This window comes from Saccostrea cucullata, unplaced genomic scaffold (assembly GCF_032062105.1).
Source record: "Saccostrea cucullata isolate Sc308-1 unplaced genomic scaffold, CSIRO_AGI_Scuc_v1 ctg4683, whole genome shotgun sequence".
Lineage (NCBI taxonomy): Eukaryota > Metazoa > Mollusca > Bivalvia > Ostreida > Ostreidae > Saccostrea > Saccostrea cuccullata.
This window is the reverse complement of record NW_026919839.1, coordinates 1-72,089: the sequence shown is the minus strand read 5'-3', so window position 1 is coordinate 72,089 and position 72,089 is coordinate 1. Positions and strand designations below refer to the sequence as shown.

The 72,089-nt window shown below is 34.0% G+C and overlaps 4 protein-coding genes across 4 annotated transcripts; 3 read left to right on the top strand and 1 right to left on the bottom strand.

Moving 5' to 3' along the window:
• Positions 1 to 9,803: 9,803 nt before the first annotated feature.
• On the top strand, positions 9,804 to 11,865 carry LOC134238935 (uncharacterized). The gene is made up of 6 exons (XM_062721055.1): positions 9,804 to 10,305; positions 10,480 to 10,651; positions 10,739 to 10,818; positions 10,916 to 11,124; positions 11,244 to 11,514; positions 11,633 to 11,865. Exons 1-6 carry the CDS (start codon positions 9,813 to 9,815, stop codon positions 11,857 to 11,859), a joined length of 1,452 nt encoding a protein of 483 aa, XP_062577039.1. The 5' UTR covers positions 9,804 to 9,812; the 3' UTR covers positions 11,860 to 11,865.
• A 1,538-nt stretch (positions 11,866 to 13,403) lies between these two features.
• Positions 13,404 to 14,776, top strand: LOC134238968 (protein PML-like). Its single transcript, XM_062721117.1, has 3 exons — positions 13,404 to 13,615; positions 13,746 to 13,871; positions 14,013 to 14,776. Exons 1-3 carry the CDS (start codon positions 13,498 to 13,500, stop codon positions 14,774 to 14,776), a joined length of 1,008 nt encoding a protein of 335 aa, XP_062577101.1. The 5' UTR covers positions 13,404 to 13,497.
• Positions 14,777 to 47,869: 33,093 nt separating this feature from the next.
• Positions 47,870 to 61,980, top strand: LOC134238965 (uncharacterized). Its single transcript, XM_062721104.1, has 8 exons — positions 47,870 to 47,895; positions 52,064 to 52,306; positions 53,069 to 53,202; positions 54,875 to 54,963; positions 55,071 to 55,247; positions 60,338 to 60,478; positions 61,244 to 61,342; positions 61,441 to 61,980. Exons 1-8 carry the CDS (start codon positions 47,870 to 47,872, stop codon positions 61,978 to 61,980), a joined length of 1,449 nt encoding a protein of 482 aa, XP_062577088.1.
• Positions 61,981 to 62,296: 316 nt separating this feature from the next.
• Positions 62,297 to 64,560, bottom strand: LOC134238946 (uncharacterized). Its single transcript, XM_062721064.1, has 4 exons — positions 63,204 to 64,560; positions 62,863 to 63,009; positions 62,665 to 62,773; positions 62,297 to 62,561 (listed from the first exon to the last, which is right to left on the bottom strand). The coding sequence occupies exons 1-4, from the start codon at positions 64,558 to 64,560 to the stop codon at positions 62,297 to 62,299; spliced, it is 1,878 nt and encodes a 625-aa protein (XP_062577048.1).
• Positions 64,561 to 72,089: the final 7,529 nt, after the last annotated feature.

Below are 72,089 nucleotides of genomic sequence, written 5' to 3'. Positions count from 1 at the left end.
TTATGTTATGTTTAAATGGAAAACGAATCAAACGTCAAGGTCAAAGTTCATTATAAACTAGTACATACAGTCATGTAATTTTTGTGTAATATGAAAGTCATATCTCTCATTCAAAAGTTATAATCAAAGCTAAAATTTTGAAAAGTAAGCCAAGCCTCAAGGTCACGTCAAAAGTCAGTGTATTTAGAAAAGTGTTGTCTCAGGTAATAAAAAGGGGTAAAATAAAAGCCTTTTTTCTCTTCGTTCAAAAGATATGACAGTTTTTCAAGTACATATGCATTATATGTACGTTGGGATTCAAGACGCGGAGACCTGTCCTTAATGAGAGCATATACACAACTGTATATAGTTATGAGGTACATGTAGGTGGTGTTGAAAAGGATTAAATTCGTCTGATTCCACCTTAATTTTTTTAAAATTCTAATCTTTGGGCTGCTAGCGATTTTTAGCTCACCTGAGCCGAAGGCTCAAGTGAGCTTTTCTGATCACATTTTGTCCGTCGTCCGTCCGTCTGTCTGTCCGTCTGTAAACTTATCACATTTTCGACTTCTTCTCAAGAACCACTGAGCCAATTTTGACCAAACTTGGTACAAAGCATCCTTAGGGAAAGGGGAATTTAAATTATTAAAATGAAGGGACATATCCCCTCGCAAGGGGAGATAATCAAAAAAAGACAAAAATAGGGTTGGGTCATTAAAAAATCTTCACTGGCCCAGAAAAGCTGAAACTTATGTGAAAGCATCCTAGGATAGTGTAGATATTAAATTGTTCAAATCATGACCCCCGGGGGAAGGGCGGGGCCACAATGGGGAATCAAAGTTTTACATAGAAATACATGTATATGGGGAAAATCTTTGAAAATCTTCTTCTCAAGAACCACTGAGCCAGAAAAGCTGAAACTTATTGGAAAGCATCCTAGGGTAGTGTAGATATTAAATTGTTCAAATCATGACCCCCGGGGGAAGGGCGGGGCCACAATGGGGAATCAAAGTTTTACATAGAAATATTTAGGAAAAATCTTTGAAAATCTTCTTCTCAAGAACTACTGGGCCAGGAAAGCTGAAACTTATGTGGAACCACCCTGGGGTAGTGTAGATTCTAAATTTTCAAAATCATGACCCCCGGGGGAAGGGCGGGGCTACAATGGGGAATCAAAGTTTTACATAGAAATATATAGGAAAAATCTTTGAAAATCTTCTTCTCAAGAACTACTGGGCCAGAAAAGCTGAAACTTATTTGCACATGGAAGGATCCTGGGGTAGTTGATTTCAAAATGTCTTAATTAATTATGATCAGTGGGGTAGGGTGGGGATACATAGATTATTTATTACAAGGGGGAAATCTGGTAAAGAACAGAATGGTCAAAGCTTCTCAGGTGAGCGATGTGGCCCATGGGCCTCTTGTTATTGTTTAAACTGTCTTTTGGGCTGAAATATTGTTCATTTTCTGGGTATTCTGCGTATGCTCAAAGGCGGTCAACACCACATGCATCTTACATGTATAAAATTAAATGTCCAGCCTTTCACTTTCACATAAATTTAGCTATATTACCAGGTAAGAGAGCTACTGTACCACCCATTAAAAAGTGAAGATATTAATTTTGCACAAAAAATATGCGCTGAGGCTATATATTTCAATATCGGTGTTTTTCAAGTGCAGCAATATAAAAATATTACTTACCGTGTGTCTCTAGCACATTCCTTCAATTTTACTACAGCAAAACATTCCTTACAAACTTTTTTTAATAGTCATTCTGAGCTGAATTTGAAATATCGAAAATATCAACTAATTATTCTTCCATTTTGGGTGGAAAAATAATTCGGCCCAACAAGCTTCTTGCAAATGTCAAGTACTTGGTTCTTGATAGAGATATCTGGAACATTTTGAAATCTATCTTTTGTGCAGTTGAGGTAAGAATTCTGAGAAATTATTCCAGAACCAAATGCAATTTTTTGTACGCAATTAATATATACTTTGAATATGGGTGGCACTGTAGCTCTCTGGTGATCCATCCCAATTTTTTTTTCAACTAGCGAGCTACACATCTGCAGGTAGCCTTTCACCAAATATATTCTATAAAAATTATGATTTCATCTTGTTTGTAACTTGCTAGAAATATAGCGTAAAAATCCAGAAAGAAAATAATGAATATTAGAAATGATTTGGAAATTCTGAAAAGCTTGGGATGTATTATATAATTATTTCAAGAGCTCTTCCAAGTAAATTAAGCTGCATATTCTTACAATGATCATGTGCCTTTAAAATCATATCAACATGATAATCTTTTTAATTTACGAAATAAAAGAAATACATACATCTAAGCATATCATTCCGTACAAAACAATTGTAAATTAGGTAAATTTCGATTTTTTAAAATGTCTCTCCCACTTACAATTTACTTCGTACATTTATCATGTTTTAAATATATTCGCTACATGTAATTTAAAGAACATCGCAAACTCTGAAACCGGTACACACAAATTAGATTAATTATAGCTTGATTTAGGCCCGTATACATGTACCAATCGCAATGACTTAAAAATGGAGATGGAAATCATCCATGCAATATGTATTATAAAAAAAATTGCAGGCGTGAGAACCCCGACTTTTTAAATATCGAAACTGTAATAATTCACATCAAAAGGGAAGATTGATTGATTGATTGATATAATATTGTTTAAAGCCGAGTCGGCAATATCTCAGCCACACTTCGGCGGATAAGTTTATTTTTTTGACCGGTTTCTTGAAAGTTTTTGGTTTCTCTGGCGGCCCCAAATGAACCTACTCTTTTTCGAACTCCAGAGAAACGATCTTTTACGTGCCGAGGAGGTTGTTATCCCTGACACGGGGCACCATTTAATGTCCCCATCCGACGGACTTAAAATTTAAAAATATGTAAACCGTTATAAATATGTAAACTGTTGAAAATAAAATGATCTAAATATATCTCATAAAAGTGCTCTAATCATTTGTATATTTTATTGTAAAATCACTTTCATGTAAATATTCCAAAATTGCATGTACATTAATATTTGTAAAAAGTTCATGTATGGTTTTTGTATTACCAAAAAGTCTACTTCGGATGGGTGTAAAATCAGAACATTCTAATAAAATATGATTCACTGTTATCGGACAGTCACAGGATTTACATTCCGGCTGAGACCAAAAGGGAAGAATGTAATATTTATGTACGCGCAATTAAAATTTCTGTCAAATTCGCAGATCATTGTTAAAAATGTTAATGGGATAGCCCATCCTGTGTCACCTTTTCAGTGTGGTTGATGAACTCGCCCATACACTTTTTGTAATCTCACCTGAGCAGCGGAGAAGAGGGTGAAATCGTAGCATGCACTAGCCATTCGTCATATAGAATAGAATGCACATTTACAATGAATATATTTGTTTTCAACAAAACCTTCATGCATGTCTGTAGAAATATTTTACGATTCACGCAAAAAATATTTTCTTTGATTTTCAACAGTAATTAAATAAATGTTGCAGAGGAAACATGATAGCGTGTTAAATTTCTATAATACCAAAGCTATAAGTGGTCTAGTATACAAAATAAAAACTGCCGTGCTATTTTCTTCAGCTAGGTTGTCCTTTGATCGAAGAAATGGTTGTATACATGTAAATTTTGTATGTAAAATGTGTGCAGCTTAAGATTGAGTTATTTAATGCTATTTAATGTTTTTCTATTGACTTACAATTTTGTTTGTTTCAACATTAAACGGAGATCAGTCAAAAATTACATGCGCAAATGGTTTACACACAACACAGACAGTCACTGTGTTTCGAACTCCCTGAACGTATATACGGGTCAATGCGCGATCGATGAATGGATTATATAACTGAAAACAGTACACAGAGCAGCCAAGGCCCGAGAAGAATTTACGATGGATGTATTAAAAGACAGTGAATTATTCTAAGCTTGAAAGCTCTATTAAAATATTAATAGCATGCTATACATTGAATAATAAACATGATAAACGAAGGAAATTAAATATGATTTTTTTTCCCTTACTCCCGTCTTTTAAAAAAATAAATAAAAGGAGAAAGTTGTCTCTGGAAATTCTGCGAGGCATTAATCCACCTCGAGAATGCGTTCAGAACCTTATTTCAACAAAGTTTAACATTCAATTTAGTTATGTATATTGTTTCTATCCAGTTATTTCAGTTAGACATGTTACACGCATAAAGAATTCTTCTACACTTGCCGAACAAAATCACTTACCTGTACATGGACTATAAAGTTTTCTGCTCATTTAATAACACATGGCCCGAACCAAAAAACGTTTTCATGAGTTCAATAAGATGTTAAAGAACCCATTTCAAATCGATAACCATATTGAAATATTTACCGTTTTTGAGTTATAAAGTAAAATAAAGTAAAAATTTTCAAGTGCTCTTGACCCCTAATTTGAGGGGCCAGCCCCTTTTTATTGATGTCAAATGATAGATCTTCAATTTATGCACATTTTTTGTTCAACATGTCTTAACAAAATATTTTTAGTTTAAAAGATACACAAGGAAATATATGTAAAATTTTGCGCTTTTAGGCACTCTCATTTTTGACCCCTATCTAGCACCGTTTTAAGCGCAGAAATCGAAAAATGAAAACCGATGTGCACAACTACTATCCTTTTATTATCTAAAATCAGTAGAATTTCTGCTCCAGCGTTAGCCGTCTCTGAGCACTTGTCTGGAAACGAAAGCCTATAAATTTTCGTTTAAAGGGAAATAACTCAAAACCGGAAGTGACGTTTTGAAATTTTAGTCAACATTCTGATAGAGTTTATTAACGTCTATAACCTCTGAAAATTTGAGCGAAATCCGTTGAGAAATGAGTGAGATATGAGGCCTCAAAGTTGCGGTCTAGGAAGCAGAAGAAAAAAAAGAATAAGAATCTTGACCAACAGAATCAGTAGAAGGTCTTCCGTTGGAAACGGAAGACCTTAATAATCTTAATAATCAGAATCAGTAGAAGGTCTTCCGTTGGAAACGGAAGACCTTAAAAAGACAAAACAGTAGAATCTCTATAACGTCTTCCGTCTGAAACGGAAGACCTTAATAATAGAGAAAAAGAAACCGAACGAAAACAATAAGGTCTTCCGTTGGAAACGGAAGACCTTAATAATAGAGAAAAAGAAACTGAACGAAAACAATAAGGTCTTCCGTTGGAAACGGAAGACCTTAAATACACAATAGATAAACAAAAGAAAATAATAGATTAATAAATAAATAAATAATAAAAGAAAGTTCTACACATACGTATTTTTAAATCAATATTCAAATAACATGATTTTAATCGCCGTCAAACGTGTACTCGCAGTATTTATTTCCGCGTGTAGTTAAAAAAAAATGAATTAATCTTATATAGTAAATAATTATGCTTATTCTTTTAACTTATAAAATAATGTGGACTTCTGAAGATAAAACTACTACTGAGATAAACAATAGATAAATAAATAAATTAATTAAGTACTATTCCACGTAAGAATCAGGCAGTGGGCGGCACATGAGGGGTCTCCGATTTTTTTCAAACTTTGCATGCAGGTAGAGTATGGTTAGTGACTTCCTAAAATAAAAATTTTTTTCTCAAATCTGCGTCTGGTTTCCATGGCAACAGAAATATGCTTTTCGGCCTAAAATGGCTGAAATTTCCCTTGAAAATATGCAAAATTGCCAATTTTCAAGTTCAAATTTTAAAAAAAAAAATAAGAAAAGATATCACAGTTATGTTTTTTTTAATTCAACTACAGCACAGGTAACTTTTCAAAATTAATTCAAATTTTTATATGTCCAGTAAGATGTTCTAATTTTAAACTGAAAAGGGGAGATAATCCAAATGTGCAAAAAACATGAAAATTTCATTTTTTAAGGGATTTTCGGATATCCAAAACTACAAAAACCCAACAACAAAATCAAAAAGGCATCTTATTATCATAGACATCATACCCAGTGGTCAATAAAAGTATAAAAACATTTTTGTGCAAATGATATTCTATTTCTTAAAACTGAGGTTGAATTAATCATAAAAAATAGCATATTACATTTATTCCATAACCCCACATATTTCATAAATATTATGCATGTGGAATACATAATAAATTCACATAACTAAATGTTTTGAATTCCATCTTCATATTCAATACAACATGTTACTTTTCATATTAAATAAAATTATTTCCATATCCAGTAAGATGTTCTAATTTTAAACTGAAAAGGGGAGATAATCCAAATGTGCAAAAACATGAAAATATCATTTTCTAAGGGATTTTCGGATATCCAAAACTACAAAAACCCAACAACCAACTCAAAAAGGCATTTTATTTTCATAGACATCATACCCTGTGGTCAATAAAAGTATAAAAACATTTTTGTGCAAATGATATTCTATTTCTGAAAACTGGGGATGAATTTATCATAAAAAATAGCATTTTCCTTTTTTTCATTACCCCACATATGTCATAATAAATTATCATAACCAAAATATTTAAATATTCCATCTTCATATACAATACAACATGTTACTTTTCATATTAAATAATAAATACCCTGTGGTCAATAAAAGTATAAAAATATTTTTGTGCAAATAATATTCTATATTTGATATTTGAGGATGAATTTTACAAGAATTTTCATAATTCCAGCACTGTCTAGTATGTCATAATATATGTAAATGTAATGTTATGTAAATGAAATGAACATAACTAAATGTTTTCATTTTCTTAATTCATATACAAATCAATATTACAAATATGTACATTATATTTCATAATTTATAAAAATATTACTATATCCATTAAGATGTTTTCATTTTTCACTTAAGAGGGGAGATAATGACATGAAATAAAGATTTTTTTCAGGGATCTTCAGAAATTTAAACCATTTTTGTTCACATTATTTAAATTTGAAAAAAAATACAAGGGTTACAATGCACTAAACTTCAAAATTCCTTTGCTTGGTATTATACCATATATATATATATCCAATAATCTTTTTTTTCAAATTTTGAACATCATTCTCATTATTTCCATAATATTAACAATGTGTAATATTGCAATATGTAACAAGAAATTCTGCGCTAAGATTTCATACGCTTTGCTACATGTACTAGCATAAAATAAAAATTCTTAGCAGAATTAGTGATAAATCTTTCCATTTAAACTTATATTACATTCTAATTATTATTAAAAATTGCATAAAGAGGAATCATAAATGGCATTAAGAATGCAATTTTTACTCAAATTATGTATTTTTGATTAAAAAAAAAATGCCCCCCCCAAAAAAAAACAAACAAAAAACCTGAACAACAACACAAACTAAATTGTCTTTAAGAAGCAAAATAACAAGTTAGGATTGGAAATGAGAGGGAAAAAAACTGAGATCTATTTGCAGGTATACAATGTATAATCAGATTACAGAAAATGAAATAGACATTGAAAGATAGCCTTTGAAAATGTCCCAGTTAGGCAACTTCAAATGTTTATAGTCATATTGCACAAATAAAAGAATACTTTTTAATACAGTCTGGTATTTTTTAAAATTATTTTTTTTTGCACGATGAAATACATAAACAGTGTACCGGTATATCATGACATAATACAATTACAACTTATTAGCGTGCTGAATGAATAATGTAAGGGTTCTCTACCAGCTGCAAAAAATCTTGTTATTCATAAATTCACATGCAGGCTCATGTTTAAAACACTTCACAAAATGCTAGATAGTATAATTATGCAGAATATACTTAAATACACATCAAAATGATGTAATAGAGTAGCAGTAAAAACCTCTTTCTCATGGAACAATGTCATGCTCTTAGATGCATTTTTAAAATACAAGTTCCCAATTTCAAATACTTGAATACATGTGATAAAAAATTTCTGAAACAAAAAAATGTATCATTTTTCAATTCAATAATAATGGATCATACATGTCTACAAGACCTGATAAAACTTAAACGATTCACTTACAATCTATTTAACATGTATGCAATTTTAAATAAATAAATGACTTGATCTACATATTGCCAGTTCAGTTTTGACAGAGTACTTAATACCAAACTTCTTCTTCTTCTTTATTGTAACTTTAAGCTTTACAGCTTATCAGTACAAAATAATATAAACAGTTTCAGTACAGAAGTCGATAATTTACAGGAGAACAATGTGTACGTACAAAAATGATAGTAATAGATAACAAAAAAAAAAAAAAAAAAAAAAAATGGAAAACATACAATTAACGGATTACAAGATCACCTCTTCGCCTCAGACTATAATAAATATATTTACCAAGATTACACATATCCTTATAATTCTCAGTGTTGAACAATTGCAATAATTTAAACATGGATGGTTTTTTAATGAAATATTTTTTAATAAATTTGTTTCGATAATCTTCATTTACAGGACATACCAATAAAAAATGATATTCATCCTCAACACAATTATGACAAGAAAAACATTTCCTATGCGTTTTGTTAGTTTTATTATATCTCCCAGTTTCAATAGCTTACAGGTGTGATGATAATCTTAAATTTGATATACATTTTTGGAACTTAGCCGGAATAGATTTCTTTAAGTAATACTGAAGGTAAAACCCATCAAGTAGATATTTATAAAAAGAGCATTTTTGCGAACTTTCGATTTTAGCAAATACTTCTTGTTTGGCCTGGTCCAAGATCCTATATTTAATACATTTTAAGGTAGCCGTATTAATTTGTTGTTTATCCCAAACCTCACTAAAACCTAGATCATTTAAACATTTCTTCACCTGAAAAGCCCAGTTTTTTTGTGAATGCATTTCACAGTTATAATACATCTTCCCATAACAATTTCTAATGATACAGTTATCGCTTTTTAAAATATTACTCCAAAATTTTATCATTGAGAATGTCCTTTTGAACAACAGAGGAAGTCTGCCTAACTCAGCATACACAACTGCATTACATGTAGATTTTTTAACTCCTAAAATCTGCTTACAAAAATCAAGATGTAGTTTTTCTACATTATCACCTTTATGAGATCCCCAAATTTCTGATGCATAATTTACAATTAATGCCTCCAACATAACAATCAAAAAGCGATAATAAAGTTTCATAATTAAGGGACAAACCCCTTATGTTTTTTTTCAACACAAATAATGCTTTTCTACCCTGGTCAGACAACTGTTTTTCCGCCATTGTAAATTTATTATGAATGATGGAAAAAACAAAATTTTTTTGATTTCACAGTGAACAAAAAAAAATCATATATCTTGCAAAGAAATTTTACATAATATTAATCCACCCATAAATATTTTACTTGTCTAACTCAAAGATTAATGCAGAGAAAAAATTGATTGCATTATTCTCATGGAAAGAATTTTACACAATAATTGTTTGCATTTACATGTACATGTATGTGTACCACTTTGTGCAAGCTACATGGAATACTACAAAGTATGAACTTATATACCAACTTGGCCATTTGTCCATTGTAATTGATTCATTCACAATTAATTCATTTGGAAGTACTGTAAATCACTTTTTATTCGCGAAAACTTTATTTTTGCGTAATTACGTGAAACAGTGTGCTCGCGAAAATTTAATTCTTGCTTATAATAGTATTCTTAAAGATTATATAGAGCAATAACCACAATTCGTGAAAAAAATGTCTTGCTAATCAAGAGTCAACGATAACCTCGCAAATATAAGGTGTCCCGAAAATTAAAGTAAAAACATACTCGAGTGACGTCATAGTATTCATTCCGTGTTTCCGTCTATTTCTCTTTTTACAAAGCGACTTATATTTCCGGTATGGTGTCGGGGCATGGCGCCGAAAAACAAGAAAGGGCGGTTTGTTAAAAAGGGACATGAAAAACAAGTAACAGCATTGTCTAAAGGTAGAGACACTCGTTGGTTTTCAGATTCCTGTTCAAGTTCGAATTCAGGGCCGATTTTATTCGCTGAACTTGATCACAGTTACGACTCGTGTAGTGTAAACAAAGACCCTGTGTGTAATGTTTCAAGACAAGAAGATATTGTGACAACCTTATCTAACGATGAAGAACCTGGATGGCGAACGGGAAGGCGAGTTATTGAGTTAGGAACTTTAGCAGATGGTCTGAAAGCGTGTAAGCTATGTAGCCAGCCATTACATTTGATAAACACTGTAGGTGAGAGGAAATTTGGGCTAGCGCAAATTTTAGAAGTGAAGTGCACGTATTCGGAATGTGGCCTGGTTAATGACGTTCCAACTGGAAGTAAACATACAACAGAGAATGGAAGACAGGCTTGGGATGTGAATACCAAGTTAGCTGCAGGTATGATAATTTGTATTTGAATTTTTTAAAAATGGAAAATTAATAGCATAATTGTAATAAATACCCTTAATACTCCATGTGTGAATTTCAAGTCAAGTACACATAGCATACATGATGCAATAAAAAATAAGCAATGTCTGTCCCAAAAATTATGCCAAAACACTTCAACTGCAGGGATGATAAATGGAGGATTTGGGGAGACACACATTAACAGTATTCTTGCTGCCTTGAACATTCCAAGCATCACCCAAACAGCACTTAAGAGGAGGGAGAGAGAAGTCGGACACCAACTTAACTGTATGGCAGATGAATCATGCAAGAAGCAGTTGAATAAAGAACTAGAAATGTAGGTATTGAAAATGTTTGCATGTTTGCATCATTGGATGTATATGAAACTGAATAATAAAACGTATAATAATTATTTGTATTAAAGGAGTGATGGAAAACTGACCGTTTCTTTTGATGGTGCCTGGCAAAAGCGTGGGACTGGTCATGCTTATAACAGCCTAACAGGTACGACTTAGATAGTAACTCATGTACCAAAAATATATTTTTAATTTTGTCCTTTCCTTTGAAATTAAACAGATGTACAATAGTAAGTGTTTTGCAGGACATGCCACATTATTTGGAAAAAAAACAAAGAAATGCATTAAATATGCTGTTAAAGGAAAGAGATGCAGGATATGTGATGCGGCAAAGGACAAAGGAGTTTGTCCACAAAAACATAACTGTTCACGTAATTGGTCCGGTTCTTCAAAAGCCATGGAACCAGCCATGGCTTGTGAAATGGTGCAGAGCATTTATGATGATGGAGGAAAGGTACATATATCTTTATGCACTGCATATTTATATATAAGTTGCTATAAATATAGCTACCACAAGATTCTTAAGATATTGATCTGACATAAAATATGTTCAAAAATTGTTTTACAATGTAGGTAGATACGCTTGTAATGGATAATGATTCCACTACTATTGCTCGACTTAAAGCCACAGTTGACAATACCATATCCAAGCAGGCTGATAAAAACCACACCAAAAAAGGGTTCACAAATGCTTTGTTTGAGCTGAGCAACAACCACAAGATCCTGAAGAATACAAAAGTTCGCAACCATATAGAGAAATGTTTCATATATTGCGTAAGTCAAAACGAGGGCAAACCAAAAGAAATAGCTGATGGATTGCAGAATATAGTCCCTCACTTATACGGTAAGGAAAAATTATGTGCATTTGTGTATAGCAGTGAACAGTATATTTGTATAATGATTTTAAAATTGAAATTAATTTATTGACTGTCTCTAGTATGTCAAAGTGTTTTATTGTTTAGGAGAACATGATGGTTGTGGCTTATGGTGCAAGAATGAAAAAAAGGACTACAAACCAAGAAATTTACCTTTTGGGAAACCATTGAATTGTCCAAATTTTCGAGATGCCTTAGAAAATCTATTCCTAAAATATGCTGCAAAGGCAGATGAGCTTGCATCTCTTGGTTCAACACAGGTCAACGAAAACTTTAATCACATGGTGTCGTCAAAAGCTCCAAAACGATTGTAAGTCAAATTTTTTGTTGGAGATTTTTTGAGTAGTTTAAAGTATAAAGTGGTGCTGCTAATAAGAAATCTGTACACTAGAAATTATGTATACTCAACATGATCAGGAAATTGCAAATCATAACAGGTTTTATGGAGGCTCAGAAAGTCTAAAGACTAGACTTTCAGCTACCGTTTGTCAGAAAAATGATGGTCATAACTACATTACAGAGGTGATTTAAAGTTGCAGTGTTGAAAAGTGTTCTATTTGATATTGTTGACAAGTTACAGTTGACTTTACAAAACCGTTTGTTTTTTGTAATTAAACACTGTAAGCCTTTCAATGTTCATCAACCTTTTGTTGAATTTGACAAATGAAGTGTTAATGACAATTATACATGTTAAAAAATCTTGCAGGACAAGATTTTAAGTAAATTTCCGTTTTGTATAACAATCTTAAAAAGGAATGATGACATTTATCTCAGTGTTTTATCTTCTTATCTTAATAAATTTTATTGCATTTCATTTTATTGATTTTTGTTACCTTTCAGTTCCAGTCATACTTGCCAACCTCCAGCATGTAAAAATCTGGTCATGACCAGATTTGGAAAGTAAAAAATCTTGTCATAACGCGTAACGACATTCACAACATATTTAACATGATTAAATTTTATACATATATACGAAGTATTTGTGTATTGAGAATTCTTTTATTGAAAAAGGATTTAATTTACTATGACAAAAAATTCATACATAATTTGATTTGAATTTACATGTTTAAAAAAATGAAAATTGAAGGTTTCATGTTTTAGTATTGACCTGAAGTAATGTGCATTTTTTTAAAAAGCCTTTTCAGTTTTCTGCTAAATTTGAAAGTATACCAATTTCAGTTTTGAAGTTATTTTTCCTCTCTCTTAATTAATTAACTACTGCAATATGTTTTAAATGTGTTTTAAATGTGAAGTTAGGCCTACACTGTTATCGATCACTTTATTTTATCTAGTCTAAGAAAAAAATGAAAGTTTTTTTTCCAAGATTCCTTGATATGTACATAAATATCGTTTCTCTTTTTCTTGGTTCAATTAGAGACATGTGTTTAGTTCAACTTGTTCCTGTTGGCCCTGATAACGATTTAGTTCTATCGGAAGCCATTTTAATTGACTTCAAACATTGTTTTGAATGAGTTAATTGTTTACACCTGCACAGACAATTAATCCATCGGCATTGTTTACGTAGAACTAAGCTTGAGTTGTAACTGGAAGTTAAAAGTGCAACCTAATTTACGAACCAAATCCGAAAATCGGGAGATTTTCGGGTTGATCGGCAAAAATCGGGTGATAAGCATGACCCGCCGGGTCATAAAAAATAATCGGGTTACGGGTTGAAAAATCGGGTGTGACCCGACAAAATCGGGTGAGTTGGCAAGTATGGTTCCAGTGTTCTTATTGCTTGTCACTTTGATTCTGATTCATAATTTTATTTTCTCAAGTAAAAGTTTGTTTTAATGTATCTTTACCAATAAAACTAAATTTTAACATGATGTAAAATTGTTAGAGTATCTATCATTTTTTTGGTGAAACTTATTTTGATTTCATTTTATATTCAGTTGAACAAGAAATGCTCTGTATCCCCTGGACAATTTACGCTGAAGCATGCTCAAAAGATGGAGAAAAGATTGAAAAATCAGCGCCTTCGTCAGAGTTTATTTACTTCCAAAAGGCGACGACTGAAACTCAAGTCTTTGAGGGCAATGAAAAACTCCACACAGTCTGTATTAGAAGGTATATACAATGATGCTAACTTGTAATGAGTTCCAGTTTTAATGTAACCTTACACAGTTGTACAAAACATTTTTGAAAATGAGTAAAACATTAGTTATTCTGTTGCATACAAGTGTCATTGTGTCTGCAGGTGATACATACCAGTCCAAGATTGGCATTGAAGAAGATTTAGATCTTGAGGACATTGATCTCACTCCAGTATCTTTTCCAAAGGATGGTAGTGAAATTATTTTTGACTTGGAAACTACTGGTCTGGGTAAGTTCATAGTGTATGCTAATGTACTTGTAACTTATCATTTACTTAGAGTAAGGTACTATTGAAGTAACCATTTCATTTATTAATTGATGTTCCAGAACTTAGTATAACGTTAAATATCTGACTTTACTTTTCTTTCAGCTCGGACATCTGATATTATTCAGATAGCAGCAGCCTCTGGAGACGAGGAATTCAGTATATATATGACCCCAACGACAGAAATTAGTATTGGAGCTTCTGAGGCCACAGGTTTAACTTATGTTGGAGGTGTCCTGAAACACAGAGGCCAGGCCGTGAGTTGTGTTACTCCCCAGGAAGGACTTTCCCAGTTTCTGAATTTCATCAAGAAGTTTTCAAAGCCAATTCTGGTGGGACATAACATTCAGAGTTTTGATTTGCCAGTCTTAATAAACCAACTTTCTAGATATAAATTATATACAGATTTCCAGAAAACAGTGTTTGGATTCATTGACACATTAAAGGTAGCAAAGAGAACATGGAAAAGGCCTGAAGTTGAGAACTACAAGCAAGAAACATTGGTCAGAACTTTTCTGGACTTGAAATATGATGCTCATAATGCTTTGGCCGATGTACAATCCCTGCAAAGATTGTATAAGAAGATGATGGCAAACTGTCTTCTTTCAAGTGATCTATTTACTCTTAATTACTATGCATGTAAGCAATCACTTGACCCTTTAGTGAAAGACAAAGTAATTTCAAGCCAAACAATGAAGAAACTTCTTCAGTGTTCACTCAGTTTGCCCAAACTTAGAAGTATTCATAAGCGTGATACTTTTAATGGAATTAGAAATGTGTTTGTGGAGCAATGTGAAGGGACAAAGGTCCCTAGAATCTCCAAGTCTAAGGCAGTTATTGACAAACTCATTACATATCTGAATACATAATAGGTTTGTGTAGATGACTAGTATAACATCAAATGTTAAAACAGTATATGTCTTGGTGTTAAGGTTTTCCTTTTCACAGGTGAGCAATTTAGGCCATGGGCCTCTATATTTCATTATTTAAGGTTTAGAATTAAATAAAATGATTTACCTTGTCTCTATATTAGAATGCTGAACCACAGAAACTTTTTTAAGGACCTACTTCAAAATGTAATGAAATTTAAAAAAATTTTGTGTGGGGGTGGGGGTGTAAAAATGCTTGTACTGAACTTATTAATATGGAAAGGTGTCATTTTTTTTCAATTAATTAGATTCTCAAATACATAATTACTTAATTTGTAAACCATTTTTTGGATTGAAACCATCAATTTGAAATTATAAGAGATTCTTTCGAGAAAAATATGTAAAATTAAAGCCAATTTTAACATAGATAGAAGATGAAAAGTCATGTAAATGGATATATGTTAATTTTAATGATAACAATGATAATTTTTATGTAATTTTAATGATTTGTCATTCATTGGTGGTTCATACATTCATATATTGTCAAATATATTCATGAAATATTCATAATAAAATTCTACTCTGAGTTTTGAGTGAATTGCATTTGGGTTAAATATACATCAAGTGTTGAACTTCAGAATTAGTATGGAAAAGGGCTTCTTTTTGGGATTATTTGGACACTTACATGTGTGACTTGTAAAATATACAGACAGATTTAAGTTTGAACCCATATATACACAAGTATGGATATACCTTAAGTGATCTACAGAATAAACTATGAGTGTTTCATATTTAAGGCATATAAATTTCATGGGAGAATTTGCATTCTTAAAGCCATATATGGCGTATGTACAGTGAAAAGTATTAGACGTAGATTATAAGAACTTGTTAGTTGTATCATTACCTTATATAAAGATAGAACTTTTCAATAAATTACAAAATCTAAGTCAATTGCGATATAAAGATATCACAATTTAATTTGGATTCTTGGAATTTTGTCCGACTCGGAAGAAAATACAAAAGATTTAAATAACACGTTACAGAGAAGATAAAATCGTATTATTATATGAAACGAGGTGTTCTCCGTGTTCAGAATTGTATGAAATGCTTTAATTTGAAGGCATTAACTATATTTCTTAACTTAATTTTGTATTTTTCAAAAACATTTTTTTTTTGATCAGTTACGCCATATATGGCTTTGAAGAAGCTCATCAGGAATTTCATCCATCTAGACTTTCAATGATTTTCTCACTGTCATGGAATTGTAAGACAGCCTGCAAATCTTCATCTCCAATACTTTCCTTATTTTCTTCACGATAACTATCGTTGTCCTTTTTCTGTTTTGAAACCAATGAGAGTCTTGAAAAGAATGAAGAAACTTGACTTGGCTGAAGCCATTCACTGGGATGAAATTTTCTCTCCCCCTCCTCTGTCATGGTCCTCATATCTCTTGCAACCTGAATAGCATTTTCTTTCTTTCCAATTTCTCTACCCCTCTCAAACAAATCTATCAGAAAACTTCTCATTTGTGGGAAAACCTTTTAAATTTCTTGTTCTTTTTTAAGGCCCGACCCATTGGTTCACAAATATCTGTATTTTCTAAAGGAGTCTGCCCCATCAGTTACCCACTGGAAGTAGATATTAAATCACATTTCTCTGCTCATATCCTTTTCACCTGGTCGAAAGAGGACTCAGAAATTGTTTTCATTTCATGTCTTCCACTGATGATGTAATCTTCTAATGATCTAAATGACTGGTAGAATTTGATGCAGCCTTCTTCAGGGCAAAGAAAAGCAGGTTTCACTGATCCTTGCAATGATTCTTCTGGACTGGCAGGGTTTCTTGAGATGGATTCATCATCTGTCTGTAGATTTTCTTCTCCCTCTGATGGTACTCTTGGAATATCGGATAAATTTTGCCTTTTTTTGTTGATATGTCCAGAAACACTTTTGTCCATAAAATCTTCAAGAATCCTGAGACCCGGATCATCATGTTTCTGCCTGCAGAGTTTTGTCACTGTATCCTCTGTCAACAGATTTCCTTTCCCAACATCATAAACACGCCATAATCTTATACCAAAGGACTGAACTCAACATTTGTAAGCTGAGTGATGCCTTTTAATGAATGACTTCTTAGAGTTTGCTTGGAAACATCAACATCTACCACTGCTGTCTGCACCCCACAAACACCATTTCCACTGTCTATTGCCCCTTTCATATCATGAGCTGACCTGATATTATGACCCTCAATGGAATATACTCTCATTTTCTCAGGCATGTCAATAGTGCGCATGTCGTAAATTGCGCGAAACACATTTGGAAGAAGAATCTCGAATTAAATTTAAAATAAACGTGTTTTTAAATATGAGCCTATAAAAAATGATGTTTTATTTTATACATAAAACGTGTCTTACATTTTGATTATTTGAAAATTTCTTGTCTAAATATTTTACATTTATCTGATTTGAATGAATTACGACATTTCGAGTTGCGCAGTGGACCCAAAAGTGTCAGGAGCGAACATCTTTAAGACATCCCAAACAAATCAGTCCTTTATGGGCCCATCTGAGCATTCTTGCTTGACAATATCAAGCAATGATTATGAGATGATAAAGAAAATGTTTATCGATGTCTACAGCCAAAACACTTTACCCGAGTCAGCGCAGGTACATTTATTACGTAATCCAACCACAGAGGACACTGGAAAACGGGAAATCGCTTAAATGGAATCACAGACAGCTCAAGCTGATGAAACTCTTGCTTTGAATAATTTGGTTTATGAAAATTTACAGTTTTTAAGAGGGAAATTAGTTACTTTACTTTATTAAAACGTTGTTGAAGAACTTAGGAAGGGCCTTAGTGGTAATTTTACGTTAAATGCATTTATCATGAAATTTGCTATTTAATTTGACATTCCTTGATTGAATTTTATTTTATTTTAAGCACACTGAAAATAAAATGCAGCTTATGTCTAAATTCCCAACAAATACTAGATGTGGAATGTCTTGTGCAGAAAGAACATGACACAAATGTGATTTTCTAACCTTACTTGTGAGTTTACACAGCCAGATTGACATTGTTTTTCCCACAATTGGCAAGGAAATATAAAAATCAGAATACTGTCATAAAAATATCAGGAAACTAATTTGCGATTTTCAAAGGAGGACAAATATACTCTTAAATATACCGGCTGTAAGACTTAATTTGATTTGAATAAAAAAAAAATTGGGGAATTCGATTTGGTAGATGAATGCCTGTAGTTTGGGAGAAAAGATAATTATAAAGTCGTTTAGAGACAAATTGACAAAGAGGATTGATTGATCGTATATTGTATGTATTCTGTATATATACGAATAAGCTTATTTATCTTGATTGGTAAGTTTACATTGGTTATAATAACACACAGTGGATCCAGAGAGTGGGTTTCCGGGGTTGCAACCCCCCCCCCCCCCTGTTTGGATTTGCAAAATAGAGGGGAAGTCCAAATTTTTTTCATGTGCTTTACTATTTAAAATTTTCAATTAAAGACTAATGGTTTAATTTATAAAGAAATTCTGTTGTGAAAACAAAATGAAACTCCTTCTCCTTTACTGAATAGGATTTTCGGGTTAAAAGATTCATTTCCTTTCCTTTTCAAAAACTTTCAGATAGGAACCCAAAAATGATTTTTCCATGTTGATGAACCTCCCATTTTTAAAACTCATCTCTAGTTGCATTCTTCTGTGTTATTTAAGTACATGTATTAAGTAAAACATACGTTATACATATTGAAGCCGATTTCCTTTTTAACCCCCCCCCCTTTGAAAAATTTCAAGATCCACGCCTGACATGTTTTTTTTATCTTTGTGTAATTAGCATGTATCTTGAATTTGAAAAATACGCCTTTAAAACGGGAATATCGATCCCAATACAATTTAGTTTTGAAATTATATTATAATTAAAAAAGCCTCATTTTTGAGTCAACGGTAGCCTGGACGTTCAGGGCATAATGACGTAGGCGGTTTCCTTTGGCCCACCCATGCCTTTTAAATGGAATGAGCGTCCCATCAACAACACCAATACAATTTGGAAAGTGTGCTTTGTTGAAGAAGTCTGTCTTTAAGCAATGGAGTTTTGGCGCATCCCTCGGGAATGAGATGTTCTTCGTAGGTCTATTAATTAATATCATTATTCTTTGTTACTACATATATTTTAGCCAGCTAAACAACATAAAATTTTGATTAGAATTAAACAGACCTCGGTTATTAATTCCTTAATTACAACAATGTTTCACTACATGAAGTGTCTCCGTTGTCAGGGGCAAGTACTTGACAAGTAACCTCTACACTAGTTGCAGTACTGCTAAAATCTAATGAAAGTCCGATGAGAATTGTGTCAAAGAAAGGAAATGGTCTAACCGGTGTATTGATGCAATCTCCCGAAGGTGTGCGATACAGAAGGAATGTTACGCATCTCAAGAAGTTCATAAGTGAAATGAAAAGTTGACCAAGTGAGAAATTTGTGAAATTAGTATATTCCCGGCAGCATCCAAGACATTTCAGTCTCTATTTAGACATTTTCCTGTCTGCACACATTATTTTTACGTAGTGCACTGCTCCATGACGCTCAATGACGTTCCGATTTTTGGCTGTGTTCTTACGCGTTGATCATTTATAAGCAGCTATAAAACAGCCATAAACCCTCCGATTTAGTTCAAAATTTTTCCAAGTGACTTTTCCTGCATACTTTAGCGGCAGGTAAAATATCAAAAATCTCTTGGCACTACAATTGTGCAATTTTTAATTTTAATAAAGAGTCGTTGTGATGTAAACGTGCCACAATACACCATGCTCCGTGAAGCAAGATTTATAAAATAAAAATGCCGTTTATTTTTCAATAATCATCGGAGAGCACAAGATTCTTGTATATTTATTGAAAAAAATGTTAAGACTATATCTGGAAATATTGACCGGTTTCATGGAAATAGCGAGATCACAATAGAACTTTTCCGCGAACTTTTCTAACACCCCTCGTACACAATGCCTCAGACACAAACAATATACAAAACTCAAGTCATTGTCATTTAAAAATAGCCATGGTTTATTCACAGGTGACCTTGCCAATGAAGGTTGCTTGTTACAATATTACATAGAGACCCCTGAACCAAAACCATCTTGCGATACAATCAAAACAAAGAGTGGTTTGAGTGTACCTGATACAGAAAAAAATTAGAGCAGATGTCAGAAAAAAACTACACAAAGGTCCCCAAATATATCACATTTATAACTTGGCACACAAGTAGACTACACTAAGATACATAAATTCTGTATATTGGTTTGTGATTTCGATGAACGGTGTTGCCGTGGTTACTAAAAATAGAGATTTCTAGGAAATTCTTAAGAAATGCTTCTCCTCCTACAGTTTTGGTCTGATTTCAATATAACTTGGCACACAAGTAGACTACACTTAGATACATAATTAGGTCTTTCCACCTTTCTGTGGAAAGACCTATTGATTTTCTTCTGTTTATCATTATTATTATTATGTTCCCCAAACGAAGTTGGGGAACATATTGTTTTCACTCTGTTTCTTATTATTATTAGGTCTTTCCACCTTTCTGTGGAAAGACCTATTGATTTTCTTCTGTTTATTATTATTATTATTATTATTATTCTTCTTCCGCTGATTTTTTGTTTCGACATTTATCGAAAAGACTTTTTGTTCATCGTAAAGGTCATTAAAAGTTATGAACAAATTTGACCCAACGCGTATGAACTATGTCCGCTTTCGAAGTTATTGCCCCTTTTGCAAGAAATGCTTGTTATCGCTACTCCTTCGAAACCGTAAACTGTAGAAATATGAAACCTTCACTAAAGTCTTCGACTCATTGAGAGGACTCTGGAATCTATTCATTGCGAAAGTATTCGGTGACTCCTTCAATGAGTTATTGCCCCTGAAACTTTGTCAATTTTACAAATAATTAAAATTTTTTAAATTGAGAAGTGATAGAGACATGGGACCAACTGCATAAGATTCATTGAGCTTTGAGCTTAAAATTCATGTTAAGGTCAAAGGTCAAGGTCATTCCAAAATTGAGAAATTAAGCTCTTTTTATATCTTTTTTGTCTCTTAACATATACAAACTGTCTTAGCATCATTAATATGTACTCTTAAAACTATTTTAAATATTCAATTCATATTCTGTAAGATTGACCCTATTAAAAGTTATTGCCCCTTTCGCAAGAAATGCTTGTTATCGCTACTCCTTCGAAACCGTAAACTGTAGAAATATGAAACTTTCACTAAAGTCTTCGACTCATTGAGAGGACTCTGGAATCTATTCATTGCGAAAGTATCCGGTGACTCCTTCAATGAGTTATTGCCCCTGAAACTTTTTGAATTGTACAAATAATTAAAAATTTTCAAAACGAGAAGTGATAGAGACATGGGACCAACTGCATAAGATTCATTGAGCCTTGAGCTTAACATTCATGTAAAGGTCAAAGGTCAAGGTCATTTCGAAATTGAGAAATTAAGCTCTTTTTATATCTTTTTTGTCTCTTAACATATACAAACTGTCTTAGCATCATTAATATGTACTCTTAAAACTATCTTAAAGATTCAATTCGTATTCCGTAAGATTGACCCTATTAAAAGTTATCACCCTTTGTGCGGTAAACCTTGTTATCGCTACTACTTCGAAACCGTAAACCGTAGAAATATGAAACCTTCACTAAAGTCTTTGACTAATTGAGAGGGTTCTGGAATCTATTCATTGTGAAAGTATTTGGTGACTCCTTCAATGAGTTATTGCCCTTGAAAGTCTCTGAATTTTAGAAATATTTAAAAATTTTCAAATCGAGAAGGTATAGAGACATAAGCCCAACTGCATAAGATTCTTTGACCTTTGAGCTTAAAATTCATGTAAAGGTCAAAGGTCAAGGTCATTTCAAAACTGAGAAATTAAGCTCTTTTTATATCTCTTTTTTCTTTCAACGTATGCTTAACATCTATGCATCATTAATATGTACTTTTAAAACTGTGTCTTAAATTTCATTCTCGTCCCTTAAGATTGACCCTATAAAAAATTATTGCCCCTTGTACGAAAAACATTTTTATTGCTATTGCTCCAAAACCGTAAACCGCAAAGATATGAAACCTTCTTTAATGTCTTATATGACTTTAGGCAAAACTTTTATGTTCAAGTGCAAAAGGATCTGGTGACTCCTTGATTGAGTTACTGCCCTTAAATGCTTTTGTGCTTACTATTTAACCTTATAACTTTAAAACTATAAGTCATAGAAACATGGGGTTAATTACAATGTGACCCTTGACCTTTGACCTTGAATATGACTTGAAGGTCAAAAGTCAAGGTCACCTAAAAAAAAAGATTATTATCATTTTTTTTCTTCTTTTAAGCCATTCCTGGTTTCTTTTTTATGAAATTTAATTTTAAATAGATAAATATTAAATGAAATTGAAATTAAAAAGGTGGAAAGACCTCTTATTGTTCTGTGAACAATAAGTCTCCTAGTTATTATTATTAAGGTCTTCCGTTTCAGACGGAAGACCTTCTAGCGATTCTACTGTTTCTTTTTATTTTTTTTTTTCCCTTTTCTGGTCAGAACGATTTCTCAGAGATGGCTGGACGGATTTTCTTGAAATTTTCAGAGATGGTAGAGAATAAAAATACGCTTAGACGTTTTCTTCATTTTTTCAAGATTTACTTCCGGTCGTCAGATATGTCCGATTTCCGCCTCTTTTAAAATTATTTTGTCTCAATCATATCTCAGAAACGGTAAGAGATTAAGACACTAAACTTACAGGGATAATAGATCATGATTAGTAGGCGAGCCCATTTGGGTTAAGATCGTCCGCCGTCACTTCCGGTCGTCACAGGAAGTGATCAAAGAAATCGAAAATTTCAACTTTTCTTTTTTGAAACTTTTTTTGCATCACATTATAGCATCTTGTTTGTAGTTCCGAAATATATCAGTCTCACCGGAAACAAAAACGACAACTTCCGGTTATAAGAGAAAAACTGCATATTTTCAGTATTTTTCTTTCCCATAAATGTTTTTTATAGATGAAGCATTTTTAATCATTTTTGGATATGTTATTTAGACTGCAAATGACTACAGTAACATCAAATATCTTTGTAAAATTCACTTCCGGTCGCGTGATTTCCTGTCCTCAAAATGAGAAGTTATCACAGCTAGATCTCGTCAACGGTAAGAGATTAAGACATCAAACTTATATAAGTGGTAGATCTTGATAAGTAGACCAATTCAGTTGGGATAAGATTGTCAGCCGTCACTTCCGGTCGTCACAGGAAGTGATCCAAAAAATCAAAATTTTTAACTTTTCTTTCATGAAACTTTTTTTGCATCACATTTTAACATCTTATTTGTATTTTTGAAATATATCAGTCCGACCGGAAACTACGACATCTTCCGGTTTTAAGAGAAAAACTACATATTTTCAGTATTTTTCTTTCCCATAAATATATCTTATAGATAAAGTATTTGTCATGATTTTTGGATATGTTATTTAGATTGCATATGACTACAGTAACGTCAAACATCTTTGTAAAATTCACTTCCGGTCGCGTGATTTCCTGTCCTCAAAATGAGAAGTTATCACAGCTAGATCTCGTCAACGGTAAGAGATTAAGACATCAAACTTATATAAGTGGTAGATCTTGATAAGTAGACCAATTCAGTTGGGATAAGATTGTCAGCCGTCACTTCCGGTCGTCACAGGAAGTGATCCAAAAAATCAAAATTTTTAACTTTTCTTTCATGAAACTTTTTTTGCATCACATTTTAACATCTTATTTGTATTTTTGAAATATATCAGTCCGACCGGAAACTAAAACGACATCTTCCGGTTTTAAGAGAAAAACTGCATATTTTCAGTATTATTCTTTCCCATAAATATATCTTATAGATAAAGTATTTGCATGATCAAAATGAGAAGTTATTATAGCTACATCTCGTAAATGGTAAGAGATGAAGACAACAAACTTATAGGAGTGGTACATCTTGATGAGTAGGCAAAATAATATGAGTAAAGATTGTCCGTTGTCACTTCCGGTCGTCACAGGAAGTGGTCAAATAAATCAAAAAAATTTCAACTTTTCTATTATGGAACGTTTATTGCGTCACATTATAGCATCTTTTTTGCAGTTTCAAAATATATCAGTCCCACCGGAAATAATAACGATAACTTCCGGTTATAAGAGAAAAACTATATGATTTGAGTACTTTCTTTCTAATATATATTTTTTATAGATGAAGTGTTTGCAACGGTTTTTGGTTATGTTATTCAGACTGCAAATGTCTACAGTAACATCAACTATCTATGTAAAATTTACTTCCGGTCGCGTGATTTCCTGTCCTAAAAATGAGAAGTTATCATAGCTAGATATCGTAAATGGTAAGAGATTAAGACACCAAGCTTATAGGAATGGTAGATCTTGATGAGTAGGCAAATCTATTTGGGTTAACATCGTCCGCCGTCACTTCCGGTTATCACAGGAAGTGATCAAATTAATCAAAAGTTTCAACTTTTCTTTATGGAATCTTTCGTCGTAATACATTTTAGCATCTTATTGATAGTTTTGAAATATGTCAGTCCCAGTGGAAATAGAAAAGACAACTATGAGAGAAAAACTGCGTAAATTTAGTATCATACTATCCCATAGATACTTTTTATAAAAAGTGTAATAGAAATCATTTTAGGACATGTTATTCAGATTGAAATGTCTAGAGTAACTTCAAATTTCTTTTCAAAAAATGTACTTCCGGTCACATGATTTCATTAAGTTAACATTACGAGATCTCTTAATCTGCAAGAGATCAAGACACTGAACTTACATGTATAATAAACCATAAAGATTGGGCACCAGATATAGGATAACTTGCGTCTGATGTCACTTTCAGTCGTCATAGAAAGTGATAAAAGAATTAATGAAAATGATTTTTGTAAATGTTATTAAGACTATAATTGTCTAAAGTAACGTCGAGAATCTTGGTAAGTTACACCTCCGGTCGTTTGTTTTCTTGAAATCATTTTAAATATTATATGCCTTTTTAACATAGATAAAACCTCATTCATGCATATAAATAGAGGAGAACGGAAGACCTTCTTTGTTGCTGTAGCAACAAGAGTTTCTAGTTAAGGTCTTCCGTTTCAGACGGAAGACCTTATAGTGATTCTACTGTTTCTTTTTATTATTATTATTTTTTTTTCCCCCTTTTGTAATTTCTTTTTTTGACAATTTCTCAGAGATGACTGGACAGATTCTTATGAAATTTTCAGGGATGATAGAGAGTAAAAATATCTTTCAAATGTAGTTTTCAGTTTTTCAATATTCACTTCCGGTCGTCAAATATGTCCGATTTCCGTTTTTCCAAAAGTGATCATGTCCGGACGATATCTCAGAAACGATAACAGATTAAGACATAAAACTTTCAGGAATTATAGATCATGATAAGTAGATTTGTGCAATCCGTTTAAATCCGTCCTCCGTCACTTCCGGTCGTCACAGGAAGTAATCTAAGAAATCGAAAATTTCAACTTTTTCTTTTATGAAACTTTTTTGCATCACTTTATAGTATCTTATTTTTACTTTCGAAATATGTCAGTCCCACCGGAAACAAAAACGACAACTTCCGGTTATAAGAGAAAAACTGCATATTTTCAGTATTTTTCTTTCCCATAAATATTTTTTATAGATAAAGTATTTGTAATGATTTTTGGATATGTTATTTAGACTGCAAATGTCTACAGTAACGTCAAATATCTTTATAAAATTCACTTCCGGTCGCGTGATTTCCTGTCCTCAAAATGAGAACTTGTCATAGCTACATCTCGTAAACGGAAAAAGATTAAGACACCAAACTTATACAATTGGTAGATCTTGATAAGTAGGCAAATTCAGTTTGGATAAGATTGTCCGCCGTCACTTCCGGTCGTCATAGGAAGTGTTCCAAAAAATCAAAATTTTAAAATTTTCTTTTTTAAACTTTTTTGGCATGACGTTATAATATCTTATTTGTATTTTTAAAATATATCTGTCCAACCGGAAAAAAAAATGTCAACTTCCGGTTTTAAGAGAAAAACTGCATAATTTTAGTATTTTTGTTTCCCCTAAATATTTCTTATACATGACACATTTGTAACGATTTTTGGATATGTAATTCAGACTGCAAATGTCTACAGGAAGGTCAAATATCTTTGTTAAATTCACTTCCGGTCGCGTGATTTTTTGTCCTCAAATTGAGAAGTTATCATAGCTAGATCTCGTATACGATAAGAGATTAAGACACCAAACTGTTTCAAGTGGTAGATCTTGATGAGTAGGCAAAACCAGTTGGGATAACATTGTCCGCCGTCACTTTCGGTTGTCACAGGAAGTGATCAAAGAAATCAAAAAATTCAACTTTTCTTTATAGAAACTTTTTGCATCACATTATAGCATCTTATTTGTAGTTTTGAAATATGATGGTATCACTGGAAACAAAATCGACAACTTCCGGTTAAAAGAGAAAAACTACATAATTTGAATATTTTTCTTTCCCATAAATACTTTTTATAGTCAAAGTATTTGTAATAATTTTTGGATATGTTATTCAGACTGCAAATGTCTACTGTAATGCCTAATATCTCAGTAAAATTCACTTCCGGTCACGAGACTTCCTGTCCTCAAATTCAGAAGTTATCATTGCTAGATCTCGTTAACGGTAAGAGATTAAGACACCAAACTAATAGGGATGGTAGACCTTGATGAGTAGACAAATCCTTTGAGTTTAAGATTATCCACCGTCACTTCCGGTTGTCACAGGAAGTGATCAAATAAATCAAAAATTTAAACTTTTCTTTATGGAATCTTTCTTAGTATTACCTTATAGCATCTTTCTAGTAGTTTCGAAATATGTCAGTCCCATTGAAAACAAAAACGACGACTTCCGGTTATGAGAGAAAAACTGCATAAATTGAGTTTCTTACTATCCCATAAATATCTTTTATAAAGAGAGTGTTTGAAATGATTTTGGGACATGTTATTCAGACTGCAAATGTCTAGAGAAACCTCAAAATGAGACCTCTGACCCTTACTCAAAAAGTAATAAAGAAATATTCATTACCTTTATCTAGATTCAGCTTCAAGTGTTTATCTCAAGTTTACCTCTCTCTCTCTCTCTCTCTCTCTCTCTCTCTCTCTTTGATGACCTTGACCTTTGACCTTGTTCTTTGGCCCCATTGACCCAAAGGTCACAATCAAGCTTACGGTCGTGGAGGTATTTGCAACTTTTACTCTAACAAATGCTTATAAAATATCCCCTCCCTTCTCAAAAAAAACAAAACAAAACAAAACAATTAATACCAACTTAGAGAAAATGTCTACAAGTCAAACGAAACGAAATATCGGCATAAGATTCGTAATAAAAGAAAGAAGAGACCTGAAAGAATGTGTCCTGAGAGTTTTAAGGTGAGTCTCTGAAGTATTTTGAAATTCTAGTGAATATCGGCAAAATCTGCATTTTTTTTTCTGTCTGAAATTTAGTTATTGCTGAGCATAAAAATTAATTTAAACTCGTATTGGCTATTTCTGCAATTATTGTTAATATCATTCGATTCTCCTGCTCCATTACGACATTTTAATACCAAGTATTCTTGCTTTCTTAGGTGTATGGAATATATTTTAATTTTTTTAAGATCTAAATATGAATCGGCTGAAACTCGGAAATGACGATTTTTCATATCAATTAAATTTCCACGCAATTGAGATAGGTTAATTGCAGTTACCCCGCTTAATACGATATGATGTTGAAAAAATGCCCATGGCTCATTCACTGTTTTTCCGGGATTTTGAATTTCCTCTGCAACTGACCACGTGTATTACTTTCGCTTTTACAACTATGTATATGCTAAGTGTCATTGCTTCACTGCAAATGTGTCCCATAATTATTCTAATCATTTTCCTACATACAATATCACATCAAACAGCCTATATCTCAGTTTTTAAAGAAATTTGACCGGGACTTTACTACGAAACTATTTCTTTCACTTCGAAACTATTTCCTTCAACCTTAAAATAATAAGCTTACAAAATACCTTAAATGTTGTGGAATTTGGTGGCTCAGCGGTTAGCGTGTCCGACTTTCACACTAATGGTTTTGGGATCGAGCCCAGATGGAGGAATTTTTTTTTCATTTTTTTTTAAATGGAAAAATATTCTTCTAACAGATAAATAGAGAAGAACGGAAGACCTTATTTGTTGCTATAGCAACAAGAGTTTCTAGTTATTCTTCTTCTTCTTCTTCCTGGGTACTTTTTTGTCCGGGAATGATCTCGTAAACTATACATCCGACTAAGGTGAAATGTTTTTAGGGTCAGTAGACATGTTATGTAGATTTGCGGAACGAAGGTCATTTTGCGCGCACGTGCTTGCAAGAGCGCACGTGCAACATGTGTTATGACCGATTTAATTGATAAAGGCGTAACTTTTTTAATTTTTGATGAAATGCTTTGAAACTTATAATATAAGAATATATTAGTAGCATAGACAATATGACATGGTCAAAATAGCAAGATCTCACGCGCATGCACGTGCGCTTTGCTCTGATTGGCTGAAACTAAAGTCTCAATATCTTTCTTGTTTTTTGACGAAATCCTTTGAAATTTTGAAAATAGCCATGCATTAGGATATCCCACAACATGATATATAGCAATTATCATGAAAGCACGTGCATGCACGTGCGCTGCAATCTGATTGGCTTAAACTTTAAATAGCTATAACTCCCTTGATTTTCAACCAAACAGGATGGGATTTGGAACATAGATAGATATACTGGACTACTACAAGAAAATGTGGTCATCATGCACATGCATACACGTGCATGTACGTGCGCTGCAATCTGATTGGCTGAAACTTTAAACAGCTATAACTCCCTTGGTTTTCAACCAAACGGGGTGGGATTTAGAACATAGATAGATGTAACGGACATCTACAAGAAGGTATAATCTACATGCTCATGTATCCACGTGCGTGCACGTGAAATGAGCAAAATAAAAAAACAATTGAATGAGCGTATCTTTTTAATACTTTTGGATTACATACTTTAATATTAAGTATATTAAAATATATAGATTGTGTAGACAAGATGATATGGTCATTACGCACATGCATTCACATGTGCACGCGTGCAATGCTAAAATTTGAATGAACTTTGTACACTTCTGGGTAAACGTTTTTAAGTCTCAAATGCATCGAGTTTGTCTTATTTAATGAAGCTTCCAGGGAATATGGCACCAAAAGGGAGTTGGGGAGCGTTTGGGGAACATTTGTAACGGTCCCCGTTACAATTAGCACTAGTTCTTATTATTTTTCTTCCGCTGATTTTTTTGTTTCTACATTAATCGAAAAGACTTTTTGTTCATCATAAAGGTCATTAAAAGATAGGAACAATTGACCCAACGCATATGAACTGTGACCGCAAAATATGAAAATAGTACTGTCTTAGCATCATTAATATGTACCCTTAAAACAATTTTAAAGTAAAAATTACATGTATTGCCCTTTGTGCGAACAAACCTTGTAATAATTACTTCTTGGAAACCGTAAAGAGCAGAGACATGAAACTTTCACTAAAATTTCCACTTCTTGAGAAGGCTCTGGAATCTATCATTGCAAAAGTATTCCATGACCCCTTCAATGAGTTATTGCCCCTGAAAGTCTTTGAATTTAACAAATAATTAAAAAATTTCAAACTCGAAGTCGTAGAGACATGGGACTAACTGCATCAGATTCATCGACCTTTGATCTTAATATTCATGTAAAGGTCAAAGGTCAAGGACATTCATAAATTGAGAACTTTAGCTTTTTACATATTCTTTGTCTTTTAAAATATACAAACTGTCTTAGCACCATTAATATGTACTCTTAAAACCATTTTAAAGATTTAATTCGTATCCCTTAAGATTGACACTATTAAAAGTTATTGCCCTTTGTGCAAAACTTTTTGAACTTTACAAATAATTAAAAAAAATTAAAAGAAGTCATATTAACATGGGACCAACTGAAGAAGATACAATGACCTTTAATTTTATTTTTTTGCAAAGGTCAAAGTCATTCCAAAAAATAATAATCTCTTTCAAAATCTCTTTTGTCTTTCAACATGTACATTATATCTTTTCATCATTGATATGAACTCTTAAAACTATTTTAAAGATTTCATACTTGTACCCTAAGTTTGACCCTTTTAAAAGTCATTTCCCCATGTGCAAAACACTTATTATCGCTACTTTTCTGAAACCGTAAACCATAGAGTTACCAAACCTTTGCTTTTTCTTTACTGTCTTAAGATACAACTTCAATATATCATTGTGTAAGAATCTGATGACCTCTTATATGAGTATATGAGTTATTGCCCTTTAACGCATTAGCGCTTGCTATTAAAGATTTTAACTTTAAGTGTATAAGTAGTAGAGACATGAGATTAATTGCAATGTGATTCTTGACCATTGACCTTGTCGATTTGTCCAAGGTCGTATGTCAATGACATTTCAAAGTTTTTATTTTTTAAATTTTCTTTATTGCTTAAGCTATTTTTAAATTCTGTTTTCTTAAAATTCATATAAGAGAGTAAAATATATAAACTATAAAAAAAAATAATTAAAAGATGGAAAAAAACCTCTAATTGATTCTTCTTATTATTTTTCTACCACTAATTTTTTTGTTTGGGCATTTGTTGAAAAGACTTTTTGTTCATCGTTATGAAGTTATGAACAAATTTGACCCAACGTGTATCAACTATATATGACCCCTTTCCAAGTTATTGCCCCTTTCGTAAGAAATGCTTGTTATTGCAACTCCTCCAAAAGCGTAAACTGCAGATATTCAAAACCTTCACTTATGTCTTTGACTACTTGTGGGGACTCTTCAATCTATTCATCGCGAAAGTATTCACATTTAATCTTTAAAATCTTTTGCACGTTTTATACAATGCCATTGAAAATTGATGAAAACACATTATTCGATATCCGTTTGTTTGTTTTACTTAACTCATATCTGTCTGCACCCTTTCAATAAATAGTTAAGAAATCTAGAAACTGAATAAAGATGTTATAAGAATTCATGATTGTAAGCTAAGGTGAACTGCTATTGCTTCATGATAGCTGTAGTATGTTGGAATCACTGACACGTCTACATTGGGACAGCCTCTTGCATAGACATGATCTATGACTGTTCCATTTTCAGTCGTTGGTTCTTGAACATATTGTTTGAATCCTCTAGATGTCATAAAATTGAAAACAGTTGTCTGACCTTTCATGATGTCTTGATTGAAATCTCCAATAATAACAAGTCTATCTGACTTAGTTTCCAAGACATTTAAGAAAGAACTGAAAGTTTCAATGAATTTTTCAATCAGGTATTTCTGTGGTCTATATATGACAGCCACTAAAGTGTCAGAACTGGTTATTCTAAACACTACACACTCCAAACTTTTAGAAATTTGTTTTATTTCATCGTATCCAACTCTTAATCTGTAGTACACACTCACGCCTCCGTGTTGCATTTCAATAAGGTGCAACTGTTATCAAAAGTTGAGCATCGTGTAACATGACTTGATTGAAACCCTCTGATATCTGTAAACTTTGATTTAGAATCAAACCATCTTTCTGTCAGACAAACAAAATCTGCATTTTTGAGATCTTTGCTGTGTTTAAGATCTTCTTCATGCTGCAATAATCCTTGGATATTATGATATAATATTTTGACACAATCAGTCTTTTCCTTTTCCATGGTTGGTAAATACTTTGCCATTAATGAAATGCCACCTTCAATGTCAGGATCACAGCGTATCTTCTTGTCGAACTTTCTTACATCCATGTCATTGATGTAAAGTCCATTTATTGAAGTAACTCTACTTAAGGCAACATAAGCTTGGCCAGGCGCAAAACATTTGTTCAAATCAACGACACATTCTTTGACTGTTAAACCTTGAACTTTGTGGACAGTACAGGCCCATGCCAATTGCAAAGGATATTGTTTTCTAACACCATTTTTCATAGGAATATCTTTTGTCGAAGGATGCAGTCACACACATCTTTTTTCATTTATCACCTTTTGCAATTTTGCATTCTTACCCACATTTTCATTATCAAAATGAATGTAGATGAGATCTGGTAGTGATGAACCTGACTGTTTTCCAATGTGCGCAATTGTACCCATCACTCCAATTACAAGCCCATCATGAACATCCTCATTTCTTATTAACATTACTCTTGCTCCCTCCGCCAATAGAAGAGAAGATCGAAGGCAGATGTCAGATTTTGTAAAGTGAGTGTCTCTCTTCAAGAGTTTTCCAGATGCTTTCTTTTTGTCAAAGTCCTCCGCTTCAATCAATTTTGGTTCAGGACATGTCTTTAATATCATATCATTGTTATATGCATTGATCTCTTCATTTGTTGAGAAAATGTGCAAAGCTTCCAAAGGACCCTCTCTATTGCACTGTTGTAATGTCTCTCTATCTGATTCAGACAATGTCTCATTAACTCTTTTCACACGCAATCTGTTTAAAAGTAATTGAAAAGAGCCATCTTCTTTTTGACGCATTATTTCGTCTAATTCAACAACTGAAAATAACTCGATCCATAACTGATTCATTGGATTTGCGGGGTCATTCACATACAATTTATCTACGCGTTTTGTTCTCACAGGAGGTTGCTGATAAAAATCACCAACCGCAATTACTGAAACACCTCCAAATGCGCAATTTTCTGGCATCTTTTTTAGCTGACGAAGTCGTTCATGAACAAAAAACAAGAGCCTTTTGTTGACCATTGAAATTTCATCAATGATAAGGATTTGAAGGTTTTCCAATTTTGATCGCAAGCTGTTTATTTTATCCTCACTAAGCAATGCATGTGTAATGAGTTCTTTTGGATTTTGTGTGAGTCCGGAAGAAAACGAAACACTGTAGAATCAATTAAACAAAAAATAAATTTATTAAACAGATCAAACAAATGAATAAACAAACAAAAACACAAAAACCTTACATACACCACACTCGCAAACACTCACACAAAGAGAGAAAAAAATAACTTTACAAAGAATAAACTGACACGCCAACAAACAATGAAGTTAAAATTGCGTGCCAGAAATAAATATCAAACAAAACTTGTTTAATGAAAACAGTAATTTTGTTTTAAAAAAATTATTAACTTAAGTTGCGTCAAAAAGTTAAAATAGAATTTATTTTTTCAAATACTCTTTACTTCAATGTTACTTTAGAAATGTTATCTGAATTAACCAAATTGGGAGTTTGTCTGACAACTGTTTTTATTTCAACACTATTGGCACCACTGGGCCTCCATACACCGCTGGGTCGACACCACGTTCACTGACCGTCTAGACCGCCGGACTCACAGGTCTTCCTCTTAAAGCGTCTCTACCTACGGTACATCTATCCCTCCGTTAGACGGGAGCTATGGTGTTCCAACGAATCTGTGAGGACGTGGTACACGTATATCCTGTACCGCCGCCGCCCCTCCGTATGCTCTAGTCCTAGACACAAACTGATCACTCACATCTGCCGTCCTAAGCCCCTAGTATACGCTATGCCCTATGCACTAAAATACATTTAACGACATTTCTAGAATACTATCAAATAACAAAATATAAACACCTACATAACACAAAAACAAAATACAGACAAAAAGTAACAAACTCCGATAAATAGTAAAGAAAACAAGCTTACCGGCCGGAGAAAAACAGAAATGACCACACATAGAATTTCACCGTTCCGAGGCTACCGGTTCCATACTTATTTCTAGAATTCACCAATTATAAGAACGTCCATGGTTACCAAAACTGTAGTCGTGTCGTGGCACAATGCCCCTTGCACTGCCACACGTCGCTTCCTTCTGTCCAACCAGTTTTCTAAATTTAGCTTATATACATACCCTCAAACGTATGGAAACGCATAACCACAAAAACTCACAAGGAAAACACAAAATTAAACATAATATTTACTAAACAAAAGTCAACTTCATCACAGCATGGTCAAGTGATAGAGATTTGAATATACCAAGAGCACTGTGTATTTTCATTCCATGGATGTTAAATGCTGCTGTACCAGGTGGGGCAGTCAATAGAACAGTTAAATCATCGGGATTTTCTGAAAGACGTGCTAATAATCTAAGATCCCTCCCTGCTCAAAGGCCCTGAGTGCCGAGCATAGGCCTAAATTTGCAGCCCTTCACCGGCAATGGTGACGTCTCCATATCAGTGAAATATTCTGGAGCGGGACGTTAAACAGTAAACAATCAATCAATCAATCTTGAGGCTTCATAAAAATACATCTTATCAGATGACTTTTGCCTGTGCCAGCTCCACCCGTTACAAACAAATGAAAAGGATCTGGATTTCGGCCATTCTTTTTCTTCAGACACCAGTCTCTTACTTTGTAAAACACTTCTTGTTGCTTTGAATTTAGTGACTGAAGAAGAGACGTTATTTCACTTTCTCTGGCAAAGACGAACACAGTAAATTCGTTCCTGGAGCTCTTTGATTGTCTGTACTTAAATCAGGCACTGATTTCTCTTAAACGTCTACATCTTCTACAATTACAGTTTGTCTGTCATCCATGCATTTTATTCTAATCTGTTCTGTTTCTGGACACAGTTTACACCATGCATCCTCTTGAGAACCCTGTGCTTCAAAGACTCTTTCTGCTTCTTCTAAGTTTTAACAAATTCTGACATATTGCTATCCACAATGTGTTTCACTGACAGTAACGTTTTCTCTCCAGAATACTTGACATATCCCGTTTCATAGAAAGTCTCATACGTTTCGAACTTTGTGGGCTTAAGTTGACATTTATCTCTGTATGGCAGAAACAATTGCAAGATACTTTGATAGTACTTTTCACTTGCAGCCTCTACTGAAAATCTCGGAAATCTGATGATTGCTGGTTTTGTTTTTGTCCTTTTTCTAATGTAGCCTAAATTGTTTGAAAGTTTGAATGTTGTTTCTTCATTTAATTTCTTTGGCACTTGTGATTCGGCTAAAACAGCAAATTCTGAACAAAATGATGCCAGGCACATTTTCTGAAACATATCAGTGTTTGGTCTACCTTCATATCTGTCAACAATATTTTTTAGCCATTTATCAGACTCATCATTTGCACCATGTGGTTTATCAGTAGAATCTTTCTGCTTTTTTTATCTTAGAGTCTGCCTGTCTTCTAACATCTTTCAAAGGAATGCTCATTCTACAAGGATTTTCTCCAACTGGTACAAATTCCACCTTCCTTGAACATTCTCTCAACCTTAATCCAGTCACTCTATAAACAGCCTCCTGAGCACTTATCTCTCTGTGGTGCATGTAAGCAGTACCAACTTTTTTCATTGCCTCCTGTGCGTGTAGATTTCCTTCAATAGCCTCATTCTTTGTATGTTGCAGTAGTAATCCTAATTCTCGTTCAGCTTTACTTTTTTAACTTATGATGTAAACAACACAGGAAAATGCATCTAAAATGTACTGGATGTACATATTTGCATTCCAGGCCTTCAAAAGATGTTTGTTGTATTGATTTGTATAAACTTCATTGGGTTCTCTTTTCAAAACAACGGTATTTCTCTTTGTAATGTAGCTAAAGCATAGTTCAAACTCTTCTTGTGTCAGTCCAGATTTCTGAAGTAATTTTGCCTTGGTAATATTTTCATTGTCTTTTAAAGTGTCCCAAAGAAGTGATAGTCTTTCTTTGGCCACTTGATCTTCATTTCTGTCAGTAGAACTAGTTTCGTGAGGTTTAGAAATGAATGTTCTCTGGGAAGGTGGTCTTGGAAAGTTAAATCTACAAACTGTTCCTTTCTTTTTGCATGATTTGGAATGGTTTTTACTGTGTTGCTGTACAGCCATTACAATGTCGTGTGCCTCTTGATCCTCTTGTTCATCTGGAACTTCACATGTTACATATCTATTGATAAACTCCACAACTTCAGTATCAGAGTCTTGTCCAAATTTCGGAGCACCTTCTATCCAAAACAAACAGTGTGTATGTGGTGAGCCCCTTTGTTGAAATTCAATTCTGTAGAAATAATCAATGACTTTTCCAATCGGTTCAGCGTCTGACATGATTATATTTTTGAGAAATGCGTGAAATCTGTGGTCAAACATTCTAGCTGCAGTAACTGGATTACTAAGCAGAATTTTGCATTTATCATTCCATGTGAGGTTTTCAAACTTCCGTGTATCTCCCTGCTGTTTAAGAATAGTTTCTACAATTTCTGTCCATCTAAAATCTGCAGATGAAAAGGAACAAAAAAACTGAGGAATACCCAATTGAAGTATCATTGCAAAGATATCTTTTTGTGCAGCTTGCCAATATGGTGGAGTTCCGCGGACTGGTTTTAAAAATTTGATTGCTTCATCCTTCTTAAAGAGATTCTTTAGAACATTCTTGTCACATAGCATTTCTCCGGTTATTTTGGTCCCATCAGCAGAAAACGCTGACTCTTTCCTCAATGATATTTGAACATTTGAAGTAACTCTTTCTAATTCTGATAAATATTGACTAAGGAATAAATAGGACGTATCTCTAGGAAACCTATTCTCGACACTCATCAATCGAAGATTACAGTACTTTCCAAGTGTTAACTTTTCATTTCGTTCTTCTAAATAAGTGTTTTTTCCACTCGGAAAATGAACAGGGAAAGTTTTTGCTTCAATGCCTTCCTCTTTTAGAACAGAAACTGGACTGTTTCCTTCTGCCGGTGAAATTTCAAACACTTGGTCAAAGCATAAATCCAATACTTCTTGTCCGATGTCAGTTGGTTGTAAACAAGTATCTAACTGAATTCCTCGTAAGTTTTCATCTAGGAATGATTCTGATTCATTTTCTGTACATTTTACTGTGGAATCATCATTGTTCTCTGAAGCATTGTCACATCTATGTGTCATCATTTCAGCATTTGTAGTTTCATGATTACAATCAACATCACCCAATTCATTTTCTTCAGGAATTGGGTTTAGCAAATTTTCATTTATTTTGACATCAGAGTACCACTTATTGTTTTCTTTTATGAATATCAGTGCTTCCTCCAAATGTTTAGAATTTACAAACTGATATTCTTCATATCCCTTGTATTTCAACTTTCTCTTCAATTTAACTTTCAGCAACAGATTTTCGTCCTCTGATCTTGGCAAGATAGAGGTTACTTTTCTTAGATCGGAAGGCACACAAGCAACAGGACCATGTACACCTTTCCGTCCACCTTTTGGCAAACCAAGCATTTTCATGAAAGGTATATGCAGTGCTATCAGATGCTGTTCTAACGAATTTAGACATTCAAGCTCTTCAGGTACCTAGGTATCTAACTCGGTGTTCTTTGCAAATGACATACAGGGTACATCTTCTTTCAATAACTTTCTGTGGCATGTATAACAAATTCAGAGGTTTGTCCTACTTGTTCCAGCAAATGGACACCCTGAAGCACAGTCTGTGTTACATTTGTGCAGATATTTCACCGAAATACACGTTTTAAGTAACACGCTGTCGTAATTCTCCTTATTGCAAATGAGTACCTGATTTTCAAATAACAATCTGAAGCAACATTAGCAAACATATTCTGGTCCACTTTTAATATCTGCTTTGAATTTCTCAATAACATTTTCAATATTTTCAGATTCTTTTTTCAGTACGTCTCGTCTGAATTTTACTTGACTTTTAATTTTATCTCTGTGTGCTTCGATTTGGTCATATTTAAGTTTGTTTCTTTGACTGTCTCTCTAAAGAACAAGATATGACAGTTTATTGTCTACAGCCTCCCATTTCCTTAAAAAAATTATCTGGAAATGAGACTGGAAACAAATAAATAATCTTTTAGATAAGAACCTAAACTAACTAAAAATAGCATAAAAATGTTTCAGTTGCTTGTTAGTTTGTGCCGGGGGTAGCAGTTTTCTTCCAAATATTAGTGAAAATGCGCGAAAAAACATATTTTCCCTCGATTCAAACATTTTTTTATATGAGCGACTCTGTGTACCACAAACATTTTTTAGTAGCGGGTTCCTTGATAAAAGACACTTACCTTTGTAAAAAAAATTTGTGGTACACACGGTCGCTCACACTAAATTCTTTAAAATTACTTCGACAACAAAGTGTTTACTTCTCCGATATACTGAAATACGAAACCGGAAGCGGACAGATGCAAGTTTTCCGAACAATCTCGACAAGTTCAGACCCAGGGTAAGTGAATTTTTTAAATGCTTAGAAGTGTTTAAATTGATGCACTATTTTATGTATCTTTGTGTAGTCTACTTGTGTGCTATGTTATACAGTGAAACTTCTCAAAACCGCCCCCCCCCCCCCCCCCCTGGAAACCGGTTCTCCCTGAACATCGGCCAAATTTATTAGTCCCGGCGATATTCTTGACATTTCTTTACAAATAAACTCTCATAAACCCGCCACCCCTGAAAACCGGACACCGGCCACTTTTTCAAGAACAAAAGTTAACAAACATAGGAAATTTCCCCTCATCATACCGGCCACTTTTTGATTGCAAGAAATTAATTGTCATTGGCCGGAGGGGTAATAAGGACCGGCCGGAGGTGTGAAAAATAGCCTACCCACCAGAAGTCAGAGGTGTGAAAAAATGAATATGGCCTCATAGGGTTTTCTATTCTTTAACCATCTTGAAGGGGTAGTCATCTTGCCAGACTACATAAATGGCCGGTCTACGTTGTGTACATAAATAAGATTAACAAAAATTAAACGTGAATTAATAAAATATCAATCAACTAATAAATTTAAAACACAGAATGAGTCAACAAATTATCGCAGCCGTATTGTATCATCTTTTTAAATACACATAAGCGGGCTTAAAATTTGTTACAGTTACATAATGCTAAGAAAAAAAATACAAGTAAAATGTTAACTAAACTATACAATTTTTAATTAAAATAACCGAAGTATTGCTCAAAATATTTTAATTATTTACTTTTCAATGAAGTACAATTTTTTTCTAATGACGTAAGCGATACATAGATACATGCAGTATACTGTATAGAGTTCAGTTAAGGTAAAGGGTCTGGTTTATTTCTTCGCATATGGTTAATAAAGTAACTTTCCATGTTTTTTCTCTTTTATTTTTTAATTTCTTTCTATAAAAATCATCATGTATGACGGATTTATTCTCACTAATATTAATTTATTTTTTTAGACCTTAAGAATACATGACGTTTCTGTCGATAATTAATAACATGTTGACAAATAATTATAACAGACACCAATTATATATTTTTCCTAGCATCTGTCACATATAAGTTCTGCAATTTTTTTTCCGAATGTTAGATTCTCAGGAAACCGGCCACCCCTCTAGTGCGTCCGTTTATTCAGTCCGGCAGCTGGCCGATTTAGAGAAGTTTTACTGTATTCATATCAGATCAAGATTGTAAGAGAAGTAGTGTTTTAAAGGAATTTCACAGAAAAATTTTATTTTTAGCAACCATGGCAACATCGTTAATCAAAATCAAAAACCAATACACAGAATTATGTATCTTAGTGTATTCTACTTGTGTGCCAAGTTATACTGAAATCATACCAAAACTGTAGAAGTAGCATTTTAAAGGAATTTCACAGTAAATTCTATTTTTAGTAACCACGGCAACACCGTTCATCGAAATCAACAAGAGGCCCATGGGCCTTATAGGTCACCTGAGCATTATGCAACAACTTTCCAGCCATTTAATTTGATTAATGTTTTAAGCAAGATGCTATGGCATTCACAATCTTGAAAGAGGCACAATTTGATCATCATAACAATACACTTAGCAGTTGCTTAGTTTGTTTACTTAATACACATAGGCAGGGTGGGGGAACAAAAAATGCATTTCAAGTAATCAGTAATATTCAGCATGATCAGTAATGCCCCAATCACACATGAACCCCTGACCCTTAGGCCTAGATCCACTCATTGCACAATTTTTGAAAAGGCACCATTGCTTTTCAAAAATATTTGATTAATACCAAGGAGCAGATCTCAAACAATTCATCCAGTTTCAGTATATAAGTACATTCCCCCTATGGTACCCCTGACCCTGGGGCCTTGAAATTCACAATTCTAGAAGATTAGGGTCCTTGCTCATCATAACTACATAGGTAGTTCATCTGCTTAATACCCAAGAGCAGAGAAGAAAATTTTCAAAGATTTAATGTGTTTCACTATATAATCAATAGAGCCCCACCCTATCACTAGAACCCCTGACCCCAGGGCCATAAAATCAAAATTTTGGAAGAGGTATTCTTGCTCATCATAACTATGTACTTAGTTCATTTAATTCCTAGGAGCAGAAAAGAAATTTTTTCGAATAATTCATGTATTTCCATTATATAATCAATAGAGCCCCACCCTAAAACTAGAACCCCTGACCCCGGGGCCATAAATTTCACAATTTTGGTAAAGGCACTCTTGCACATCATAACTATGCACTTAGTTAGTTTATTTAACACACAAGATCAGAGAAGAAGATTTTCAAAGAATTCATGAATTTACACTATATGATCTATAGAGCCCCGCCCTAACACTAGAACCCCTGACCCCGGGGCCATGAATTTCACAATTTGGTAGAGGCACTCTTGCTCATCATAACTATGCACTTAGTTAGTTTATTTTACACCCAGGAGCAGAGAAGAAGATTTTCAAAGAATTAATGCATTTTCACTATATACTTATTTAGCCCCACCCTAGCACTAGAACCCCTGACTCCGGGGCCATAAATTTCACAATTTTGGTAGAAGCACTCTTGCTCATCATAACTATGCACTTAGTTAGTTTATTTAATACTCAGGAGCAGAGAAGAAGATTTTCAAAGAAATAATGCATTTTTACTATATAATCTATAGAGCCCCGCCCTAACACTAGAACATCTGACCCTGGGGCCATAAAATTCACAATTTTGGTAAAGGCACTCTTGCTCATCATAACTCTGCTCTTAGTTAGTTTATTTTATACCCAGGAGCAGAGAAGAAGATTTTCAAAGAATTAATGCATTTTCACTATATACTTATTTAGTCCCCCCCCCCCCCAGCACTAGAACCCCAGACCCCGGGGCCATAAATTTCACAATTTTGGTAGAGGCACTCTTGCTCATCATAACTATGCACTTAGTTAGTTTATTTAATACCCAGGAGCAGAGAAGAAGATTTTCAAAGAATTCATGAATTTTCACTATATAATCTATAGAGCCCTGCCCTAACACTAGAACCCCTGACCCTGGGGCCATAAAATTCACAATTTTGGTAGAGGCACTCTTGCTCATCATAACTATGCACTTAGTTAGTTTATTTAATACCCAAGAGCAGAGAAGAAGATTTTCATAGAAATAATGCATTTTCACTATATACTTATTTAGCCCCCCCCCCCCTAGCACTAGAACCCCTGACCCTGGGGCCATAAATTTCACAATTTTGGTAAAGGCACTCTTGCTCATCATAACTATGCACTTAGTTAGTTTATTTAATACCCAGGAGCAGAGAAGAAGATTTTCAAAGAATTCATGAATTTTCACTATATAATCAATAGAGCCCCGCCCTAACACCAGAACCCCTGACCCTGGGGCCATAAAATTCACAATTTTGGTAGAGGCACTCTTGCACATCATAACTATGCACTTAGTTAGTTTGTTTAATACCCAGGAGCAGAGAAGAAGATTTTCAAAGAAATAATGCATTTTCACTATATACTTATTTAGCCCAACCCTAGCACTAGAACATCTGACCCTGGGGCCATAAATTTCACAATTTTGGTAGAGGACTCAATGCTGATTACAATCATGCAAACAGTTTATCTGCTTGATGTCCAGGAGTAAAGAAGAAGATTTTTAAAGATTGCATTAATTTTAGTAGTTTTCGCCCCACCCCCCAGGCCCCAGGGGGGCAGGGACCATGAAATTCACAAATTTTGTTCCCCTTCACCCATAGATGCTTTGTGCCAAATTTGGTTAAAATTGGTTCAGTGGTTGCAGAGAAGAAGCTGAAAATGTTCAAATGTTAACGGACGACGCACACCGCACGACGCACGACGACGGACGAAAACAGATAGCAATAGGTCACCTGAGTTTGTCCTACTTGTTCCAGCAAATGGACACCCTGAAGCACAGTCTGTGTTACATTTGTGCAGATATTTCACCGAAATACACGTTTTAAGTAACACGCTGTCGTAATTCTCCTTATTGCAAATGAGTACCTGATTTTCAAATAACAATCTGAAGCAACATTAGCAAACATATTCTGGTCCACTTTTAATATCTGCTTTGAATTTCTCAATAACATTTTCAATATTTTCAGATTCTTTTTTCAGTACGTCTCGTCTGAATTTTACTTGACTTTTAATTTTATCTCTGTGTGCTTCGATTTGGTCATATTTAAGTTTGTTTCTTTGACTGTCTCTCTAAAGAACAAGATATGACAGTTTATTGTCTACAGCCTCCCATTTCCTTAAAAAAATTATCTGGAAATGAGACTGGAAACAAATAAATAATCTTTTAGATAAGAACCTAAACTAACTAAAAATAGCATAAAAATGTTTCAGTTGCTTGTTAGTTTGTGCCGGGGGTAGCAGTTTTCTTCCAAATATTAGTGAAAATGCGCGAAAAAACATATTTTCCCTCGATTCAAACATTTTTTTATATGAGCGACTCTGTGTACCACAAACATTTTTTAGTAGCGGGTTCCTTGATAAAAGACACTTACCTTTGTAAAAAAAATTTGTGGTACACACGGTCGCTCACACTAAATTCTTTAAAATTACTTCGACAACAAAGTGTTTACTTCTCCGATATACTGAAATACGAAACCGGAAGCGGACAGATGCAAGTTTTCCGAACAATCTCGACAAGTTCAGACCCAGGGTAAGTGAATTTTTTAAATGCTTAGAAGTGTTTAAATTGATGCACTATTTTATGTATCTTTGTGTAGTCTACTTGTGTGCTATGTTATACAGTGAAACTTCTCAAAACCGCCCCCCCCCCCCCCCCTGGAAACCGGTTCTCCCTGAACATCGGCCAAATTTATTAGTCCCGGCGATATTCTTGACATTTCTTTACAAATAAACTCTCATAAACCCGCCACCCCTGAAAACCGGACACCGGCCACTTTTCCAAGAACAAAAGTTAAGAAACATGGGAAATTTCCCCTCATCATACCGGCCACTTTTTGATTGCACGAAATTAACTGTCATTGGCCGGAGGGGTAATAATGACCGGCCGGAGGTGTGAAAAATAGCCTACCCACCAGAAGTCAGAGGTGTGAAAAAATGAAATGGCCTCAGAGGGTTTTCTATTGTTTAACTGTCTTGAAGGGGTAGTCATCTTGCCAGACTACATAAATGGCCGGTCTACGTTGTGTACATAAATAAGATTAACAAAAATTAAACGTGAATTAATAAAATATCAATCAACTAATAAATTTAAAACACAGAATGAGTCAACAAATTATCGCAGCCGTATTGTATCATCTTTTTAAATACACATAAGCGGGCTTAAAATTTGTTACAGTTACATAATGCTAAGAAAAAAAATACAAGTAAAATGTTAACTAAAATATACAATTTTTAATTAAAATAACCGAAGTATTGCTCAAAATATTTTAATTATTTACTTTTCACTGAAGTACATTTTTTTTCTAATGACGTAAGCGATACATAGATACATGCAGTATACTGTATAGAGTTCAGTTAAGGTAAAGGATCTGGTTTATTTCTTCGCATATGGTTAATAAAGTAACTTTCCATGTTTTTTCTCTTTTATTGTTCAATTTCTTTCTATAAAAATCAACATGTATGACGGATTTATTCTCACTAATATTAATTTATTTTTTTAGACCTTAAGAATACATTACGTTTCTGTCGATAATTAATAACATGTTGACAAATAATTATAACAGACACCAATTATATATTTTTCCTAGCATCTGTCACATATAAGTTCTGCAATTTTTTTTCCGAATGTTAGATTCTCAGGAAACCGGCCACCCCTCTAGTGCGTCCGTTTATTCAGTCCGGCAGCTGGCCGATTCTCAGCTATGTTAAGGACCTATATGGAAAATGTTACCTTTGCACCGTTTTGATATGCATTATTTCTTTTAAAACGTTTTTACAAAGCAACTGAATACTTGTAAAAAATGTAATATAGCTATCAATAATAGATAGGACTTGGCCGTAGGTATCACCAGTTATTTCGCAGGTATCAGCTGTTTGTCACGTGACTTGTGTAAAAATAGAATTGTTAAGCTGAATGTAGAAAATGGGGATAGTGCAAGGGCATACGCTTGTTTTTCAAGAAAAAAATTGATACACATTTAAAGAGGTTTATATCGTCTACCCAAAAAGTGCTGGGAGCTAGTCAGTGCTGTTTGCGAAGAACTTAAAATTTTGCCGTAAATGCTTATAATAGCTTAAAATTTCCACTTCGCTTTAATCCTGTTATAAATAAAATTAATGTTATGCAAACAAAGATCAGCTCCCAGCACTTTTCAAAATATATACTATATAAGCAATAAATGTTCCAAATTTCAGCTCAAACAAAATAGTCTATGCCCTTGCACTTTTGATGTAAATCACGAATACGCTCATCGTTTTAGCGATATTCTCTACATTCCTTATCCCTGTGCAGCTTCAATGCTATTGGATAAATTCATATTCTATACACATTGTTTTTAATAAATATTTTTCTTTTAGTTTTAATTATTAGGTTTAAAAATAAACAATGGTATCATATTAATTTAAGCATTCTTGTAATAATTAAAGCAGTGAATTTACTCCTCTGGATCACTTGTCCTGCGTCATGTTAAGGCTGATGACGTCATATTTTACTAAAGGCTTTCCTCTATTTCTCGACTGTATCGCTATTTAGTATTGCAATTTTACAAATTATTATAAATAATAAATTAAATAAATAAATTCAAGTTGTTATTAACGCATGATCATTTCGTTATTTAATTTTTGTGGCTTATTAAATTTCAATGACGTCACAATTAAACTTTTAATACGATGTGTAAGGAATGTGAACTCTGACCTTCCTTAACATAGCTGAGTTTAGAGAAGTTTTACTGTATTCATATCAGATCAAGATTGTAAGAGAAGTAGTGTTTTAAAGGAATTTCACAGAAAAATTTTATTTTTAGCAACCATGGCAACATCGTTAATCAAAATCAAAAACCAATACACAGAATTATGTATCTTAGTGTATTCTACTTGTGTGCCAAGTTATACTGAAATCATACCAAAACTGTAGAAGTAGCATTTTAAAGGAATTTCACAGTAAATTCTATTTTTAGTAACCACGGCAACACCGTTCATCGAAATCAACAAGAGGCCCATGGGCCTTATAGGTCACCTGAGCATTATGCAACAACTTTCCAGCCATTTAATTTGATTAATGTTTTAAGCAAGATGCTATGGCATTCACAATCTTGAAAGAGGCACAATTTGATCATCATAACAATACACTTAGCAGTTGCTTAGTTTGTTTACTTAATACACATAGGCAGGGTGGGGGAACAAAAAATGCATTTCAAGTAATCAGTAATATTCAGCATGATCAGTAATGCCCCAATCACACATGAACCCCTGACCCTTAGGCCTAGATCCACTCATTGCACAATTTTTGAGAAGGCACCCTTGCTTTTCAAAAATATTTGATTAATACCAAGGAGCAGATCTCAAACAATTCATCCAGTTTCAGTATATAAGTACATTCCCCCTATGGTACCCCTGACCCTGAGGCCTTGAAATTCACAATTCTAGAAGATTAGGGTCCTTGCTCATCATAACTACATAGGTAGTTCATCTGCTTAATACCCAAGAGCAGAGAAGAAAATTTTCAAAGATTTAATGTATTTTCACTATATAATCAATAGAGCCCCACCCTATCACTAGAACCCCTGACCCCAGGGCCATAAAATCAAAATTTTGGAAGAGGTATTCTTGCTCATCATAACTATGTACTTAGTTCATTTAATTCCTAGGAGCAGAAAAGAAATTTTTTCGAATAATTCATGTATTTCCATTATATAATCAATAGAGCCCCACCCTAAAACTAGAACCCCTGACCCCGGGGCCATAAATTTCACAATTTTGGTAAAGGCACTCTTGCACATCATAACTATGCACTTAGTTAGTTTATTTAACACACAAGAGCAGAGAAGAAGATTTTCAAAGAATTCATGAATTTTCACTATATGATCTATAGAGCCCCGCCCTAACACTAGAACCCCTGACCCCGGGGCCATGAATTTCACAATTTGGTAGAGGCACTCTTGCTCATCATAACTATGCACTTAGTTAGTTTATTTTATACCCAGGAGCAGAGAAGAAGATTTTCAAAGAATTAATGCATTTTCACTATATACTTATTTAGCCCCACCCTAGCACTAGAACCCCTGACTCCGGGGCCATAAATTTCACAATTTTGGTAGAAGCACTTTTGCTCATCATAACTATGCACTTAGTTAGTTTATTTAATACTCAGGAGCAGAGAAGAAGATTTTCAAAGAAATAATGCATTTTCACTATATAATCTATAGAGCCCGCCCTAACACTAGAACCCACGACCCTGGGGCCATAAAATTCACAATTTTGGTAAAGGCACTCTTGCTCATCATAACTCTGCTCTTAGTTAGTTTATTTTATACCCAGGAGCAGAGAAGAAGATTTTCAAAGAATTAATGCATTTTCACTATATACTTATTTAGTCCCCCCCTAGCACTAGAACCCCAGACCCCGGGGCCATAAATTTCACAATTTTGGTAGAGGCACTCTTGCTCATCATAACTATGCACTTAGTTAGTTTATTTAATACCCAGGAGCAGAGAAGAAGATTTTCAAAGAATTCATGAATTTTCACTATATAATCTATAGAGCCCCGCCCTAACACTAGAACCCCTGACCCTGGGGCCATAAAATTCACAATTTTTGTAGAGGCACTCTTGCTTATCATAACTATGCACTTAGTTAGTTTATTTAATACCCAGGAGCAGAGAAGAAGATTTTCAAAGAAATAATGCATTTTCACTATATACTTATTTAGCCCCCCCCCCCTAGCACTAGAACCCCTGACCCTGGGGCCATAAAATTCACAATTTTGGTAGAGGCACTCTTGCTCATCATAACTATGCACTTAGTTAGTTTATTTAATACCCAGGAGCAGGTTTTTAGAAGTTTTTCAAAGAATTCATGAATTTTCACTATATAATCTATAGAGCCCCGCCCTAACACCAGAACCCCTGACCCTGGTGCCATAAAATTCACAAATTTGGTAGAGGCACTCTTGCACATCATAACTATGCACTTAGTTAGTTTGTTTAATACCCAGGAGCAGAGAAGAAGATTTTCAAAGAAATAATGCATTTTCACTATATACTTATTTAGCCCAACCCTAGCACTAGAACCCCTGACCCTGGGGCCATAAATTTCACAATTTTGGTAGAGGACTCAATGCTGATTACAATCATGCAAACAGTTTATCTGCTTGATGTCCAGGAGTAAAGAAGAAGATTTTTAAAGATTGCATTAATTTTTAGTAGTTTTCGCCCCACCCCCCAGGCCCCAGGGGGGCAGGGACCATGAAATTCACAAATTTTGTTCCCCTTCACCCATAGATGCTTTGTGCCAAATTTGGTTAAAATTGGTTCAGTGGTTGCAGAGAAGAAGCTGAAAATGTTCAAATGTTAACGGACGACGCACACCGCACGACGCACGACGACGGACGAAAACAGATAGCAATAGGTCACCTGAGTTTACTCAGGTGACCTAAAAATCGATACACAGAATTATGTATCTTGTAATTCAAACATGATAACTATTGTTCAGTGACACACATTTTTCACATATAGGTAAAAGGTTAAGGGAGTAAAATATAGAATATAGATCTCTTTTAAATAATGTTTTCTCAGCATTTTAAAAGACGCTTCCTCTAAGGTCAAGAAAAAAAAAAAACTTGTAGTCAGCTAATGATGAATTCAAGGCATTGTATATCTTATCATATATAAGGTTGAAGATTTTTCATTCATCAATCCAGAATTCTCTTTCTGATTTAGAGATAAGAATGGCTGAGGCACAGTTGACATTCATGTAAGTTAATTTTTATGCCCCCGTAAACGAAGTTTCGGGGGTATATAGTTTTTGTCGTGTCTGTCTGTCTGTTTGTCCGCAAAAACTTTAACCTTGCCCATAACTTTTGATTTAGTGGAGCTATGACTTTCATATTTCATATGTGTATTCCTTGTGACAAGACCTTTCTTTGGGTACCACCAAATTTGACCTTTTGCCCTTGACCTTGGAGTTTGACCCATTTTCACATGAAAATATAAAAAATTTACTTTGGCCATATCTTTTGAACAGTAGACACCAGGACATTTATACTTCACATATGTAATGTTTGTTAAAAGACCTTTCACTGGATACCAACAACCTTGACCCTTTGGCCTTGACCTTGTAGATTTCCATACTTGTGAAAAAACTTTAACCTTGGCCATAACTTTTGAACAGTAAGGGATAGGGCTTTCATACTTCATATATGTAATCCTTGTGAGAAGACCCTTCATTGGATATTAAGATCTTTGACCCTTTGACCTTGACCTTTGAGCTTGACCTACTTTAAAAACAAACCTTGACCATAACTTTTAAAGAGTTAGAGCTAGTGCTTTCATACTTTACATATTTGATTCTTATGACAAGACTTTTCATTTGATAACAATAACTTTGACCCTTTGACATTGACCTTGGAGTTTGACCTACTTTTTAAAATTTTTTTTAAAAATTTTACTTTGGCCATATCTTTTGAACAGTAGACACCAGGACTTTTATACTTCACATATGTAATGTTTGTTAAAAGACCTTTCACTGGATACCAAAAACCTTGACCCTTTGACCTTGTAGATTTCCGTACTTGTGAAAAAGGGCTTTTATACTTCATATATGTAATCCTTGTGAAAAGACCCTTCATTGGAAATGAAGATCCTTAACCCTTTGACCTTGACCTCTGAGATTGACCTACTATAAAAAACAAGAGGCCCACAGGCCTTATAGGTCACCTGAGCATTATGCAACAACTTTCCAGTTATTGAATTTGATTCATGTTTTAAGCCAGATGCTATATGACATTCACAATTTTGAAAGAGGCACCATTGATCATCATAACAATACACTTAGCAGTTGCTTAGCTCGGTTACTGAATACCCATACACAGGGTAGGGGAACAAAAATGCATTCCAACTAATCAGTAGTGCCCCTAACACTGTGACATAAACCCCTGACCCTAGGTCCACACATTGCACAAATTTTAAAAAGGCACCCTTAATATAAAAAAATAAATGTTTTATAAATACAAAAGAGCAGATTTCAAACAATAAATTCATTTTCAGTATATAAGTAGAGCCCCCACCCCACCCCTGACCCTGGGGCCTTGAAATTCACAAGTCTGCAAGATTAGGGCCCTTTCTCATCATAACTATAAAGGTAGTTCATCTGCTTCATAACCAGAGACAGAGAATAACATTTTCAAGATTCAATGTATTTTCACTGTAAAATCAATAGAGCCCCGCCCCCCTAACACCAGAACCCCTGACCCTGGGGCCATAAAATTCATAATTTTAAAAGAGGCATTCTTGCTCATCATAACTATGTACTTAGTTTATTTAATTCCTAGGAGCAGTGAAGAAGATTTTCAAAGAATTCATGTATTTTCAATATATAATCAAAAGAGCCCCCCCCCCCCCTCCCCAACACCAGAACCCTTGATCCTGGGGCCATAAAATTCACAATTTTGGTAAAGGCACTCTTGCTCATCATAACTATGCACTTAATTAGTTTACTAAAAACCTAGGAGCAGAGAAGAAGATTTTCAAAGAATTCATGTATTTTCACTATATAATCAATAGAGCCCCCCCCCCACACCAGAACCCTGGACCCTGGGGCCATAAAATTCACAATTTTGGTTGAGGCACTCTTGTTCATCATAACTATTCACTTAGTTAGTTTACTAAATACCTAGGAGCAGAGAAGAAGATTTTCAAAGAATTCATGTATTTTCACTATATAATCAACAGAGCCCCCCCCCTCCCCAAAACCAGAACCCTTGACCCTGTGGCCATAAAATTCACAATTTTGGTTGAGGCACTCTTGTTCATCATAACTATGCACTTAGTTAGTTTACTAAATACCTAGGAGCAGAGTAGAAGATTTTCAAAGAATTCATGTATTTTCACTATATAATCAATAGAGCCCCCCCTCCCCAACACCAGAACCCTTGACCCTGGGACCATAAAATTCACAATTTTGTTTGAGGCACTCTTGTTCATCATAACTATGCACTTTGTTAGTTTATTTAATACCTACGAGCAGAGAAGAAGATTTTCAAAGATTCATGTATTTTTACTATATAATCTATAGAGCCTCACCCTAACACCAGAACCCTGGACCCTGGGGCCATAAAATTCACAATTTTGGTTGAGGCACTCTTGTTCATCATAACTATGCACTTAGTTAGTTTACTAAATACCTAGGAGGAGAGTAGAAGATTTTCAAAGAATTCATGTATTTTCACTATATAATCAATATAGCCCCATCCCCCCCCCTCCCCAACAACAGAACCCTTGACCCTGGGGCCATAAAATTCACAATTTTGGTTGAGGCACTCTTGCTCATCATATCTATGTACTTTGTTAGTTTATTTAATACCCAGGAGCAGAGAAGAAGATTTTCAAATAATTCATGTATTTTCACTATATAATCAATAGACCCCCCCCAACACCAGAACCCTTGACCTTGGGGCCATAAAATTCACAATTTTGGTTGAGGCACTCTTGCTCATCATAACTATGTACTTAGTTAGTTTATTCAATACCTAGGAGCAGAGTAGAAGATTTTCAAAGAATTCATGTATTTTCACTATATAATCAATAGACCCCCCCCCCAACACCAGAACCCTTGACCCTGGGGCCATAAAATTCACAATTTTGGTAGAGGCACTCTTGCTCATCATAACTATGCACTTAGTTAGTTTATTCAATACCTAGGAGCAGAGTAGAAGATTTTCAAAGAATTCATGTATTTTCACTATATATAATCAATAGAGCCCCACCCTCACACCAGAACCCCTGACCCTGGGGCCATAAAATTCACAATTTTGGTAGAGGCACTCTTGCTCATCATAACTATGTACTTAAATCATTTATTTAATACCCAGGAGTAGAGAAGAAGATTTTCAAAGAAATAATGCATTTTCACTATATACTTATTTAGCCCCGCCCTAGCACTAGAACCCCTGACCCCAGGGCCATGAATTTCACAATTTTGGTAGAGGACTCAATGCTGATTACAATCATGCAAACAGTTTGACTGCTTGATGTCCATGAGTAAAGAAGAAGATTTTTAAAGATTGCATTAATTTTAGTGGTTTTGGCCCCACCCCTCAGGCCCCAGGGGGGCAGGGATCATGAAATTCACAATTTTTGTTCCCATTCTCCCATAGATGCTTTGTGCCAAATTTGGTTGAAATTGGTTCAGTGGTTGCAGAGAAGAAGCTGAAAATGTTCAAATGTTAACACACGACGGACGACGAACGACGGACGACGACGGACGAAAACGGATAGCAATAGGTCACCTGAGTTTACTCAGGTGACCTAAAAACAAACTTGACCATAACTTTTAAAGACTTAGGGCTAGTTCCTTTCATACTTTACATATTTGATCCTTATGACAAGACTTTTCATTTGATAACAATAACATTGACCCTTTGACCTTGACCTTGGAGTTTGACCTACTTTTTAAGAAATTAAACGTTAACCATAACTTCTGAACGGTTAGGGCAAGGGCTTTTTAATGCTCTACATAAGTATTTTATGTGGCAAGATCTTTCATTTGATACTAATTACATTGACCTTTTGACCTTGACCTTGGAGATTTTTGTACTTATTAAAAACGTTTAACATTAGCTTACTTTCAAATTTCACAATTGTTTAATTGTTTTCCAGTTAGAATACCCTACTTTTGGTACCTATTAATTAAATTTGCATTTAATTAAAGCTTAATCTTTGCTATGTTGCCATACGGGGGCATCAGTGTTTTACAAACACATCTTGTTTTGTATTATTTTTTTTAATTGTATTTCTTAAAATTCTTTTTTTCATTATTTAGGCATTTAGAAAACTGAATAGCATGCATCTTATATGAATACAATTATTATTAAAACAAAGAGTAGACATTATTTTTTTTTATATATACATTTTTTTAAATCAAGGGACAGTTTGGAAAATAATGAACGTAAATGCAAGGGACCCACTCTGAAAGAACTGCTGCAGAAACCACCACTACTACCAAGAATGCAAATGTGTAAACCGAAGCAACAACCACCACCGATTCATCAAAAACAAGAAAACGTTTTCTCGGATCAAAAGGAAAATAGTTTTGAAAATTTCGTAGGGTTCGAGGAAGAATGGAAAAAACTACAGAGAGAACTCGATCTTCCTGATTTGGATGTCGAGTAAGTACTGAGTATAATAAAATCTTACGTTTTAATGCTATCAGCATCAATAAACGCTAAATTGTACTGACTTGAAAATTATTTATTAGTTTTGCTTTTAATTACATTGTATTGGCATTACAGATTTTTCCTAATTTTTGGTACAAAAGAAAAAGTATAGTTGTAACATCCATAGTATATTCAACATTTATGTTATGCATTTCTCAAAACTTTATAAATTCTTCAAGTTTCAAATACATTCATCAAAATTCAGAACAAACACCTGTATTTAAAAGGTATTCTTATCACTTGTTACTGTATGTGTAATCAGCATAAAAATTTTTTAAAATTAAATTCATTTTTTTTTCAAACGCTTCCTCTCTTTTTTAATAAAGATATTCCATGACTAAAAACTGTGTCGAGACCGGTGATACCCGTACTGCAGTATTAAAATCAACTACTCCAGAGGGGTACGTGATCAGGGAAAATCAGACTGCTACCTATAGAAGTCCACAATAAAATTACGATAGTTCGACAGCTACATGTAGCAATGGGTTTATTGACGTTGAAGACTCCATAATGACAGTTATAAAGGTATATGATAAGTAATTATGTTTATAAATTTGAAAAGTACACATATTATGGTTATTCGTCTGACTCATTTAATATTGAATCTTCATACTTCAAAAGAAGTAAATCATTTACTGAATTATTTAATATGAAAATGCAAGTAGACTTTGCGTTTTATTTTAAATGTAAATTAATTACGATCTTATATTTCAGACGACGTCATCTGAAAAGACGCATGGTAGAAAAGACACCAGTGCCACCCCATCCTCTCCATAAAGAGTTAGAAACATTAAAAGACTTTGAAAAGAAAATGAGAAACAATCTTGATGAAATTAACACTATTATAGGTTATATAGAGAGTTATTTTAAAAATCGTAGGGTGCAGTTTGTATCTCTCAATTGAGAGAGAGAATTCTGGATTCATGTAATTGTATGAAAAAAATGACTTAGTATGTATGAATAAATGTTCTCTCTCTCTCTCTCTCTCTCTCTCTCTCTCTCTAATCTTATTGTAAAGAAAAAAAAAGATAAATAGGTGATATAGTTATTTTAAAAATCACACGGTGTTGTTTGTATCTCTCATTTGAGAAAGAGAATTCTGGATTCATGTAATTGTATGAAGAAATAAACTCAGTATGTATGAATTAATGTTCTCTCTTTTTTTTTTTAAATCTTGTTGCAAGGCAAAAAAAAGAAAAAAGGTTCATTAAAAAGATCGTTATTAATAATATAAAAAAGTCTCTGATCAGTGTTCAAAGTACAATATATACACTGTCAAAGTGATACTTACCGTTTTTTTGTTCTTGTGGTTATTAGCATTCTCTTTGAGAAATGCTTTGCAAAATTACTCTTTTATACTACAAGTGACTTTTAATGTAGGTTAGTAGGTCTATCCCCAGTTGAAGAAAGCTTTGCTTTGACCTAAAAAAAACCCTAACATATACTGTTAATTGTGCTTCAGAATTGATACAGGCCTTAAATTTGACCGGCTGTCCTACATGACTTGACCTTCAATGGTCATGGTCATATTTGTCACTTGTAAACTTACCCTTGTTTTTTCATCCTTCTTTAAGTTGATTGGTCAAGGCCAGACCTAAAAAATAAGGTAATGATAACGATCTTCACGCAAGTTGCTAAGGTGAAGGTCACGACCTAGTCAGTGAAATTAGGTCAAGGTCGTGGCCTTCTTGGGTCACAACCTTGACTAGCGTGAAATTAGGTCAAGGTCATGACCTTCTTGGAATTAGGTCATGACCTTGACCTCATTTCCAAGGTGAAGGTCATGACCTTGACCTCATTTCCATGAGTGTATTGAGTGTACAGTATACCCCCTGCTGCTCATGTATCAATTCACATATAATTATATTTATCAAATCAAATATAATGATTGTAATCAAGTCTTTTTTATGATGTCTTAATTTAAAAATGAATTGTACTAATTATGAAATCCGTACAGGTGTGTCACAAGAAGTGTACTGGGAGACGATGAGAGGGAGAGGACTTGACCGTTGGATTTGCCAGGACTGTTCTCAAGATCAGCCTGTTCACGAAAGCACCAGACTGAGTTTATCCACAAATAGGACTGCACAGTAAGTTTAAATTTCCAATGTACAATATACATACATACTGATCTATATGTATAGTTTAATCTTGTGTTACTCAAGTTGAATATTCAAGTGTATTGGTCTATTCTGCTATCAATATTATTAATTACCGGCCGCCAGGAGGCGGTTGATTATATGATATGAAAGTTTTAAGTCGCTGTGCGTCAAAGGCCCCAGCAGAACTTGTAGAAACGACACTTTTATTGTCTACCCCTACAGAACAAACATGTACTTTTTACTTATGTTACTTATTTTAAACATTTTGAAAATTTGTATAATCTAAACCAACTGTTGTTATCAACAAGAAATGACAATGAGGATCTATTTATTACACATTTAACTTAATACACTGATTGTCTTGAGAGATTTGAAAAATCATGAAAGTTTTTTTTTGTTAAGCTATTTTTTTTAACAGTATCTGGATTGAATCGAATTAAAAAGTTCCTTGAATCAATGACCACGGAGGATGGGAAGACCATCTTGGAGAAAACCTGGGGTAATTTGGTTCATTATATTACCTTAGTTATATGTACTTTAATTTCTTTTTCAATATAAATTTGAGGTTTATTATGATGATTAAATGCTTGCCATACCTTTTCTCTTTTTTTCAGAAATCCCAGTTTGAGTTCTTCTTAGTGTTGGAGGAGGGGGAGGAGAGAAAGTTTACAACACATACTGCAACTTCATTTGCACGAACCTTTACCCCACTGATGAACATGAGAAAGGGACGCATAATAGTGGTATCCTCTGATGATACCTTCTCAAGGAAGAGGGGTGATATCTTTAAGGTGCCATCATAGGCAGTCATTACGACAAACTGCAATCACCAAATCAAGAGAGGGACCGTAATGAGTACCTGTCCACAATTTGTAAATCCTTTATATAAATGTTGAAACTGGAAACCCTACAAAACACATAACCAATTACAGAAGCATTTTAAAATATAATAAATCATGCTAGTTTTTGAATTGGTTTTGCAGAAAATGTTTTTGGAGCACTTATTTTTTGCTGTATAAAGCAGAAGCCAGACAAACAACTCTACATCTTTACAAAAACACATTGATCATTAAATTCCATAAACAAGAAAAACTTGTGAAGTGGGGCACAAACAGTATTTGTGAAGCCGGACACATAAGGCAACATATTAAACAAGAGGCCCATGGGCCACATCGCTCACCTGAGAAGCTTTGACCATTCTGTTTTTCACCGGAATTCCCCCTTGTTATAAATAATGCATCCCAACCCTACCCCACTGATCATTAATTTAGACATTTTGAAATCTATACTACCCAAAGATCCTTCCATGGGCAAATATGTTTCAGCTTTTTTTGCCCAGTGGTTCCTGAGAAGAAGATTTTCAAAGTTTTTTCCTATATATTCTATGTAAAACTATAATTCCCTATAATGGCCCCGCCCTTCCCCCGGGGGTCATGATGTGAACAATTTAGAATCTACACTATACCAGGATGCTTCCACATAAGTTTCAGCTTTTTTTGGCCCAGTGGTTCTTGAGAAAAAAAATTTTCAAAGATTTTTTCTATATATTTCTATGTTAAACTTTGATACCCAATTGTGGCCCGGTCCTTCCCCCGGGGGTCATTATTTGAACAATTTTAGAATCCACACTATATCAGGATGCTTCCACATAAGTTTCAGCTTTTTTTGCCCGGTGGTCCTTGAGGAGATTTTTCAAAGATTTTTCCTATATATTTCTATATAAAATTTTGATTCCCCATTGTGGCCCTGCCCTTCCCCTGGGGGTCTATATTCGAACAATTAAGAATTTACACTATACCAAGATGCTTCCACATAAGTTTCAGCTTTACTGGCCCAGTGGTTCTTGAGGGGATTTTTTAATGACCCCACCCTGTTTTTGTCTCTCCTTGTTTATCTCCCCTTCCGAGGGGATATGTCCCCTCATTTTAACAATTTAAATTCCCCTTCACCCAAGGATGCTTTCTAGCAAGATTGGTCAAAATTGGCCAAGTGGTTCTTGAAAAGAATTCGAAAATGTGAAAAGTTTACAGACGGACAGACAGACGGACGGACAGACGGACAAAATGTGATCAGAAAAGCACACTTGAGCCTTCGGCTCAGGTGAGCTAAAAACACACGCTGATCATTACAGTCCATACACAACAAAAACTTGTGAAGTCGGGCACATACAGTATTTGTGAAGCCGGATACATAAGACGACATGTTTAGTGTCTGAAAATGAAGAAGAATCCAGAAAAGAACCACAGTGCACAGGGGCAAGAAAAATCGTACCATCATGCATGAGTCTACAGGAAACACCGACAAAAATCCGACTACGAGAGAAACATCGGGTTGTGAAACTCTCATTTTGTGCGACTCCGTCATCTGCAGAATTCAGCCCCAGCAATTTTCACCAAGGGCAACATGCATTAAGCATTTCATAAGAGGAGGGGCTTTGTTAACACGTTCTACTTTCGTTTTCATTTAAAAACATGTGATTGATAGATCAACATAACGGATGTCCCAAATATTTGTACAGTATGTTCAAACTTATTCTTATTCTATTATGTTTGTCACACTATCTTCAATGTGATCTGCATTTGTATATAATTGGATGCTATATCGTTCTGTCTCGAATTATTTGCATCCCAACACATGTATGTACATGTAAATACTACAACCCAGTTATATATAGCGGTACTCTAATATCCGCTTTCCATACTATTTTTATAATGCATCTCCCAGTTTTTACGTGGGAATTGTGCGAGTTAACGTACTTCTTTTTTCAAATTTTATGTTTATTGTTTTGTGTTTTTTTACTTTCCATTTATCTTGAATTGACATATCTTATATATTGCCAAATAATTACAATTTCACTAAACCCCATCTCAGGGCGGCCCAAAAGCAAATCAAACTTTAGATATTGCATAGATAAAATTTTTGATAATGGGTAATTCTCTAGAACAACATCGTGCCGCAATTGGGGTTTTCTTTATCTATTGTTGTCTGGGGTGTTCCCGCATTCTCGAATTAATTTTGCTCAATTTGTGACTCGCGAGTTCTTTCGACTACACGGGGAGGGGTCTGTATAACACAGTTTTACCATATAAGGTCATCTTTAGAAATTTTACATTTTTCTGGAGGACCATCAATAACATTATAAACACCCTTAAAATCTTCACCCATACCAGCTGCACTGGTAGCTACTAAAATGTATGATTCCTTCAGCATTTTCTAAATCTAACCTAAAGTCCTCTTTGAAGGATTCTGGGGTCTTTGGATGAGATGATACGTTTATTAAAATTTTATTTCTTCATGTAGATTGAGTCTTAATAATGATACATCATGTCCACAGGCATTGTTAGATATGCAAAATATTACTGAAACATATCTATGTTACGTGAGATATTAATGTTGAGATAATAAAGTTTAACAGTATTTTGATGCACCTGCTGTTCAAATCTCAATCCGTATGTATTCTTGGATTGTTATAATCCATTGATACCTAAACTGTAAGCATGGGATGAATTTTGTCGTTGAGGTAAGAATTTTTTCTTCTTTTAGACTACTGGTAAATAATATTTTTTAAATGTATAATAGAAATACATTGAACATTTGTCAATTTGTTTTAAAAAAATAATTAACATGAGCATATATGAAATATTTTTAATAATACTTAGTTTGACTGTCGTTGATTAAAACTTTGAATGTCATTCTCCTCTTGTTGTCATTAATTCATTAATTTTAATTAGAAGGTGACAAAAAAGATCATAATTATTTAATTACATAATTGGCCTCAAGTTTGTTATAACTGTGAAATTTATAATTATATTTTATAGCCACAAAGAGAGTCGCCATATTCGGTTCCTCCTACGTGATGCGAGCTTTAAGCTTTACAAAATTTCCGATGTCATTTGAAGTCGTGTGGTTTAGTGGGATGACCCCTACTCAACCAAATATCACCTCAAGGATGTTAAGGTACATAATTGTAGTGTGCTAAAGGGGAAACAACATTTCCAGTGGAGTCAAGGTGTCTACAATTATTGACTGTCTGACAAGGCATTTCACCAAATTAAAGTCTTGAGTCCCAGCTGCAGGTGAGATAGAAGAAGTGTTATGTAAATCATGCCGTTTTCTAAGAATTGACGCGAATTATGCAGGTCATAAAAAAGGGCCAACAAAAAATATAAATGTTTAACAGTATGAATGGAAAACCAGCAATCAGCAGATGTACTTTATACAGGGTTATTTTTGCCCATTCACACTAGTAAAAAAATTTGCCCCGTTTTAAATTCGCCAACTCTTAGTTACATGTTTGTGAAAGAAAGATGACTCTGTTATGTCTAATTTCCTACAAAGATATACAACTCATTTTCTTCACATGCTGAAAAAATAGCTCTACTACATATGAACTGTGTGTGAGTAATACTCAAGCAATTATCTCCTCTGCTTATCTAAAAATCTATACATTACAACTATTTGATACTAGTACTAGTGGCAGAGTCTCTGTCGATTGAGGTTGGAATTGTTCAAATATTTAAGCAGAACACCGACAAGAAAATCGGAATTATTACCAGAAACTGATAAAACCTAATTTATTGTCATCTCTCAAGAGAGATGACACATTAAGTTTGATTTCCGGATGTGAGGTCCCAGTGTAAGCAGCCATTAAAAATCGGTAAGCCTCGGATGATTACGTTCGTGCGGGCAAGAACTATCCGAGGAGCACCGAGTGGTCACGTTGATGATGATGCGATTTTCTAAATATAGAGCGGTAAACAATGAGCGATCCGAACATTGAAAAAGAAAAAAGGCTGCACAGGAATCACAAAGGTCAAGACACACAATATCGCCTGCTGGTTGTTTACATGGTGTTCAAAATATATGTACTTATTTAATCATCTACATGTTTACATGTATGCTACTGCGTAAATGATCTATGGTCTGCACCAGATGGAATATTCTAACTAGGTCAGCGCGTTGAATCACAAATGATCTGCTGAGGCGTGGATCCAAGAATTAACAGAAAAACAACATCAAAGTTAATACATTTACATTTAGTACAATAAACAGGTCCAGCACAATACCTTGATAAAGGTATATAGCTTGTTAAAGCTATATAGCTTTATCAAGGTATTTAAAATACCTTAATCAAGGTATTTTGTGTGATGAAAATACAAAAAAAATTCTTTAAAAATGAAATTAAAAAATCGAATTATGAGTTGTTGTCAGTGTGTTCACTCGTGCATGAAAAGTACTCAGGTATTGAAAAGACAACCTGAAAGAACGTCTTCAGCCGCGCCGAACGTAAAAAAAGTATCATTCCAATTGAACAAGTCATCATCAGTGGTATAATTAAAGTTGGAACGCAGTCCCGATATGGTAAGTGAAATTTTTTATCATGTATATAATGAAAGAAAATATTAAACTAAAAGTTTGATAGCAAGACATGTTTTTCAACAGAAAATCATAAGTCAAAGCTGTGCATGTTCGGTCATAAATGACAGTTAAGTGTAAACAAATGTCCATATTGTTAATAAAAAAGTTTGACAGCACTCACAACTTTCTGCTTTGATTCCACAATGGCTCCTTTTTGTATCCAACCGGAAATTAAAAGCTAAAACTAAAAGCAGGAGGCGGAATCAGGCATCTCTTCATCTTCCAGGTCAAAATCTACGGAGACACAATGGCGTTAAAAATATCGTTATATTTGAATTGAAATAAATTGCATGACATATGGAAAGAGTTGTTCAAATATGTTTTCTTTAAAGGAAAAGAAGAAAAAAACTTTATAAATACAGGAAATGTTGATAAATAATAATTTTAAAATATATATTTTATAATTGAGTACGAAAAAATGATATAACAAATATCATTTATTAAATTATATGACTTTAATCAGGAAGTAAATCCAGGAAAAAATAAAAAAGGACAGGGAAAGAGGGGACGCTGTAGAAGTGGGAAAGCAAGTACAAATTACATAGATGATGACCAGAAGCGCAACAATTCAGTTTTTAAAAGAAAGAATACTCTGCTAAAAAAGGTAATATTCATTTTTTACCTTGAACGTCTCTGGCATCTTTCAAACTGTCTACCAGTTCTAACAGTTCCTTATAAAACTGAATGTAGAGCTTTTTTGTGCCAGTTTTAATATCTCTTTTCCATTGCAACGTCTTTTGTTCTCCTGTAGATACATCATTTCAAGAAATATAGAAATTTTTGAATATATGTGTTTGCATGATTGATATAAATATTTTATTTTTAATGTACCTGCATCATCATCTAGGTCCATTAGTTCATCTAACTGGTCCACAATCTTTCCTGAAATATCTGTTTTTGTTTTGTTCTCAATAGAGTTAAAATTTGTACGGTCAAGAGAAGTGAAAAATATAGGCACTAAAGAAACGGATGGTTTAAGAGAATTTTGCTTAGTTGTTTCCTGAAAGAAAGTGACACGATTAGTTTTGCATTTTTGGGAGAAATTGACAAGGTCATAGTCGAGAGGTTTGTTGGAAAGAGAAGTATGCTCCCTGGGTTCAAGGGGAGAAAGAAGATAGTCAGATTCACGAAGTTCTGCTCTCCACTGATATATTTCATTCAGAAGATCTGTATGGTATATGGAATCTTCACTGGTATCCCTAACTCCCAGTTGGTGTTTAATGTTCTTGCTGATCTGCAAGACAATTAATCTAGCTATTTTACACTAATAAAACGTAGATTATTTTTTTAAAGTTCATATTATTTTATGTATAAATTAATTAAATGTTGAAATTATTTTTGTATATCTTCAACCTTAAATTTATTGTAGGCAAAAGAGCTTCACAGCACTACACACTGTGAAATTCTTTTAGTAATTAAAACCCCTTCAGGAAAGGTCAACACCTTTACCACATCTCTCTTTGAAGAGGTAGGATAAAAATTGTATAACCTGGCAATAGAAAAAATTTAAATGCATATTTGTATTCATATATTTACATCTTTTTTAATATGTTTATTTTTGTTCAGGAACTGAGAAGCCTCATGGACCGCTCGAAAGGAAAACCTACTCCTCAACCTTCCTCAACTCCTTCTTCTATTCACTCTAAAACTATATCTCCTTGTCTTTTCACAACCCCCCTTACTACTCCATCACCCACTTCTACTGTCGTTCGCACATTTGACATATCCTCTCCTCCGCGCTCTTCTATTTCTTCACCACCCGCTACCTTTCCATCTCCCCAACCTACTCTTTCCACTGAAATAACTGTTCGAGCCGAGGTCCACACACCCCCTCCTTCCAAAAAACCCACCCCAACTCCAGCTATTCCACTTAAGAGAAGGAGGATCGATTCGTTAAAAAATAAGTCAACGCAGACAGAGGATATCAAGACAAAGATTCCAGACACATGTAATATTTGTCTCAGAAAAGAAGCGCGTGGCCATTGGGTTGGATGTGACAAAGCACGTTGTGGTTACTGGGTCCATGACCATTGTGTGGGATTTTTTTTTAATTCTAATATTCAGATAAAGAAAGCAAAATTCAAGTGTCCAGTGCATAGAAATTAAAAGTAAATATTTAAATACATGTATTTATTATTTTGTGTTAGTGTAACAAATAATAAATACTAACTTCTTCTAAATTGTCCAAATTTCTACAAGTCTGCTGCCAGTGCTTCTCTTTGGGAGCGCCGCTGGGTAACCAACTTTTTGCTTGTCTGTTTTTTGACTCTAATATGAAGTCAAGGCCTTCGCCTTTGCTTGGATGACCAGATTCTATAAATTTATGATTTGCTTCATGCAAAAAATACTAGTACTTCGTTAAGCACACAAGAAAAACATTTTTTTATCAAATGTGCATTAAAGATACAGTACGTGCTGTGATTTATTTTTTAAAGTGCTGTATAGTAAGACTCTTACGGGTAAATGTTTCATGTTGCTGCAGAAACTGATGGACCTCAAGAGGGGCACAAACTCTCATCATGAGATCAGTCATCTCAATCCTTTGATAATTAGTTTTGCCAGTGCCAAAATACAAAGACGAGAACTTAACCCTGCATGCCATAATCGCATCGCTGTTGTTGCGACGCACACCAGCACGAAAGAGATATACGGCAAGGGCATATGTAAATATGGCTTCCAGTAAGAACCTATTTAATAGTTAAATGAAAAAAAATATGTTATGAAATTTATTAAATGCAACACATTAATATTGCAAAGCCGATTTGGATAGAATCAAGGAAATTGAATCACTTGTAATTAGGATCCATTATATCCCGACACCAAACGAAAAATCCTTTAGCAGAGGGCTCTATCGTCCTGTCATGGCAGTGCCGTATGTATGGTTGCAATAATTCGTCTCCTGGATTTCCAAACATTAACGTTTTAACATAAAACAGAAAAAGTTGAATGTCAATTATTATGTTTATTATGTTTCATATTTGTACTGACCTGTGCCCAATAACAAAATTTCAATAAATTGCATGGCCTTGTGGTGATCGTTCGCTTGCAAACATGCTTGGAGGGCTTTTGGGGAACGGTAGCCAAGAAGTTTCGCCAGGTCTACGCCTATGACCTCCCAAAGAAGCTTGATGACAGCTGTTACAGTATATGATTACAGTAAAACACAGTAAAAATGATGATGATGAATTCATGAGTACAACATAATAAAATCAAATTATATTCATTATTTTTAAAATTATTTTAAGATTTCTTTTCTATGTAGTATGTATATATTTTAAAAACATTTTTAACCTATATGAATGTTATAAATAGTATTTATGTATGTATACCCTTTGCCATATTAATTTCAAAGTGTCCAAGACCGGGTTGAACCAGCAGATCTTGGAACTCTGGGTTGTCCTGCAGAACGCGTTGGCACAGCAGATAAGGCAGGCCATCGCAGCCGATGATGCTCCACTTTCGTCTTTCTGGTACACCTAATTCTGTTTTCAATTTCTCCAAAATAGACTTAATTGCATTAAAGGAACATGGGTTGACAGAAATTGGGTTACCCATATGTATATTTGGTGTGTTCTTATGATTATGCTCTAAAAATGAATAACAATCAACCTGGCAACGACTTTTATCAGAAAATTTGGTTTTTTTCTCATTTTTTAATAAAATGGAAATGGTGTCTTCTGGGTCGGTCAAACCAGGTCGACGTTGTGCTGCCAAAATCTGCAATCTGCCTTCAATATAATTTTCTCTGAGATATCTGAAATGGTCTTCATAATGATTAACAAGTGCCAAAACTTTCTGCATGGAGTCTGAAATAGAAGATTGGTAAAGCCAAAGTCGTGGTGAAAAAGAGTCATTGTTTTGTAAATTATAAGGAGGATTCAAGCTGAAATGCACAACTGTGGTGATGGTGCTCAGGATGGCTTTTGCGTCGTATCTTACCCGCCAGTTTCGTGCTAGAACTTGATTGTTATCAAAATATGTGATAATGTCATTATGAAATGGCACATCTATGGAACTTTGAGAATGTTGTTCTATCCAATTAAGTACAGACGAATAACTTCCTGAAGGGTGAGCACTTGAATATAAATTACAAACTGTCTTGCTGCTAGAAACATAATATGACAATAAATTCAAACTGAAAGAAAATGGTAAGATGGTATTTGTCATTGCAATGGAATACAAATGCTCAATGGCATAGACAACTTTTGTTTTCTCAGATGAAGACATGTTATCAAAATCTTTCCCACATAAAGATGTCACAAAAGAAGTCAACACAGCATCCCTGTCTTTCACCCAGCTGTCAATATCACAATGTTTAAGGAAGTCAACATCTTTGTATTGACCACATAAATTGTCATTAATATCTGTCTTGATCTTACCACTCTCCCGTTCTCCGATAGCACTGGCTATTTTCTGCAGGTTTGCATCTGAGATGTTATTAGTCTTAATCATGGTAACAACTTGATTAACAAATATGTCTTGTTCTTGTTGCACACTTGAAATGAAATTACTCTCTGCGTAGGCTGCACACGATGTACATATATAAACACATCTCTTGGTAATGCACCCATTGTCCATTAACAACTTAATAATTTTTGCTGCAATTTTATTACTTGCAATTTTGTGGACTTTATAGTCTTTGTCCTTAGAAAAGACGTCATGCTGCTTACAACTGCACTTTGGCATGATGTTTCTATATAAATAAAATTAAAAAAAAGAATAGATAGAAACACCCCCCTTTTTTGCCAAAAACGATCAAATTAATTTAGAAAAAATATTTTAGACTTTTCATATGCTATCATATTAGAAATATATATATTTAAAAAAGATAATGGTAAACTTCTCCTTAATATAATCATAAATTACACTGCACTTTATTTTGCTATATTTATTATCAAAATAGGTTTCCATACTTTCAGAAAAGATAACGGAAACTTTACCGCTATTCGTATTTCCTCAGCATTTAGATGTGCAGCAGCATATCCGGTTTTACCAAAGGGAAGGAGGTCGCACAGAAAGCATCTTAAGAGGTAGCATTTTCACAAAAATAAGTCCATAAAACTCTGTTATATACACATCCGCATGTCCTCATCAGTTGGCAGGAGATTTTCAACTACTCAGTTGCTCACAGGACATGCTTTTATACTGATTTCTTTGTGTATGAGTATTTTACATGCACGAGTGAATTTGATGACAACAACTCAGAACTCGACTTTCAGTATTTATTTTTCGTATTTTCATCACACAAAATACCTTGTTTAAGGTATTTTAAATACCTTGATAAAGCTATATAGCTTTAACAAGCTATATACCTTTATCAAGGTATTGTGCTGGACCTGATAAACTGCTATGCATTGATGTCGAAAACTTTTTTATGGTTGTCATTCTATAATTTATTGCCATTTTTCCACAAAAAAAAAAACAATACAAGAAGAGACAAGAATATATTTGAAAAACTACGAGCATTGGAAGAAAACTAACAAAGATTATGATCGAGTATTTTCTTGAATGTTTACAGTTTTCTTTTTAATCATATAACCAGGTATAATAAAAGAACTTGCAATCATTTTTTTATACAATTTTCAATTGTATTAATAGCAAAAAAAGTAATAAAATCGCCTTTTCTATTTCATTGAAATGAAGCCAAAATTAAAAAATATTCCTTAAACAGTCGTAAATTCAGGGTTGGCAAAGTGGGATTTTTTCCAGATAATTCGTGAATGTTTAAATTTTAACTGATACCTTTTAAATTTTACGATCGTATTGCGCTTAGTTGAACTTGGTCAGCTGTTGTTACTATCTTGAGTGTGTTTTAAATAAATTAACAAATACAAATTCATCTAAAATTCTTTTAGTTATAATAATATTATGTGATTAAAAAAAAATTCTCAGAAAATATGAATTGCTCATTGATTCTATATGAATAGTACGAAAGTATGAATTGAATGGCCAATTCATTCTTTCCTTTATGTTTAACGTATTTTAAATTGACATCCAAATTTTCTTTAAAAAATTTAATTATTCCAAAGTTAGATACATGTCTATATGAATATTATAATCCTTTCACATACTAAAGTATGAGAATACGTTTCAGTCAAACGTGTTTCAAAATTAGTAGTTTTAGGATTTTCCATATAAAAATCGAGTTTTCTAAACACGATTTATATATAGATCAGTGTGAAATGCTTAAGCATGAATCGGGATATTATTTAGAAAATTTCAGAAAAATAAAATTTTCTTCAAATCTGAGTACCAGCCCGGCAATTTAACCTTTCACTGTTGTAAATGCATGTTCACTGCAAGTCATCTCCCTTATCAATACTTTTTTCTTTTAGTATAGTCATGTCTTCTCCAAACAAATGGTTTTTTCAGAAAAAATCAAAAAATTAAAACCTTTCCTTCCCATCTACAACATAGTAATTTGGAGTTTGAAAGCTACCTCTTTTCCTGTTCAATATCTAATTACCATTCCCCTAAAAATAATAATAATAATATTCTGTCTTTAATAGAAAAATGTTACATTCCACTGTTTATTCTTTTACACAGATGGAGCCAAAGAGATGACATTTAAGGCTTTCTGGAAAGCCAAACTTGTATAAACTAATGTATAAGGAAATTATCGGAAGCGATGGAAAAAAAGAAAACGGGGAAATTACAACAATTATAGGTTCGAGCAAAAGTGGCCAAGTATGGTGTTGAGTGGTATTGCCAATGCCGCAACAAAATTTACAAAGGAACTCTGGAGTTCTGTTAAGAAGAGTACTGTTCGAAGCATAAAATGTTTTTATTATTGTTGCGATTATGTCTATTTTTAAGGGTATTACCACAAACAATATATTTTTTTTGACTGATTTTGATTTGTAAAGACATAAAAATTAAATCCCTGAAATATAAAGAAATCGTAAGTTTTCCTTTGTGCTTAGATTTGAGATTTAATTTTGTCTCTTATATAATTCCATACAAAACTTTGCATATTTTTTAACTCGATTACAAAATCTTAAAAAATTCCCCCACTCTACTTGGTAAACATTATTCAGGTTGTAAATATTAATGTAAATCTATGAAAAATAATGCAGATTTCTGAAAAAAAAAATTAGTTTGTGTTATTTGTCCTTAAGCGGTTAGCATGATGTCTACCTCTGTCTGCAGCCGATTATTCTGGGTAGAGGTATTGCATCTTTGTTGCAATCTGGAAACCATTCTCTTCATCTCCACTGCTAAGAGGGGGCCTAGAACAAATTATCTCCCCGTGAACAGTTTGAATTGTTTACAGAAAAACCATTTGATTCAGAATGTGTTCATAGAAAGTGAAAAAAGACTAATTTTCTTTTCAGGGCATTTGGTTTGAAGTCGTACATCATGCTGTAAATGAGCATGAATGGATTTTGCCGTATAGAGCAGGAGAGAGAAGTTCATGTCAGTATGGTCCATTAACAGAGGAAAGAGATAAAGATTGGCTTGAGGCAGGGTCCCCAGCACATGTTACCGTGCGTGCAATTGTCAGTCAAAAGGCTAATAAAGAAGATTCCTTACTACCTTAATTGCCTGTATACACAAAATTTATGGTATTACTCTCATATTTCAAAATATTTTTTCTATTTATGCATATCCAATTACGATGTACATATATAATTTTTGTATTATGAAATGAAAACATAAAAGTGATACCGGTATATATAATGGCTTTTTAAATTATTACCCGGTAGATTAAATTTTTTCAGAAACATTTCACCATGTATTAATGTATATTTGTTTTGGAGAACTCTAATCTAATTTTGAAGTAATCATTAAAGTGGCATTCTAACACACCTCCATTCTACAGAGCCAGGAATTTTGTGGCTGCACTGGACCACAATACAAATCGTGAAAGAGAGACTGCCAAAAGAAAAGATGGATCACTAAGGGTTCTTTTTGTTTCATTTATTTATTTTATAAGTTAAAATCTGCAATATTCATGTTACATTATATGCGATAGATCTTTTTCATTAAATAAAAATAATCTTGGACATAATTTTTATAAAGATTAAAAGTCTTCAGCATAATTTTTATTCGACTATTAGTGTGCCTTTCATAAAACAGAAAGGAGATGGGTGAACTTAGCGTGCAGAAAGCCCAATAGCTTCGGATCACAGGCCTTTCGATCGCTTAAAAACAAATTGTGTGTGTAAAAAAAAAAAGGTACTGAACTCTTACACTGGGTACCTAATTTCGCTAATAAAATATTTTTTATTCGAATGCTCAAAAATTCTACTTTTTATTTAAATCTTTTCTTAGTAAAACATTCTTCAATTCCACCAAAGCTAATTCCGAAATTCCATATATTTCTTGAGATATTCCGAAATCAATTTCAACAAGAGGTCCACGGGCCTTATAGGTCACCTGTGCATCATGCAATAACTTTCAAATGATTGAATTTGTTTCATGCTTTAAGCTAGATGCTAAGGCATTCACAATTTTGGAAGAGGCACTCTTGCTCAACATAACTATATACTTAGTAAGTTTATTTAAAACCTAGGAGAAGATTTTCAAAGATTTAATGCATTTTCACTATATAATCAATAAAGCCCCGCCCTAACACCAGAACCGTGACCCTGGGGCCATTAAATTCACAATTTTGGTAGAGGCACTCTTGCTCATTATAACTATGTACTTATAAGTTAGTTTATTTAAAACCTAGGAGCAGAGAAGATTTTCAGAGATATAATGCAATTTCACTTTATAATCAATAGAGCCCCACCCTAACACCAGAACCCCTGACCCTGGGGCCATTAATTTCACAATTTTGGTAGAGGCACTCTTGTTCATCATAACTATTTACTGAATTAGTGTATTTAATACTTAGGAGCAGAGAAGAAGATTTTCAAAGATTTAATATATTTTCATTATATAATTAATATAGAGCTCCTCCCTAACACCAGAACCCTGACCCTGGGGCCATGAATTTCACAATTTTGGTAGAGGCACTCTTGCTCATCATAATTATTTACTGAATTAGTGTTTTTTATACCTAGGAGCAGAGAAGAAGATTTTCAAAGATTTAATATATTTTCATTATATAATCAATATAGAGCTCCGCCCTAACACCAGAACCCCTGACCCTGGGGCCATAAAATTCACAATTTATGAAGAGCCTTTCTTGCTCATCATAAATATGTGCTTAATTAGTTTCTTTAATACTCAGGAACAGAGTAGAAGATTTTCAAAGAAATAATGCATTTTCACTTTATAATCAATAAAGCCCCACCCTAACACCAGAACCCCTGACCCTGGGGCCATAAAATTCACAATTTATGAAGAGCCACTCTTGCTCATCATTACTATGAACTTAATTTGTTTATTTAATACCCAGGAGCAGAGAAGAAGATTTTTAAAGACTTACTGTATTTTCACTATATAATCAATAGAGCCCCGCCCTAACACCAGAACCCCTGACCCTGGGGCCATGAATTTCACAATTTTGGTAGAGGACTCAATGCTGATTACAATCATACCAACAGTGTGACTGCTTGATGTCCGGGAGTAAAGAAGAAGATTTTTAAAGATTGCACTATTTTTAGTGGTTTTTGCCCCACCCCCCAGGCCCCAGGGGGGCGGGGACCACGAAATTGACAATTTTTGTTCCCCTTCACCCATAGATGCTATATGCCAAATTTGGTTGAAATTGGTTCAGTGGTTTCAGAGAAGAAGCTGAAAATGTTTAAATGTTAACGCACGACGCACGACGCACAACGCACGACGCACGACGACGGACAAAAACGGATGGCAATAGGTCACCTGAGTTTACTCAGGTGACCTAAAAATGACCTACTTTCTTTTACTCGACATTAGCTTGGACCCCTGGTCATTCACATGTAAACAGATGGTGTTTGAAGTGCGGCGAAGAGTTGCATAGTATTCGCAATATCTTTCCAAAATTTAAAGCTGATTTCTTACTCCATTGTAATGTTAAGTCCGTTATAATATTCCTTTCGCGAAAAATTAATTTGAAAACATCTACATCAACATCTACCGCCATGTTGATTATAAATGTGAATGAAGCCATGGTAGAACGAATTTTTCCCGGAAAGCACATATACCTTTCGATGTTCAAAACATTAGACAGCTAAAATGTTCTTTATGAATTAGTTACACCATATGATCAAATTAAAGAAAAGCCTTGTTAAGCTTGAATGCAAATGAGCAAATATGCATTGAGTTAATTTAGAATAAATTCCGGGGAAAATTTGTCCCGTCGTTCCCGCTTTACAATTAGTGAAGGCCCAAGCTGACGTCGAGTAAAAAAAATTGTCAATTTGGAAATTGATTTTAGAATATCTCGAGAAGTATAAGGAATTACGGAATAAACTTTGGTAGTAATGAAGATTGTTTATATTTGAATATATATGGATAGAAAGTAAAATTGTAAAGCATTTGATTTAAAAGAATTTTATTGGCAAAAGTAGGTACCCAATGAAAAGAGTTTCATAACTTTATTTTTTTTTTTCAACAACTCAATTTTTTTCTAAGCGATCAAAAGGCCTGTGCTTCGGATATATGAAAATAATATTCAAATTATGAATTAAGTATTTAGAGTAAAGTTCTCATCATTGATTATTATGAAATCAAGACAAACAAAAAGTTTGAGCAAAATTTTTCATTAAAATTAGAAGCAGAAGCAAGGGCTTCGTCAATTGGAGAGGATCGAGTAAACTCTCCCCCTCCTTGTGTGTTATTACCAACAGAAAAGAGTCGTACTGAACGATTTGTTGCTGCACATTTTCACAATCCTTCAGTTCATCCTATACAGTATGGACTCTCTAACTCACCTTACTTCACATCTGACCCCTCTGACCCAGATTCATTTCTTCGCCATACACCGAACAACAATAACAGTGTGGCATCTGAGCTTGCATCTTCCCTCCTAAAGAAAGACCTTTTAATTACAAGACTCACAGTTTTTGATGAAAAGCTCTGAACATTACTCCTCTTGGAAAGTGAATTTAAAGGAAATAATGCGTGATCTAAAAGTTAATCCCTCAGCAGAATTGGTTCTATTGATTCGTTGGCTTGGACCAGATTCCTCAAGGCATGCCAAAACTATAAGGACTTCAATAGGTTCCGATCCTAGATGGGGAGTAGAAAAAATTTGGGACCGCCTAGACGAAAGATTTGGTGCCCCTGAGATGGTCGATGATTCTATCAAAAACAAGCTCAACTCCTTTTTTTTCATACCAATTGTTAGTCCATTATTTATACACTGAATTGACCACGGATTTTTTCCGTTATATCCTGATTATGACAACGAGCACACGGCGGGTGTGACCGGTCAGCAGGGGATGCTCACCCCTCCATGGCACCTGATCCCACCTCTGATGTTTCGGGGGTCCGTGTTTGCTCTGCTCTTATTTTGTATATTTGTTAAATGGACGTTGAGATTGAAAACTGTTCGTTATTTCTATATCCTTCCTTTCCGAGGTTTGGAAACAAAGATAATACGAAATTATACGAGTTTGTGGATATCATGATCGAGATAGAAGCATTGATGGGAAATCCACGATAATCAATGCTACTCGCTTATTTCAACACATCATCTGGCGTATCTCCAATTATCAACAAATTGCCATATAACCTTCAGGAAAAATGGACCATGAGAGCAGCCCACTACAAGAAACAACATGATGTTCCTTATCCACCATTCTCATTTGTGTTAGACTTTGTGAAGGAAATGAGAAAAATTCGCAATGATCCAGCATTCTTTAAAAGTTGATAAATAAGGAATTCATGAGATAATTTTTATCCCTAAAAATTAACAACAAGATTATGGGAAAAAATAGCTACATGTGGGCCTTTTTTATTATTTAATGTTTAATGTTAATATGTACTCAAAATTTACATTGGTACTGAGAAATGGTCCAAACGAAAACACAAAATAAAAATGAAAAAACACCTGTAAAATTCAAAATAATAATCCAATCAAGATGAAAAATATCAGGTGCACAACTTCATATGGTGAATAATATGTGTACAAATTTTCAGACAAATCCTTCCAATAGTTTCTGAGTAATGGTCCGGACAAAATCTCGTCTACAGACAGACGGACGGACGGACATGGTGATTCCAATATACCCCCCCTAAACTTCGTTTGCGGGGGGTATAAAAAATCGAGAACAGAGGCCAAATTGGCTGAAAAGGGATCAACTGACCGTTCGAAACACCAGCTATTCCATTTCGACCAG

Bases quoted from the DNA above. Each gene is read 5' to 3' on its own strand.
- LOC134238935 (XM_062721055.1), top strand. From the start codon at position 9,813: ATGGCGCCGAAAAACAAGAAAGGGCGGTTTGTTAAAAAGGGACATGAA. The intron at 10,306-10,479 runs GTATGATAATTT...CTTCAACTGCAG, and splicing joins GAATACCAAGTTAGCTGCAG to GGATGATAAATGGAGGATTT. The intron at 10,819-10,915 runs GTACGACTTAGA...AGTGTTTTGCAG, and splicing joins TGCTTATAACAGCCTAACAG to GACATGCCACATTATTTGGA.
- LOC134238968 (XM_062721117.1), top strand. From the start codon at position 13,498: ATGGAGAAAAGATTGAAAAATCAGCGCCTTCGTCAGAGTTTATTTACT. The intron at 13,616-13,745 runs GTATATACAATG...TTGTGTCTGCAG, and splicing joins CACACAGTCTGTATTAGAAG to GTGATACATACCAGTCCAAG. The intron at 13,872-14,012 runs GTAAGTTCATAG...CTTTTCTTTCAG, and splicing joins CTTGGAAACTACTGGTCTGG to CTCGGACATCTGATATTATT.
- LOC134238965 (XM_062721104.1), top strand. From the start codon at position 47,870: ATGGCTGAGGCACAGTTGACATTCAT. The intron at 54,964-55,070 runs GTTCATTATATT...TCTTTTTTTCAG, and splicing joins AGAAAACCTGGGGTAATTTG to AAATCCCAGTTTGAGTTCTT. The intron at 61,343-61,440 runs GTAGGATAAAAA...ATTTTTGTTCAG, and splicing joins CCACATCTCTCTTTGAAGAG to GAACTGAGAAGCCTCATGGA.
- LOC134238946 (XM_062721064.1), bottom strand. From the start codon at position 64,560: ATGCCAAAGTGCAGTTGTAAGCAGCATGACGTCTTTTCTAAGGACAAA. The intron at 63,010-63,203 runs GTATACATACAT...ATACTGTAACAG, and splicing joins TGAAATTAATATGGCAAAGG to CTGTCATCAAGCTTCTTTGG. The intron at 62,562-62,664 runs GTGATTCAATTT...ACTATTAAATAG, and splicing joins ATAATGGATCCTAATTACAA to GTTCTTACTGGAAGCCATAT.